The 72,089-nt window shown below is 45.1% G+C and overlaps 1 protein-coding gene across 1 annotated transcript; it reads right to left on the bottom strand.

Annotated features, from left to right (window-relative positions):
* Positions 1–22,488: 22,488 nt before the first annotated feature.
* LOC142817580 (neprilysin-1-like) lies at positions 22,489–55,714 on the bottom strand. Its single transcript, XM_075894629.1, has 6 exons — positions 55,655–55,714; positions 54,913–55,251; positions 34,352–34,491; positions 26,268–26,541; positions 25,428–25,736; positions 22,489–23,157 (listed from the first exon to the last, which is right to left on the bottom strand). Exons 1-6 carry the CDS (start codon positions 55,712–55,714, stop codon positions 22,735–22,737), a joined length of 1,545 nt encoding a protein of 514 aa, XP_075750744.1. The 3' UTR covers positions 22,489–22,734.
* Positions 55,715–72,089: the final 16,375 nt, after the last annotated feature.

The raw sequence follows: 72,089 nt of genomic DNA, 5'->3' as shown, positions 1-72,089 counted from the left end.
CAGGTGCAGGACGCTCCAGCTGAAAAGTCACAGCATGTGATAAACACCGGGGACTCGAATTTAATTCAATGCACAAAAGTCATCAAGGAGAGGGTAAGAGGTGACAAGAGGGTTGCAGTAGGGGCGTTCCCAGGACGCAAGCTGGAAGCAGTCATAAGGCAAGAGAGCGCAAAACTCAAAACTTCAGCTGATAAACGAAACCTCGTGATAATTTCTGGCGGTCTAAACGATGCCCTAAATGAAGATACAGCAGGACTAGCAACCACACTGGCAAAAGGCGTCGATGACATGCGCGCAACTTCTTCTAAGGTAAAGGTAGTAATATGCACGATACCGGAGGTACCGGTGCGTGATAGCAACCTGCAAAGAGCGGTTGTCAACGCAAACCAAGAGATATGGCGGATGAGCCGAAAAAAAGGCTTTGAGGTGGTGGAAATAAACAGAGAGGTGCATAGGTGAGGTGGTTTTCAACGAGACAGAATTCACTTCGATGGGCGGCTAGGTCAAGAGGTGGGTTGGCGACTTGCAGGACGCTCAGTAGCTTTTTTTTGGGGGCAAAAGGACCTTTCGGGATGTAGGATAGCTAGTAACGAGGAAAACAACCAGGGAGACTCTGTGACAGGTGGGACGGAGAGATAAGATTTCAAAGTGTCACCAGTATCTAAGATAGGTAGAATCCGGGGCAGAATTAAACGAAGCCACGAGCGCTGAGCCAATTCAGACATAGGGTGTATTAACATGCAGGGCGGTAGGAACAGGCTGAAGTGGGAAGAGATAGAAGAACAGCTAAGGGAAGAGAGGCCGATGGTATACGGTTTTGTAAAAACACATCTCAGGGATATGAAACAACCTCCGAACAATCCGGACAACGCGTGGGAATATTGTAATAGAACAGAAGGCAGCGGGAAGGTATCGGGGCATTTATTCATAAAAGTACAGACTGGCAAAGGGTCAAGCAGGAGTGCAAGGAACATTCATGACTAAAACGAAAAGTGGCAGGGCAAATGACACGCCTCGGTTTTGTGTACTTGTGGACGGAAACAAAGGCCAGAGAGGAAAACCAGGCAATGGTAGAGTCTAGATCAAAAGACATTCAGGAGTAAGGAGGAGAGTGCGGGATAATTTTACTAGGAGATATGAATGCACATATAGAAAATATAGATGGGTATACCAACCCGACAGGCAAAATGATCATAGATATGTGTGAAAGGCTTGATTTGATCATTTGCAACAGTACCGAGAAGTGTGAAGGGCAAATAACATGGGAGGTAGGAAGGCTGCAGTCGACGATAGATTACGCACTGATGTCACAGAGGATGTATGATAAGCTCAGAGGAATGCACATAGATGAAGGTGGCTCCAGAAGTCTAGGTAGTGATCACAAACGTATCAAGCTAAGTTTTGGAACAGCAGTGAAAGTGGGAAGGAGACAAGATGAGCAACTACAGAAAAATTTTTTATTCAGAAAGGCAAATCGAAATTGCCACTAAACAAATTGAGAAAGTAATCACAGAGCATAATAAAACAGTGTGGACATACACGAATCCAATTAGACTGTTTGAGCTAGAGCTTGCTAAGGCACGTGACAAGTCATCCTGGAAAAGAAGACACAAACCCAAAAGTTGGTGGGATGAGGAAGTCAAGAGAGCCATAGCAAAACGTCAGGAAGCCTCTAGAGAACACAGACATGCTAAGCAGCGGGGTGAACCGACAGATAATGTTGAAAGAAAATGGGAAATCTTTCTAAGCTGTAGAAGGAATGCATCCCTTCTGATCAATGAAAAGATTAGAAGAAAGGGAGCCCAGTGGCTGGCAGAAGTATATAAAAAAGATAGAAAGGCAGCTGCAAAATTTTAGAACCATCTAAACTCCCTAAGAAATGAGACGAGCCTAAAGCAGAGGTTTATAACTACAGCTCATGGTACTAGGCTAAAAGGGGACGAACCTATTGAATATATAAGAACAATTAAGGGTGACAGAAAAATTTGAACAAATAAGTGCTTTATGCACAACAATAGACAAAGATGAATCAAGTGGAGCAATGGCTCCATTTTTACAACGAGAGTGGGAAAGTGCTGAGAAAAGGGTTCCTAGTAGTACATCAACAGGCCCAGATGGCATTCCAATTATGCTGATAAAGACATTAGGTGCGAAGTCCAAGCAGGCTATGAGAGAGGCAGTGAGCAAACGAATAATCGATGGTGAAGTTCCCAATGGATGAAAACTTAGCAGAATGAGCATGATCTATAAAGGAAAGGGGACAAAGCTGACATAAATAACTACCGTCCTATAAAAGTGACATCAGTGGTCTACAGGCTGGCGATGCAGATTATAAAGGAAAAACTACAGGCAGAATTAGAGGATGAGGGGGTGCTGGGGGAACTGCAGATTGGGTTTCGGAAACACAGGAGGTTGGAAGACAATCTGTTCTCACTGACGCAGTGCATCGAAATAGCAGAAAAGGAACACAGGCCCTTATGGCTAGCAGTTTTTGATATCAAGGCAGCGTACGATAGCATGGTTCAAGAGGAATTGTGGGGAATACTGGACACACTAGGAGTGTAAGATGTAGTCACTAATTTTTAAAGGAGATTTATAAAAGTAACAAGGTAGTTATAAAGCGGGAAAAACAGGTATCTAAGCCCACAGAGGTGAAACGGGGGCTTAGGCAGGGGTGTCCTCTATCACCCTTGTTATTCATGATGTACCTACAAGGATTAGAGGCCAAATTAGAAGGAAGTGGACTGGGCTTCAACCTCTCTTTTGTCAAACAAGGAAAACTCATTGAACAGGCACTACTAGCATTGATGTACGCAGATGATATAGTGATAATGGCCGACAACAAGGAAGATTTGCAGAGATTGCTGGACATCTGTGGTAATGAGGGAGATAGGTTAGATTTCATATTCAGTAAGGAAAAATCAGCAGTCATGATTTTTAATGACAATGAAGGTAGTGAGCTTAGAATACAGGAGGTCACGCTAGAGATAACAGATAAATACAAATATCTGGGCGTATGAACAAGCAATGGGGCCTAGTACCTAAGGGAACACGAAATATACGTGTTGACTAAAGGTAACAGGAATGCAGCAGTAATGAAAAACAGGACCCTGTGGAATTACAATAGGTATGATGTTGTGAGGGGAATATGGAAAGGGGTCATAGTTTCTGTTCTGACGTTCGGCAATGCGGTCTTGTGCATGAGATCAGAAGTTCAAGTAAGATTAGAAGTTAAGCAACGTGGAATAGGTAGGCTTGCCTTAGGAGCTCACGGGAATACACCAAATCAGCAAGTACAAGGTCATATGAGTTGGAAATCATTTGAGGGCAGGGAAGCTAGCAGCAAGATAAAATTTGAGAAGCGATTGACAGAAATGGGGGAGGAGCGTTGGGGTAGGAAGGTATTCAGCTACTTGTACATGAAGAATGTTGGTACAAAATGGCGGAAACGAACCAGAACATTGACTGGTAAATACTTGGAAGACAGCAGGGGGCCAAACCAAAAAGAATTATTGGTTAAGAAGAAGGTGAAGGAAGCTGAGACCAATATGTTGAGAATGGGCATGAGGAAGAAGTCCGCCCTAGAGATATACGGAACTTTTAAGCAGGAAATCACCAAGGAAGGGTTCTATGATAATACTCGGGCTAGTTTTCTACTGTTTGAGGCGAGGACGGGAGTATTGCGAAGAAAGACATATCGGGCCAAATATGAAGGGGTAGACACGGTAGGCAGTGCGTGTGGAGAGGAAGAAGAAACTGCCGAACACTTGATAATATTCTGTAAAGGGCTTCGCCCTGTAGTTCAGGTTGATGGCGCAGAGTTTTTCAAAGCACTGGGGTTTAGGGACAGTTAGAGCAAATTCGACTTTAAGTGGGTAGAAGAAACTAGAAGGACGTTATCTGGTTGGTGGCTAAAGTCAAGGCACGAGTGAAGATTGAACCCTTCACTGCAAACTACAAACCCTCGACCTCCCTATTTCAGGAAAAAAAATAAATGTAGTTTTTGGTTCATTATGTTAGGTGGCGGCTAGGTTGTGCTAAGCACTGCCCGATCTAAAGGGTAGAGCCATATCCATTCATCCATCCATCCATCCATCCATCCATCCATCCGTCCATCCATCCATCCATCCATCCATCCATCCATCCATCCAACCATCCATCCATCCATCCATCCATCCATCCATCCATCCATCCGTCCATCCGTCCGTCCGTCCGTCCGTCCGTCCGTCCATCCATCCATCCATCCACCCATCCATCCATCCATCCATCCATCCATACATCCATCCATACATCCATCCATCCATCCGTCCGTCCGTCCGTCCGTCCGTCCGTCCGTTCGTCCGTCCGTCCGTCCGTCTATCCATCCATCCAAAACATGCGAGATGGTATAGAAGTAGATGGCGGTACTTGAAGTGTTCACTAGATGGCGGTACTTTTAGTTGATGAAAAGATGCGAGGTGTTATAAAAGTAGATAGCGGTACTTAGTGTTCACTTGGCGGCGGTACTTGTAGTTCACGAAAAGGTATGAGATGTTATGAAACTAAATGGCGGTACTTGTAGCTGATGTTGAAAGATGCGAGATGTTATAACAGGAACGATGTCACACACGGTGCGTCATTGGTGGAAGGCAATCATTCGATTTAGTGCGGTGACGTACGCCAGGAAGAGCGTTGTAATAAAATTCGTTTGCTCATCAGGAGTGCTCAGAGTGACCGGATAGACACGGCCAGAGAACATTTACCAAGGCGGCAGAGCGGCGGGTGGGCAAGGCGGTGGCAGCGCGCACTCACAGACAGAATCACGATGTGGGAGCCCGCGAGGCAGAAGCGCGCCGTAAAGCTGCGCGATGCTGCCGCCAAGATCCTGCCGTATGAGAGCGAGAGGCCCAAGAAACACCGCATACACACACGACGTTTCTCAAGTCTTTAAATGGTGATCGACTGGGAGAATACACGGAGGATTCACGGTTTTCCAATGATTTTCCGCGGAGCTCCGCACACTCATCATCATTCACACCATGGATAAGCTGCGATTTTTTTCTTTCCTCGATCACGTTGACCCTGTTAAGCGCCGTAATCTTGGTTATTTCGACCTATGTTGCCAGGCCATAGAGCATTTTATAGAGTTGTGAATATTCGCATAGTGGAGCACACGCTGCTATCTCGTTCTCGCAACCACCTTTGTTGTTGGCTTCTTTTAATTTGGCGGTCTCTCTTCAACTTCAATATTATGGCAGCGTCATTAAGTGTTTCCAGCATGCAAGCGTTGTTGAAGGTGATGTTGAGGTGGTTCCACTGTGCGCTTGCGATTTTTAAAGTTTGCTTACACATGTGAACACCGCCAAAACAAGGTGGGCATGAAGCTGCTGCACTCACATGACAGCTTCTGTATTGCTCAATGTGAATAACTGTATAATATGAAGCTTCCGAATTAAAAAGGCGCTGAATACGTATACTCTCAAACTTCAATCCAAAATAGATACCAGGATACATAAAATTTGCTCTACAGAAATTTCACTACATTCACGCTTTGATGTTTTGCGCTAAGAATGTAGCCTGGCACGTCATCACTGAGGATAGGCTATTAGGATTGCTTTATTACACTGTAAGGTACTGCCATATTAAATGCGACGCATTTCTTAGCGAACTTCAGTGACTTTGAGCGTATCTATCTATCTATCTATCTATCTATCTATCTATCTATCTATCTATCTATCTATCTATCTATCTATCTATCTATCTATCTATCTATCTATCTATCTATCTATCTATCTATCTATCTATCTATCTATCTATCTATCTATCTATCTATCTATCTATATATCTATCTATCTATCTATCTATCTATCTATCTATCTAGTCGCCTACAACTTTTAGCTCTTCTGGGCGTTTAGATAATGGTATCGACACAAAACTTAGTATGGTTTTACATGACTGTATGAAGAACATACTTGACTAGTCATAGCACGAAAATAATGACATGAATGTCATGAATGTCCTGATTTACAATTCATGGTCTTAGAGCTGTTGCGGTGGTTTCGTTCACAGGGCATGTTGCGAAACTGGTATGGTATGGCATGATTGCATGGTGAACACAAGCAAGCGACCCTAACATGAAAACCATGACACGCGAGTCATGTAACAACACGATTACGTGCTACGCTCATGATGCGCTCGTTGCTATTTCACTAGCTTTACATGTACCAAATTCGGTATTACGTGACGCGAACGGACGACATAGGTAAATTACACATACAAACATGATAATCACGACATGCGTGTCATGTAACAATATGACTACTTGCCACACCCGTGATACGCTCGCGTCCGTTTCGCTAGTTTCCCACACGCCAAATTTGGTATTACGTGACGTCAATGGAAGACGAAGTTATATGACTGGTGCAAACATGACAATCATGAGATGTGTGTCATGTGAGAACATGACTACTTGCTATAGTGAAGGCGCCAATACACTTCGACGTGACGCGGTGCGCGTGCTCACCGGTGTTCATTTCGACGCATCACGCCGGCGTTGTGACTCTAGGCGCTGGTCCTGCCTTAGACTTGCAGGCGCGTGCCGCGTTGCGTTGCTTTGACGCATGCGCTTCTCAGCGCGTCCGGCGTTCCTATGTCATGAAAAAACGGAGATGCAGTGTTGTCTGGGTAACACGTCGGCACGAAATACAGCATGCCATGCCGCATTTCGCACCGGTTGCCGTCGGGCCGTGCGGATCGTGCCTGGCGTGATACTATACAGTGCTTGCGTTTCGCTAACGTAGCGTCGCTGTGCTCCGCGGGCGTGTGTGTCAACGCTACAATGGGGTGTATTGGGCCCTTTATGATGCGCTCATGGCCATTTTGCTAGCTCCACATATACCAAATTTGGTGTTAAGTGACGTCAATGGTTGAAAAAGTATATGATTGTTGCAAATATGATAATACTGACACGCATATCATGTAAGAACATGACAATATACCATGCTCATAGCGTTCTCGTGGCCGTTTCTCTAGCTGCACATATACTAAATTTGGTATCACGTCACGTGAATAGATGGCGAAGGTCAACGACACATCCAAGCATGATAATCATGACACGGAAGTCATATACGGCATCATTTATCTCAACTTCGTAATGTTGTGCTGATTTTAAAATGATATATCAACCTCTCTCGTTTGTGTTTCGCATATCATCAATTCCCATTGTACGTGGGATCTACCAATTTTTTATTATTAGCAGAGTTTCACCGACCACAGGGTGCAGTATATTGGAGGCCCAAATTTTGCTTTACAATAATTTCGCTAAATCGAGGCTTTGAGTATTTTCTCTAAGCTGTTGCTGGCCACGTCAATATTGCGAATAGGCTACTAAGATTTAACAGTTATAGTGTAATGTTGTGTCTAATTTATTAAGCAGTAATCGACGGACAACACGTCACTGTAAATTCGAGTATGAACTTCAACTGGAGATCGCATGAGCGCCACATAAGCGCCGCATACAAGAGTTAAATGCAACAGTACTTCGGCCTTCTTTAGCATCACCACTCGTGATTTTGGGATGATTCCTGGCCCTTGACGCATCTTGAAGAGAGAAGTGTGGAGTGGAGTACATGTGAAGGTAGTGGTGAAGTCATTCGTCCATACCATAATATAGACTGGCTTATGCACGCCCCTTCACTGAGCAAGACAGCCTTTTAAACAACCTCAACACCACGGGAATCTAGGAGATTGCAATGTTTCACGAAGTAACCTACAACCGTTGTTCATCTAGCCACTATAACTTCTGCAGAAGCTTCTTCTAGTTTCATGCCTGACGAAAACGAACGCCGACGCTGAAGCGCCTTGTTGTTCCCTCATAACTTTAGACCATGTTCGTAAAGCATCACACTAGGTTTCTTAACCTTATTATGTAGCTTAGTTTTTTCAACCGGACGAAATCACCACTTCTTAAGGAGTGAAAGTAAAAAAAATATTGTGCGTTTCTCTTCTGATCATTTTATCAACGGTATTTAGAGAAAAGTGGTTTCGTTTGTGATTAACCGAAATATAAATATTTGGCGTTAGTGGACAAACATTAGTTTTTACAATGTAGTGATGTTTGCTTGTCTTTCTTCCAGTGTTGTAAAAATGCTTACTTTGTGACGAAGCGATTACGAAACGAAATTTCATCGTCATGCAGATTATTCGCGGCATATATATACAAGAATTACTTTTTGTTAATTTATATAGGCTGAACAATTTGTCTACTTACCTGAATTTTATGCCTGGAGAGACATGTGATCACGAAAGCTAGGAGTACAATGATGTGGATAGTGTCGGGCAACATGCGAGTACGCATTGCCTTCCGATGAACGCTTGGGCGCAACAGCCATGCGTTGAAGCACTAACTTTCCCTATGTATACATAACCGACGTTATTGTTTACAGAATGAACGATGATGTTACTAGTATCATCAGAGAGTGTCCAAAGTAAATTGGACGTCGAGACACTAGACAGGGCACTGGTATACTATCTCAGGAGACAAAAATATCATTAAGAGACGACCAACCATGAAAGCCTCAAATGCAACCGACCAAATAGGTAGGTTGCATTTGTGGAGCTTTTAGGTGGAGCTTTCAAAATTAAGAAATAGGTGTAAAGTGGCCGACATGAGAAGGTATAACGTGTAGCGAATTCAGCAGGCTGTAAGAAGAGACAGAAATTTAAAAGCTGCGAAGGCAAACTTGTGTGTAGGCAAAATATCGGATATATGCATTAGGAAAAAACGAAGGCATTGTAATAAACAATATAGATACGATAGTTGAGGTGGCGGAGGTGTTCTTGAGAGAGCTGTACAGAAGCCGAAACAACGATTTCGTAAGAAGTAAAAATAGCCCAGAGTAATTCGACAAACTACCAATAACAAAAGGGGAAGTAAAGAAGCTCTATAGAAGGAACTCAAATAGGCAAAGCAGCTGGTGAGGATAAAGTGACAACAGACCTGCTGAAAGGTGGAGTAAAATTTGTGTTAGAAAAACTGGCTATCTTATATACGAAGTTTCTTTTGACGGGAAGGGTATCAGAGTCTTGGAAGATAACCACCATAATTTTAATTTATGAAAAAAAGGCGCCAAGTACTTGAAAAATTCCAGGCCAATCAGTCAATTGTCTGTTCTCTACAACAAATTCACGAAAATGATAGCTAACGAAAGTAGGGTGACATTAAAGTTCTATTAACAAAAGGACCAAGCAGAATTTTGTACAGGCTACTCCCTGAATAGATCATTTTCAGATTATCAATCAGGTAGTAGTAGAGAAATGCGTATAATAGAACCAAGCTCTCGAGACATCAGCGGTAATGCAGGCATTACGGAATAAGAGAATCTGCGAACCCAACATAAAAATACTGGAAGAAATATACAGTGGATACACAGCCATCATGTTCCTTATAGAAAAAGCGACAGAACCCCAATATAGGATGGTGTAAGGCTGGGGGGCACAATATCTGAAAATATATTCACCGCATGTTTACATGAGGTTTTCAGTGTGCTAGATAGCGAAGAGTTAAGAATAAAAAATAACGGAGAGTATCTTAGTAGCCTGCAGCTCGCTAATAATAGTGTCTTGATTAGTAACTCAGGGAATGAATTATAGCTTATGATTACTGAACTAGACGCGGAAAGCAGAAAGGTAGGCCAGAAAATAATATGCGCAAAACTAATGGAATATGAAGCAGCCTCGGCAGAAAACAGCACTATGTGATAGGCGGAGAGAAAATGGAAGTTGTGAGGGAACATGTTTGCTTGGGAGAGGTAGTAACCGCGGAGCTGAATCATCAGAGTGAAATACCTAAAAGAATAAAGATGAGGTGGATCACATTCGACAAGCATTCTGAAATGATGAATGGTAAGTTGCCGTTAACCCTCAAGGGGAAGGTCGACAACAGCTGAATTTTGCTGCTACGCAGCAGAAACAGGGATGCTCACACAGAGGGTTCAACATGAATTGAGGACGAATCAGTGAGCGATGGAAGGGAAAGTGATAGGTGTAACTTTAAGAGATAGGACTAGAGCAGGGCGTGCCAGGGAACTAACCAGGGTTAAAAATATTAGTTAAAATCAAGAAAAAAATGAGCATGGTCTGAGCACGTTGCACATAGGCAAAATAACCGCTGGTCATTAGGGGTAACTGACTAGATTTGCAGAGAATGTAAACGCACAAAGGGGAGACAGGAAGTTAGGTGGGCCGAGGAGATTACTAAATTCGCAGGTCTAACATCTCCGCAGAAAGAAAAGACCGGGTAAATTGGCGGATTACGGGAGAAGTCTTGCCCTGCAGAGGGTGCAGTCAGGCTGATGATGATGAGTGCAGGAAAAAGGGGAGCTCGTATACAAGTCCATTTGTGCAACATAGAAACGGTGAGATGTTTTTTGGTGTGCAGTCTTGCTTTTGGTCCCGCCGAAACTTTCTCCTGCCAGGTTCCTTTCGAATTTCAAAGGTGAAGAGCATCTATCTATCTATCTATCTATCTATCTATCTATCAGATAGATAGATAGATCTATCTATCTATCTATCTATCTATCTATCTATCTATCTATCTATCTATCTATCTATCTATCTATCAATCTATCAATCTATCAATCTATCAATCTATCAATCTATCAATCTATCAATCAATCAATCAATCAATCAATCTATCTATCTATCTATCTATCTATCTATATCTACACGCAAACGACCTGGGTTCGACACTCATTAAGAACCAGAATGTTAGACGCGAAGCATTTTTTTAGTTATACTGCCGGAGAACTTGTAGTCCGTCCGCGCCAAGGCAGGTGAAGCGATTTTCCTAAATACCAGTCAATCAACGAATCTGATAGCAGGAAGTGGTAATGGTATGGAAATAAAGCATGCATTTAGCTTTTTTGAATCCGGTGTCATAAAAGTGAACAAAACGCTGGTATAAAAATGCATGACTTGGGACCGAAGTGGTTATTGTCATTTGTCTGAACGCGCAGGAAGCGTTCAAAACAGAGCAGGCTTTTGATACGTGTCCAGATTCCTGTAGAGATAGCACGCACGCCAGCTACCGTGCACATGAAACACCGCACCCCCTAGCCCTACCCTAAAATCTCTTCTGACTGCTCATGAAAGGTGGTGTGGAGCGCTGTTGATCTGCTTGATGAGCCATCGATGACAGATCTCGTGGGCATGTTCATGACATGGCTCATGGCCTTCGTGTGACACAGACTGCCGGCTTATTTCATCTCGACTTCAAAAACGTTCGTCACCAGAACTCATGAGGATTTACAACACACTACCCGTGCAATAACGTTTTCTGTATGTAGTTCATAAGGGAAGTGAAGCGGACAGCGACGCCGAAGGTGATGGCGGAAGTCCGCCGAGAATGTTATTACATGTGCTGCAAAATAAAAGCAGGAGTGACCAAAAGAAGTACGACTGCTCGTGAAGTAAACAAGCGCATATATACGATACGCACATTTTCATATATATTTTCTTCATATAGTGTTACATTTAGTTCATCATTCATCCAAACAGTCTAGCTAAGTTACATTTCAGACACCTCCAGACTTCACTAGCCGCACTGATAACCAAAGTATAATCTGATGCATTCGACAAACATTTCCTCCGTAGAGGCATATAACGCCCATCCACCCGGAACATGAAGACGTACTGTAAGCACATCATTGGACATATAGTGAAATGTGCAAGGATTATGGTCAGAATAACGTCTTGCACTGGTACTCGGAGCGCATGTTGCTTTTTCTTGAGCACGAGAAGGTGTTGGCAAAGTCCTGCTTGTGCCGCAGTGGCTCGTTGCACAGCGCCAGACCATCTTCCTCTCCGCAGTGCGTGTAGCATTGGGCGACGTAGAAGAGCTGGTGGCCTGACAGCGGAACGCCATAAAGCCGCTCCTCGTCGAAGGATGGCATCAGCTGCTTGAGTACCGAGAGCGCGACGTCCATGGCGGCGCCATACAGAATGATCCTCAGCACTCTGGTGTGCCATTCGCGCCCATCTTCTCCCGGCTGCTGAAATAGCACGACTAAGAAGTCAGACTTACAACCCTGCGACCGCCGTCAATGCTCTAATTTCTCGTTTTACTGAAACTACTACTTAGGGGCATACGTCAACAGGTAAGCTGAAGTATTCTTAGTACTTCTTCCTGCTACGTTACAGCCACTGGTGCTTATTGGAAACCCAGAACTCAGTTAAGTAGCTTAAAAGCAATTGCTGGTACGCACATGAAACAGCTTCTTTCTGCTCTGAGGTGTTATGAGGAATGGCCCCAACTGAATGGGCTTAAAAGTTTTCTCTGAGCGTGCATTGAGGTAGTCATGACGCGAAGATAGTGTGGAGTGCATCACAGCAGCGTTGATAAAAACAGCTAAAAAGAAAGCACGCAGTAAAAAACAAGCTTGCGGCATTTTCGGCAGCTTCCAAAGCGAGACTTACCATGATCCAGCCAAATAAGAGCATTATTTTTACAAGATGAAGCCTCATCCCTCCCTACGAGGCAAGCAACAGCCAATGGACCTGTAGGGCTTCCTTAATAAAATAACTTTATTGGGTTGCTTACGTCAACTTATACAGCTGAGCCTTCTCAGGGTAAATTCAATTCAGTGCCCAAATAAATTCAGTTATGCACTAAACATTGGAGACAAATTGTGACAATATGCAGGAGATTACGTTTCGCTCCCCTTCTTCTCATGTCTGTTCAAAGCCCCCTTCAAAGACCAAATTATATCAGTCATTTATGCTCTCCTTTACCGACAACAGTCTTCCCGACAATTATTCTACAGAATTTGAGGCTAGGCTATTGATATTTTCATATTCTCGGAAACGAGGACATCCAAGCGTCCTGAAGACCACAGTGTTCACCAGTTGCTCTAGCGAAAAAGAATTGCTACGTGTATTCCTTGATTACAAGAAGGTAAAAAGCGTCACAAAGAAAGAAATTTAGACGCTTCACCAGATTTATGAGTCTCTCGGCCGGCTGCGATTCATAAAATATTTTTCAGCCATAAAATGTCCAGAGAATCCTGGGTACAGAATGGTACTTGAAAAAAATCGCCACCACCTGGCAAACTTAGTATAATTTATTAAGCTGTTTTTTTATTATCCTCTCACTTTCATCGTCTTTTGCTCTAAGTCCTGATATCATTACATCTCATCCTTCCTCTAATCCGAACCCTCACGTCACTCCTCAACCTCCTTCTCAGCCCTTCTTATGCTATGCTGTACGTGGCATGAGGAAACGAAAAACAGGGACATGCGTTCGTTATCAGAGTGATGTGAAATGAAAACAGGGACATCCGTTCGTCATCAGAGTGATGTGAAATAAATTTTGTTTGGTCCTGAAGACATGGTCTGACACCTCTATAGAAGAGTCCACCGTAGTTGCTGGCTGTGCCCAAGACCGGGAGAGGAAGACCATGGCCCTCCGCCCGTTAGGAGGCCTCCTGAACTGCAGAGATTTTGACTGAAAGCTTGGAGCTTCTAAGGACCCTCTCCCAGTCTTGTTCTGTGCTGAACTTTGCTTCATGTAACGACGGGCACAGCCAAGGCATGTGAGCGAGTGTGCAGTCATGTGCGCGCCAACTAGAGCACCTAGCAGTTATGCCATCTGCAAAGTGGCTGAATGTGCTACAAGACGGGAATGAACCTGCCTGTAGCATCCGAAGGCCCGATGACTACGGTCGAGTGAGCTTAGAATGTGGAAACGAGTGCATACGCCTAGACAACAGATAATGCAACGTCACTTTATGAAATGTGTTTAGTGGATCTTCAAAGTTATCCGCGAACCCACCTCCGTACCCGCCCGTACCGTCGCGGCACGCGATTTTTCGCGCATGGTACCGGGCAAGTTCCTTGTCGTTGGGGATATTCGGATGCACCTCTGAGCCCGTTTGGGCCAGACACCAGGTGATTGTGTGGTAGCCTACAGCAACCCTGAATTTTACAATAGTGACAGCCTTCCCCGAGATTATCCCTGAGGCGATGGCCCGGATGGCAACCTTGGAGTTGGTAAATATCTCCGTATACGTCAAGGGTCCGTCATCGCCAAGGCAATTGCTACCTCCTCTGCTTTGCAGGCAGACACTTTTTTCATGGAAGCAGAGTTGAGCGTGCGACCATGGTGATCTGTGAACGCAGCCGCAAAATGATAGCAGTGGCAATACTGGGCCGCATCGACGAAAGCTACATTGCCCATGGGCCTAACAACGAAATGGAGGACTGAATGAGCCATTGTCTTTCGCCGAAGGCACAAATAGAAGCGTCATGAAAGTGAAATGTTTTTGAAAAAGAAACGGATTCACTAGTGACAGCTTTTGCTCAGGCTTCAAGTACCTCTACTATTAGACTGAGAAATTCTGTGACCTAAAAGAGCAAATTTACAGTTTTATGCAGTTGTTACGATTTACTCAAGAGATAAGGTCTTGAGAAGCCTACAGTGCGCACTGATCTTCGTGAAGGAGTGCTTAGTTTATTGAGTATGTTCAGGGTGAAGGCTTAGTTGTTTTTCTGTCAAGTGCCGTTGCGTTACTCAGCGTCAAACAACAATTATTCTAAATAGAGAACAAGGGCACTGGTGGCGGTGCACTGGTATGAGGTTTGTCAGCTCGCCTTGCTCACAACGATGCAAGCGCAAATGCCCTGAATTGCGGCCAAACGTGCAAAGGGAGCCTGCATATCCGGCTTCTGAAATTTAACAAAAAGACATTTCGCTACATTTTCCTACTACTCTTTACTTTTACCCTCGCCATCATTTCCGAAATTAAATCGGTCCTTGTAACCCACACGTCTTCCCAGTCCCTCGCTAAAACATTCGACATAAGCCTATGTCATGCTGTGAGCTTCTTGGCACACACCTGTTTTCTGGGGCACATATTTGCCGAGACTTCTACCTAGCTACACTTAGCTTCTCGGATTGGGAAAGCAGTTCTTTAATAAGCAGCGACACTGTGATTTAATAGAGAGGACTAGTGCCGCTTTGTGTGGCTGCCGCACAGAGAAGATGACCGCGAAAAAAAGATTGAACTGACGCCCTTCTTAGCTAACGTACGCAACTGCAGACCAACCCAAAGTTTACTAAGTTTCAAACAGTGTGACAATACGATACACAGGTGGTTAGGCCCACTTTCGGGCAATTAGCAGAATATATTTGTAGAAACTTAGCTCAGAGTGGGCATGACACCTGTCTTTCAAACTGCACAAGCAGCAACAACTTAGAATATATACGTCTGTTTACAGCCAGGTCTCTCAATGCACGGACATATGATCAATGTAGAATTTTCGCAAATAAAAGCCGTTTCTGAAGAACTCCAACTATGAATTTTGTCATTCAAGTGCATACAGCAAGGTGTGTGCTCGCACATACAGTTGATGTGTTTTTGGTATATTATAACTTTTTCGGTTCCTGCTCTCCGTGTGCATTTAACCAAGAAAACTCGTGCTTGGCTGCACGGTTGCCACTGAGGGCTACTTTTGCCCAAATTGGCCAACTTCAGAGGCTCGTGGTGACCTAAATTTACGAATGGTGACACAGCATATTCTCGGCAATGTTCGGCTTGGACCACGACTTCATTATGCGTTTTATACTCATTGACTTTAAAACGAATAAATGACAACGTTTTTTTTTCAAATTTTTCGTAACTTTAAACTTATCAGTAGAAGGCGCACTTTACGTGAAATTCGGTACGTCAGTACAAAACCTAGAGATTGTGGAGGCACTGGTGCACTGGTGCGTCCACCAGGAACGTTCCTGCAAAATTTAGGTCAGCGCAGTGCTTCATTGTCCGCGAGGCGGTGGCATTAAACTAAGTTTTCTAGGTGCTTTAAGAGCTCAATTTACTTTTTCGCGACTGAAGCGGCTTACTGACGGTTAGGCTGCATGTTTGAACCACGTCTACAACTGTTCTGAATAGCTTGTCGACTTCTTTACTGCTGTAGTACTTCTAAAGTGTATATTTGCTATTATAATACTTTACTTGCCGGCAAAAAAAGTCTGATTTTTTGGGCAGCCTTCAGAAACTGCACTGAGGCATATGTAGAGCATAAAAATTCCCACACAGAATACGTAATGTGGGCGTTGCGACAGGTATACCCAGTACTTGTGAGTTTATCTCTGTTTTGTAATTAGGTTGTTCCGTTATTTAACTCATGATTTTGCCGCAATAAAATTCTTTAAATCTGCATGAAGGCTAAGCACGCTGTTCCTCTTTTGTTGCAGCGACTGCTTCGTACTGCATTCGCTACAACTGAAACTATGGGAAACGTTTTTTATCCATCCCCATCCGTCAAGTACGCTGCAGGTGTAGGTATGCCCTTTTTCAGTGCTCCCTTAGTAGAACAGGAATGCGACTGAAAGCTCACTATCTAATCCCCCACCATGGCGTGGTGGGTGAGGCTACTGACAATATGAAAACGTGAATAAAATTTTAGGGGTTATGAATGGTACTGTAATCTACGAGGCTATACATGATCAGCAATTTTACTACTAGGCACACCGTACATATGTAAAGTATCGACGTTTTTGGTGAGATTTGAAGAAAAATTGTGATTCCCAGAAACTTTTCGCTCATTCTATGGCGAATTTTACTCAAAAGTAAGTGGTACGTAACCCTGCTGAGCTGGCTAAGCCAGATTTGCTATGGTGAGAAAATATTTTTGAGGGCAGTGGCGTAACCAGTAATTAGCACATCTGCCAGCACACCGTCCATTTCAAATCAAGCAGGCACCCCCCCTCCCCGCCACTTTCCCGAAAAAAATTTTCCGCCATGACTAATGGTTACACTAGCAAAGCGGCTGATGCTTGGCGAAACTCTTGGCTCGTCCACGAACAGCTAGGCTGCTGTGCCCCCCCCCCCCCCCCCAAAAAAAAACCGGCATGGGCCAAGTAGTTACTTGCCTAGTATAGCAGATATAGCTTGATCGATGCTCGAATGGGATCTCGTAGCGTACTATATGCTATAGACATAGAAGACCACAGTCATGAATTGCGGATGCGTAGAACACATACCATATTTTAGGGTTTGGAGAAGGAGTACAGAAAAGTGATGGAAGGGTGATTACGACAGAAATAAGGTAGACAGACAGGTGCTTTACTATGTAGTTTAGCAAGCAGGTTGCCCAGCGTGGTGGTTGAATGCTTAAGGTGCTCGCCAGCTCACCAGAGGGTCGTAGTTTTCATACTGGACGAGGTAGTTGCATTTGGACGAATGCGAAATGGTAGAGGCCACTGCACTGTGCGATTTCAGTACACAGTACGGCATCAAAATCACATGGTTGTTTTTGGAAAGTGATACTAAAGAAATTGTGTTAGCAACGGGGTTGAAAATGAATCTGAGTTTGAGGCCGGGTGATGGGCGTTTCAGAGGAACACGAAAAGAGAAAATAATAAAATATTATGTAGCTGCGAACAGTGCAAAGTTTGGCAGGGGTAGAAAAGGAAACAGAGAGTGAAGAGGAGGGAAAAGCCCACAGTGTTCTCAGTCTTCGCGCATCTACTACTTATGTGATCGTAATATTTTAAAGTGAGAAAACGAACTTGTGTAGCATCAAGGTATGCGAGAACTCTGACCTGGAGACTTTGGGACTAGATCGATAACGATCGATGCGGCTGTCGATGACGAGAGGCAGAGCGATATTTAACTGAGCTTAAGGCAATCTCTCGCCTATGCGAGGGAGAGCTGCACCTCGTAAATAACCGCGTTGAATAACCATACAGTAGATAATAACCACAAAACAGTCATACGCCACAACAGAATCTAGCCCGTAAAGTTCCCTTCCGTTCACTTGTCTCTAATCCCAGAAAGAATAAACTTCGGATTGACGGTTGAAGCATCAAATCTTGAATCCCATTCATTGCCTCTTCTTTCGCTTCACCTGCGCTTTAATTGCAGGAGGTTCTATTTGTATTACTACTGAAACTTATGGTGTTCACCTTGAACTTCATGTATATACGCCCTATTTAAAAGTTAAAATTGTTCCGCTTCCATACCATTTCTTTACTTAAATTGCCTGTAATAAGAAAGATTTAGAGTCATTTCAAATGTTTGAATCATGCTCGAACTTTTTCAGCGCACGTTCTCACCAGTGGGCTTTGTGTATACGAAATCCTGCTAGCATAAGCATTGTATCATGCCAAGCATCCACTTATACGCGTCCTCTTTTTCCCATGCTGCGCTTTCCGCACCACCACACATACACACGCACCCATAACACTTGTTCGATTCCCACAATCATTTCTCTGCTTTCTGAAAGTCGTATTATAGACATATGCACCTCGTTAGACCCGTGCTGTCTTAAGCTAATATCGGATGTGATATAAACAATTGGAAATAATTTTTTGCACGCAAAACGCACAAGCCTGATGGCCCACTACAATTATTCGTCTCAAAGAAGGGTACATGATAGCGTCATGTGGGCAGCTATCTGTAAAAACTTTTGACAACCCTTCTCCTGAACGACTTTCTTTTTTTTTTTGGTTGGAAGCTCTAAGAAGGTAAGGAAGTGTTCCGATTTCTACAGGATGGTGTACCCACTGACAGAAAAGCATTTTTCGTGCATTTGGAGGAACGGTTCTACTCGATACCATAAAAAGAACTTCACCGTGCAATGAATAAGTGTGTTTAAGAAGACGGCGAAGTTGCTTTTAGAAATGAGGCAGGTGGGAGTGCGGAACATTTTTTTTCAACTTTTGACTTCTACTCGAACTCCACCGCTTTGTCATGAAGAAAAATACTACGTCCAGAAAAAGAGGTTTTGTACTGGGGCTATGGTAGCACCGCTGTTCAGTGAACTTTTCATAGCCTCGGTTTATTGTACACTCAATGTACACATTTCTTTGCTACGAGTGTAGTGAGTAATTAGATATGTAGGCGATCATTTAGTGTTCGTTACCGCCCTCAACAATGCCGGTTTTCATAGAAAGGGTTTAGCTATTGGTATTTTTTTCAAGCTTCCGATGGTCTTACACTCACACACTAGAAGCTACTTAACGGTAGTTCCGATTCCTTGACTTGGGCATATTTTTTAAGCGTAAACACGTATGTGTGTTCCACACAGAAAGAGCTAACAAGCCGTCGCTGTCATATAAAAGTGCACATTTTAAACTCGCAAAAAGAGCAATCGTGTCCTTGTGTTGTGGTTCGCCACTGGAGAAGTCATGCCACTATAAGGTTGCACAAAGCCTTGTACTCCAGGAGGGACGCTAGATCAATGCCGGTTACCCGTGAGATGTGATTCTAAGTTCACGTGAACGGCTGCTTCAGAGCCTCAAGGGTGATGGGAAAGGATGTAGGGCATAACATGCAAGTGCATGTTATGCCCTACATAGATCGCGTGTCACACATTGTAAAAAAAAGTGGTTAAATGTTACGGGGCTAGAACGGTTTTTTTCGGCTCTGTGAAAGTTGGTGATAGTATGTGCAATGATGCAAAAAAGTAAGCGCATGCCCTGTGGTAAGCGCCACGCTGACATCGTGATTGAGTGTTTTACAGCTGTGGCCTACAAAGTACCCCTGTCTTGTGGCCTTTGCTACATGGGACAGACGGGACGCTGCTTTAATGAAAGGGCGAGGAACCACAGACTAGCCGTCTGTTCCCACATGGGGGCCACCTGGGTTTGTACTGTAGGCCATGCGGATGTACGCCGAACTTGAGCGATACAGTAATCTTGTGCAAGTCAAATGAGAAAATGGCAAGTGAAATTATGGAGGCCTGTTTTGTCGCTGGAAGTGACAAGTGCGTAAGCATGCCTTCGCTGACTTTGCATTCGAAGGAGCTGCAGTTGTTAGCTGGTTTTAGGTAATAACACGTAGTCGTACTGTGGGACAGTCTACTGTCTTTTCAGTTTCCCATCTGTGCGCATGCCTTTGTTAATCTTGGTTATATTGTAAATCATTATCTAGTGTTTCTTGGCGTTGTCACTGTAGATTTTTATAGGAACGGGTATCCTCCTTTATTTTTGTTCTGATGTCGTGTCAGGCTGATGTCTATTCTCATAGAGCCGCTTTGGTCTTCCGTATTCACAGTTGAAAGTTTACGCCCGTCTTGTTTACTCTCCTTCGTCTTTTTCTTTTTGCAAATAAGATATGTGTTCGAGAATACCGGGATGTTCAAGTCTTGCAGGTCTACAGGCACACGAGAAATTCTCAAATACGTGCCTTCGTTTCAAAGTCAAGCTAATCAATGATGTATGGAATAATCATTATACTTACCTCTTGTTTAACTGCAGCGTAGACGCAGTCCCGATAGCCATCCAGGGCACCAACGCTGTAGCCGTGGTGTCGAAGCTCTGCGTAGGTGAGCACGGTAGCCGCTGCCACGTCGACACCGAATGCACCGAGGCGCACCGGAGCAGGCGCCTTCATGTGGTACATGGGTGGCGTCAGTATGGATGGCTTGAGCATGTAATCAACGCGATCATAGAAGTTGAAAATATCAAAAAGGGCTTCTGTTAGCGCCCACACTGGTAGCCCCACGCCGATGGCCTCTACGTCAGTTTGGTGCAGAGCCTGCATCGTGTCCCGCAAGTTCTTTATGAAGCTCACTTCCATATCCGGGTAATGGGAGTACCTGTGACCAGAAAAGAATGTTCAAACAGGAATGCTGGCCAATTGCCATTGATGCTCGTTTTTTTTTACTTCGAAATCAGCAGTGATCTATACAAAATCAAATGCACTGATGATATATCGAATGCTACGTGCGTTGTGCAGTTCAATAGAAAAATATCTTCAAATCGTAGCGGCAGCGCCCTAGTAAGCCATGATATATTTTTATAGGTGGTTAAAGCCTAAGATTAAATTAAGGCGACGCTCGCAGTTGTCACCATTCTACCCAAACATAATTTTCATTTCTGTCCTAATAAATTGCAGTCAGCTATTTACATAACGCCAGGCAGATTTCAAGGTATTCCGGGAGAGCACTTCCCTGTACAGGCTCGGGTTCATTTCGCTAGTTATTGATCAAAAATTCAACTTCTTCAGAATTTCATTGGAAGTTATGACTCAACAGCTCTGCGAAACGTAACGTGAAAGAAGGAACAAGAAACTTTCAATTCATAAAAAACGAAGTATTTACATTACCAGCAAAAATATGGCTATTTTTCTGAGTGGAAATCGCCAATAATTCTTGTGTTGTACAGATAAATGACAGGCGTGCTGTAGTACTGGAAGCGGAGCTCGTAAATATTCGTCAATAGCAACCAGTTATAGGTAAGGTGTCCAAGGGCAAACCTCCCCTGCCACTGCACTCCCGTCTAGAAGAATGTAATGTGATATCTGTAACCAAGAAAGGATGGGCACAGGCTTGAATATTTTTTGGCTAGTTAACAGTGATGAGCTTTCCTTTACTTCAAAATAAGTGGTGACCTATAAAATATCACCTAAAACTGCTATATATTGAACACTGCGTGCTATATGGGTTGGTCAGTCGTAGGGTATCTTGAAAGAAGTAAATTCATAGGTACCATGGCGCACAGATTAGCTCAAGGACAAGTCTATTCTCCGTCACAGTACTTCCGTTCAGAAGGCCACGATGTGCACGGTCACCCCGTGTATTCAGACCCAGGTACGCGTAAAAGAACGATGGGTGACTGAAATTGACTGAAGTTCTTGGCTCCAATTAGTATTATCCCATAATTTTTGCTGGTTAGCAATTGCAAGAACATTTTACCTCCAGTCCTCACGCCGATGAATCGCCTAGCGAGGAAGTTGTTGAATCTGCGGCCCCATTACAAACGTTAGCCATAACCATTATCAGCAATCGCAGCGTCATCATAAAGTTTAGCTACGTATTTTCACACCATGCCTCAAAAACACGTAGTGAATGGGAGAAATTGTAAAAGTTACAATGACCAGTGACGTACTGTGGACGCGTCACAACTGTGCTTGGACGACCACTCTTCAACAGTTTTCAACAAGCTAACATGTGACTGAACTGAGAGATCAACAACACAAGCCTCGCACTTGTAATACGCAGATTGTTTTTGGTACTCAATATTTCCCACGTTTTCTTGCCTCTTGATTTTCTACAACATGAACCCGATGAACAGATATTCTCAAAACAAACGATCCAAAAAATAAATCAGCATGATGTATGCACGAATGCCGCACCAAAGGCGCAGCTTAAGCTCAAGTGGCGTCGTTAAACCTTGAGCGTGGTGGGTAATGTGCTGGTACCGTGTAACGGTGGAATCTAATGCAAACTGTAATACACAAAACGCACGTTCACCGCAGCTTGGCAGCGTTTTTTCGGGTCACGCTTTGCGCCACAACGTCACGCCACCATTGTCTTCAAGCTCATGTACGTCAACCACAACCCACTTCCACAAACAAACATCAGTCGCAATATGGAAGTTTCTGCGCGAACTACTAATTTAGCTTTTTAATGAGTACCATGCGTGTTACCTGATCACAGGCAGTCTGATGGTGAACGTATAAACCACGCAAACACTGCGTAATCTTTTGCAGAAATGTAATGCATTGTATTTAATGAACGATTTCATACGACACGCACTTTAGAACCACTTGGCTTCTGAAGTGTTCTTTGGTAGTATTAAATACACAATATAAAGCACCACTCCAAGAAGACACCTCGCACGATGACATTGCCGTCGTCAGGTAAAAAAAAAGAAAACACACGAAGTGAGTGTACCCCTTGGAGTGCAGGGCGACTGAATCTTTGAAATTGTGTTAGCGATCATAGGTCCATAAGCATTGTGCGCGAGTTTTACGTTGCTTCCAACCTGGCCGCAATGTCGTGCGCCACGGCAATGTTTAGCAGGTGGAAGGCTGAGTCGAGGTTACTCCATGGGTAGGTGGCTCGATCGAGTGTCTGGTAGACGGTGCGACGCACAGCTCTGGTGATTCGCCACGTGTCGTTGCGCACCGGTTCGGTGTACACGCTCTGAACGAACGGCACGAAAATGGCCATTCCCATGTACTTCATGGTGAACACGAGGCACACGATCCGGTGGTGAACCACGATGTCTTCCACTTTGCCGTAGTGGTTATCGATCAGTTGTCGGTTGGCGAACCACGAGGTGAACTGAACGCACAGCCAGCCAATGACGAGCTCGACGGTGGCCTCCTTTTCCGCGATCAGGTGGAGCGCCATGGCGAAATAGTCGCGGTGAGAGGTCGAGATTGTGACCTGGGTTTTCCGTGTAATAAATATATAGGAGTTTGCAATGTGAGAGGTTTATTATCTTGCAGCTTTATTTTTGACACTCTCGAAAGCCCATGTCATTCTTTAAAAAAATGTTTCTTATATTCACGATGCACAGTACAGGGCATCGGTTATTCCCTCAGGATTTAGCAGTGATTTATGAAATGAAATGAATTTAAATTTTCACTCCTTTGAGAACATACTCCCTCCTTACGTCCCTTACTAGCACTTCACTGGGTAACACAAAGAAGAAACCGTAGCCAATCTAGATGGCAATTCACTGTAGTCAAGGCAGCGGCTCAAACGCAGATGCACACGGGTCGTACTAATAGGCGCGCACTTCAGGCGACGTCATGAGCCAGACGACCGGTGACCCCGCCAACGAAGAACATGCCTAACATGGCCGCCCTCACTTTGGCCGGGACCGAGTCCTGTCAGCTGTGTGCAACTCCTTTCATCAGAGTGAAATAAACTTTTTGTGGTGGCACGGTGGTGGTGTGGCATGACGGAAATATTAGTTTCAGATTACAAAGTACAGTTTGTGTAATGTGCGTTTGTTGTTATCCGTGAGCCGGCGTAGAAAGGTGGCAGCAAAGAGCGGTGATGCTGCGTTGTGCTTCGTTTGGAAGCGGGATCCCAGGGCGACATATACCACTGCAGAATAACATGGTGTGTGTTTGTTTCATGATGTTTTTACGGGGTTTGTGGTGTTAAATTCATGATGTTATCAGAGTTAGACTAACGAAATGTGTCAGTGCAATTTTAGTGTTTAATTTTCTCATTGCACCATAACCAAAGTTTACTTTGAAACTAACAGAGTTTTCTGTCACGTGTGAACTTTTTCGACAAAGACGTCTTTTCGCTTAGTTTCACTATCACTACTACAGTCTCACTGGCTGTCAAAGACTATCAGAGTCTGGCGTCACCTTTCTGGCGCATTGCGAACAACTGCGTGTATTAAAAAAACTGAATGAATGACTGATAATCGGTATTAGAGTCGTTCCCTCAGCTACTGTCGTGGGGCTTGTAGGGCATTACAATAAATAAATGAACCAACAAATATTCACCCAATCTCTTTCCCCAGACACTCGTTCATACAGTTTGGAGCTCTTACCATAAACTTAAAGTAGCTGATACGGCTACTCTTGGCTCAGAACAAAGTTTTGACACACTAACCACCTAAGTATATCTTGATTTACTTTCGAACAGTGAATAGATGAACGTGCTCATGGTTTGACACCCATTCCTCTTGTGTCTGACAAGACCGAGCCTACCTAACCACAATCGTGTGACGTGCATTGAGCGGTGACACAAGGCATTGGCATTGAATGCAGGTACGCTGACGTCTTCGGCACATTGCTGTACAGGAATGCTCGCTCGCATTTCCTAAAATGCGTCATATTGTGGCAAAACCTTGCCAGCAGGACATCCAAGGCGCTCGAACGACTGCGGCAGACAACCTGACAACAACTGGGACATGTGTGCGGGAGTGGCCACTGAAACATTGCATGCGTCCCTGCATTATGGGCGCACGTGACCAAGTTTTGTGTACATGGACGCCAGTGTCTCAATTAGCACCGAGTAACTGTAACCGAAGTTAGATCACATAAATATTGCTATACCACATCATATACCAAGTAAATCTGCATGTTCGAGCGTGTTTAATGATTCCTAGAGCATTATGAAGTGTTACAATGTGCAAGCCACTGATACTATGCCTCAATAATTTCAACAATATTTCGATTGGTAGAGCCGAATTTTCGCAGTATTTTTATCTTGAGCACAACTCGGAACATTTACGGACATGTTACTCACAGAAGAGCCCACCTGTGCACTGCCCACTGTCATTAGATCATTCGAAGTGTCTTCGAAAAAAATATTGACACACATAAAGAGGGTGAGGAAGGCCGTAAGTCGGGACGTCAACAGAAATTCATTAGGGAAAGCAGAACGAATATCACATCGCACCACAGCTAGTGGCAGTTAAGACTACCCAGAAGGAGCACTATATTCGCGGAGGTGGAGGTCTGTCTTTTTTATCATTCGTTTCTTAAATCGTTCGAAAGTGTTCGAGGATGTACATCCTGGAAAGGATTTATTGGTCCCCCCTAAATAGCTTTACGACATTCCAAATGGTACTTGTAAGCTTCAAAAGATTATTTTACTATTTGCAGAAGTGCTGGCTTGATCACAATGAAAGCGGTGCTTGCAAGTTTCAAAACAGCAATAAGCTCATAGCAGAAGTGCAGTCTTACCACGTCGGATACGGCCAGCTGGTAGTGCCTCGCAATGGTGCCGGACCAGCGTTCCCACATTCCGGGCGGACCCCACTGGTTTCTTTCGAACACGTATATCTGAGGCGTGGAGAAGTACCGTTGCAGGAGCGGATCTAATACCTGGGCTTCGAAGTCGAGCATTTCTTCCAGTGTGACGCCATTTTGAACACCGCCTCCGTAGTGCGCGTACAACGTGTCGAAGTATGATCGATAGGCAGGTGACCCCGTTCCCAACTGAGTCGAAATAAACTTTGTCTTTTCAAGGTCTCGGGAGGGTTTTACACGTACCTGCAAGATTGAAACGTTAAGCTATAAAAACCATGCCTAATTTAATCACATTTTTTGAATGATTCTAACCTAATGCGGTATATCTCGTGCAACCTATTAGTGACATTACAACATAAAGAACGACTTCGATCGATTGCAATTCCTCTCTATGTGCTACGTCGAACATATGTCTGTTCATGCCAATGCAGGCATGGATGGTAAATGTCTTAGTCTGAACAGCTCGTTGAAACACTCGTCCCTACTAGGAGATTCCAATTTCTTTATTAAAATTGTAGCACCGATTGCTGTGTCCTGTAATCATTGCATCAGCAACATTTTAGAGGTATGGAGCCCACAATAAGTTTACTTTGGGGTTGCACGCTGAAAGAGGAACTTCTGTGGTTTCTAGGTGATGCAGGTTCCTAAACTTACGGAAGTTGCATATTCTGCATACAAGTATCATTGCGGCTAGGCACAACGTACATCTTTTTGCATCACTTCATTCTACATCTTTACTACATGGAAACTTATTACACCAACGGCCTCCGATACCTCAAACCTCGAATTAGTGAGACGTTCGGTGGTGAAACGCAGCAAACCAGGCCAGTTCCACTTGTCGTTCAGGTGAAGCATGGTGCTTACGACGTCCACCGAGGCGGGGTCACGTGTTTCGGGATGTTCGGGCCAGTGCAAGTTGGCGTCGCGCATGTATCCGCGGAGGCGAGGCACGTAGTCTGTGTCCTGGGTCACGACGTCGTCGCACGTCTTGAAGAGCCGTGCTGCCCTCTGCGACACCGTCTGACCCTCGGCCGGGACGTCTTCTTGCCTGTCGGAAACGAATGGGTGAGCGTATCTCCAAAGCACGTGCTACAATGAAATCGTCACCGTTTTCTTATCGAAACCTTCAACGAGAGGCATGAAAGCTCAATAAAAAAATTCCTCTATATGCGGGAAGGGAATAATGGCTAAAACCACGTCTAGCGAATACATGTCTATAGTATAACCACGGAAAAAAGGGGGGTAGGCTGAGGACTTGAGGATGAAGAGCAACGATATAAGGCTTAAAAAGTGGGAATGGAGGAAGGAAGTAGGCTGTCATCGTAGGCAGTCACATTATGTTGCAGCTGTGTGTCATACATCATTTATTATGGTGTTTAAGGCCCCAAAACTATTACATTACTATGAGGGAGCCTGTTGTTGGGGGCCTCGGAAATTCCATCCAGTAGTAATTCTTCGACGTGCCCTTATATCTAAAACCCGGACAAACAGGGTCAGCAAACTGTGCATAGCATGGTCATTAATAGCAATTTGACTGGAAAAAGAGATGAGGGTGAGCAGGATTGAAAAGAAGGAGAGAGTTAATTGAATCAATTTAATGAATGGTGTCATACAGGAAGAATCATTATAACATAGCCGTGTACATAAAGGCGGTAGGAAAGGCATGCAAAGATGAGGAATATTACGAGGGTGAAGAAATTATTTTGCGCATCGATGTGGAGTTCGTGAGGGAAAACTATAGGTATCCCGTTGCATTATAATTTTTATGCATGCAAGAGGACGGTCGTGTGTGTATCTATATGCAATCTGTTTTTACACTAATTTTTATATTTTATGTAAATGAACTATATTTAGTTATCATGGTTATTGCTATATTTATTATTGTAACGTTTGCTGTAGTCTACGCAAAATTAATGCTGTTCAACATTTTGTTCTTTGTCATATATACGCTGTTATCTATTCCGATGGCCTATTATTTCAATGATTCCCCGGCTACTGACGTGTGTCGAATGGCATGTGTACCTAAGATCAAACCTTCCTTTCGTGTTTTTTTTTGTTTCGGGGCCTTTGTAAAGTAGCATAACGCAGTTTCTATGATTAAAAAGCATTTCTATATATTTGGAGAAATAAACAATTTGAAGTTTTCAATTTGAGATTTGAATCTGAAATTTGGACATTAGCAACGAAGGAAGAAAGTGAAGTTAGGGCGAGAAGGAAGGCAGCGGGTAAAGCCTAGCATAGCCGTGTATGACGTCACGCAGGTTCAACAAACAATAGCACAGCCGTACATACAATGGTACAGTAGATTTTACAAAGCTGTAATGTGGGTGAGTTCGCACGCATTGTATTACATTTTACCGAAATGCGGAAACGAGTAACAAAACGAGAGGTCAGGACAGGTTGTGCTCACCACCTGTCTTGCCATCTGGTCTCTTGACCCAATTGTGCATTTCGCTCTGCACGAAAACTACAATTCCAAATATAAATTCGCGGAAATGGGAAGTAAAAAACGGTGGGAGAAGGTCAAGCATACCCAAGCTATGTAAATGCAGTACATATATTGAACAAAACAGTGATGAGTCTGAGAATCGATGTGAAAAGGCCAGAAGACACCAAGTGCATCATAAATGAACTATTCCTTTCCCACCGTGGAGCTCCAACATGCCCTACGTTTGAAAAGTCATCAATCCGAGCTCCGCCGAAGGAACGTTGATCCATGAGCCATGTTCGCAGGTTTCGTTCATCTTGTTAGCTTCTATACTGGCGTCGTCTCCCACGCACCGTTTCAGTTAAGGTGTAATGCCTCATCAACTATCCTCCCAACACACGCTCTTCATGTTAGAGGCTTGTGTGCTGTACGATGGCCATACACTTCAGAGAACACGATATAGAACTCGAGAGCCCAACAGCAAAAAGTTTCTAATGATGATATCCTGTTTTTAGGATGTCACATTATTATTATTATTATTATTATTAGAAGTAAATATTATGTTTTTACTATGTTATCACTAAGGGCAGGTGCATTACCGCTTCATACATCCGCATCCTATGTAGCTTCATAATTTTTTTGTCGAATGGCCTGTGCAGAGGCTAATGAGAATTAAAGAGTTATTTTCGCCATGTGCCCATCTAATACAGCCTACCAATAAATTAACCAACCAAACTACGGCTAAAGCGGTTATTGCTGGCTGAGGCTGCACGCGAGGCTCGTTGGCGATTCTTGGCTCACAAGGTACAGCGCATCTAAGACGTGTGGGATAAATCGAAAGACACAAAACATACATGCACAACGTTACCCTTTTGTTCAAATTTCCAGGCAACGAACTACGTGACTGGCTCAAGTGTATTTGTTCTTGGCTTAAACATTGTGACTAACTACATTGTGACACACCTTTGTGACATTGTGACACAACTACATTGTGAATCACTTTTTATTATGCCCCCTGCTTGGTGTTTTGACCACAGTATTCTGTAAATAAATAAAAACACGTCCTTTAAGGAGCCCTGGAACACTTTTCGAACAGGGTCAAAATACGCGGACAATCGGTAGTCGAGGCTCCCGATAAAACGTGGGCCAAATATTATAGCGCAGCACGAGGCCTGCTTACAATAAATTCTCACATCCAGCTAAATACCACTTTCTCGCGTTTTGATGAATGACACTACAGGATTGAAGATTACTCCGTCACAGGTGATTGACTGATTTGAGCTTGGCACGCTCAACCGTGGGAGACCGCGACGCTTGCACGCGAGGACGTGCAATGGCGTTCTAAATTCTAAATTCCAAAGTTCAATTTCAACTCGTCTTGCTCCTCCAGGTTTATGCGCTGATGATAAGTGTCTGTAGATCCTTTTTAGGAATAGTCGTAATGATTGATTGATTGATTTGTGGGGTTTAACGTCCCAAAACCACCATATGATTATGAGAGACGCCGTAGTGGAGGGCTCCGGAAATTTTGACCACCTGGGGTTCTTTAACGTGCACCCAAATCTGAGCACACGGGCCTCGACATTTCCGCCTCCATCGGAATTGCAGCCGCCGCAGCCGTGATTCGAACCCACGACCTGCGGGTCAGCAGCCGAGTACCTTAGCCACTAGACCACCGCGGCGGGGCTTAGGAATAGTCGTAAGCTACCATTCCTTACTTGAGAATGCTTGTAATGTGCTCCACCCCAATTTAATTCACTCTCGTGGTTTATTTTATTTATTCAATACTGCAGACTCGAGGTCCAAGCAGGGTGGTAATACACATACAAATCAAATAATAAAATAAAACAAAATAATAAAAATGATAATAAATAAAACGAAACAATAAAGGGCGAAGAAAGTTGTTTGGTAGGTTAGTTCATTTATAACATGTATTAGTAAGACAGTTCCATTCACATGTGGTTCTTGGAAAGTACGAATACTTCAGTAAGTCTGTGCGAGCAAAATATGGGATCAAGGCCTTTGGGAGGTAATGTCGGATGGGACGGCTACTAAGGGGTGTCAAATACGGGGATGGGTCTAGAGCTATTTTTTTGTTCAAAAGTTGATCAAGGAATTCTAATCTAGCTTTTTGTCTTCACATCTGCAGTAAGGAAATATTGTTGGCTAGCATTACATCTGAGGGTGAGTAACTTGGAGTACTTGTTGAATATAAATCTAACAGCTTTTCTTCGAATACGCTCAAGAGTTTGTATATTACGTTTTGTATAAGGATCCCATAGTATGCTTGCGTACTCTAGTTTTGGCCGCACAAGGGCTGTGTAACAAAGTAGTTTAACATTCGTGGGAGCACTGTGAAGTTTATGTTTGAGACATAGTTTACGAAAGCCAGATGAACAAACATTATCAATATGGAGATTCCAAGATAAGTTGGAAGTGAGTGTCACACCACGGTATTTGTAGGCGTTTACTTGTTGCAGTGGTGAATACCCTAATATGTATGTACACGATTGTGGATTCTTTTGGCGAGTCACTGGAAGGCACATACATTTGTTCGCGTTGAGACACATTCCCCATTTGTTGCACCGTTCTTATATATTGCAAAGACTAGTGTTCAGATCGTTTAAACTGTTAGTGGAACGTATTTCTTTGAACAAAACACAATCGTCTGCAAACAATCTTATTTCTACACTAGGGTGAATAACATCAACAATATCATTGATATACAATAGAAAAAGCAAAGGGCCTAACACACTGCCCTGTGGTACGCCCGATGTGGCCGGAAGACAGTTCGAATATTGGCCTCCTTCATCAACGTACTGTTCGCGATTATTTGAATACGCAGAAATCCAACAAACGAATATTTCGGGTATACCTATTGTTATTAGTTTGGAAATGAGTTTACTATAGGTAACTTTATCGAAGGCTTTGCAGAAATCTAAGAAGAGCATATCTGTCCTACCGTGTCTGTCGATGTTTAATGCAAGAGAGTGAAACAGTCTGACGAGTTGAATTACGGTGGATAATCCTTTCCGAAAACCATGTTGATAAATGGTTATTATAGAGTGTTCTTCAATATACTTGTTTATACTAGTAGCTATGATGTGGTCAATAATTTTACAACATTGTGAAGGTAATGAGATTGGACGGTAATTTCCTAGTGCTAAGCGGTCCCCCTTTTTAAAGATGGGTACAACGTGGGCTGTCCTCATGTCACTGGGCAGCTGGGAAGACAACAAAGAACAGCTAAAAATAATAACCAAAAACTTTGCTATAGATAAAGCATATCGTCGTAGAAATACGTTCGGTATGTTATCAGGACCAAAGGATGGCTTACTTTTTAAATTTAGCAACATAGACACCACGCCTGGATAAGAAATAAACAGTGAATCAGCACGAGGAAAAGCTGTAGCAATAGATACGCACTTGAAATCAGAAGTGTTGAACTTACTCTGGAAATATCGATTAAACTGCCTCGCAATGTCTTTCTGATCGGTGACGTCGGTTCAATCAATTGATATTTGGGATACAGGTCTTTTCTTTTCACTGATAAAACTCCAGAATTTACTGGGGTCATTCACAATAAAGTTAGGTGATGATGTTTTAAAGTATTACTCCTTAGAGCAACGGACAGTTTGAGCGAGACTGTTGTGCGCATCATGTATCAAATTAGCCGTTGCCCGCCTTTTTTTCAGTCGCTTAACTTTGCGCTTCATATGAATGATGTTGCGATTTATCAATGATGTTTGTTTGTTAACATTTTTGTGCTTGGAAGGCACAAATGTATCTAAACAAAAATGACACAATTGTTTGAATCGTGTCTAAAGCACGCTAACATTTACGTCATCAAAATTTGTAAGACATGTTTCTAGGTGTTCAATTATATTTGCATCGTTAGCCCTGGAAAAGTCTTTAAAGCAGCGAAATACCGGGTTTTCATCTCCAGTTGGTGAAGCAAGAGGAAAGGAAGTGAAGACATAGCTATGATCAGAAAGACCTTGCCCTACCTCTAGTGTCTATTCGGAGAAATTGCGGTTCAGAAACACAAGATCTAATATTGAGGTGGAATCCCTCTGTACGCGCGTAGGTACCTGAACTACCTGCAATGGGTCATGTATAAGCATGATGTCAAACACTATGTTAACATGTTTTGAAGTGTTCATGCCGGCGTGAAGGCACTCCCAGTCTACTCCAGGTACGTTCAGGGCACCAATCAGTAAGACCTTTTTACTCTCAAGTTTGGCCATATAATTTTTCAGTGTACTAAGGTATTCGGAGTAACGTCAGGGGGTCTGTACAACCCAATTACAACAAGACAATGACCCCAGCATGTAGCCCTAATACATAAGCATTGTATGTCAGCAAGATCATCTAACAAAACAGCATCGATACAATGTTTTACCAATATACCCACCCCGCCTCTCCTAGTGCGTCTGTCTTTACGAAAAACTGTATAAGATGGGGGGAAGACGTCGTCATTAGGCAAATGCTCGTGCAGCCAAGTCTCGGTAACAACCGTAATATGTGGATCATGTTGCAGCAGAAGCACTTCGAATGCTTCAGTTTTATTCACAGTGCTTCGGGTATTAATATTTATTAGCCTTAACTGTTTGTTACATAGTGCTGGAATAGGTCACAAGTGCGGCTGGGAAGATTGACGGTCTCCTGCTTTTACGCACCTGTTTTGCAATTTATCCCAATAAAATGTATCTTTATCTACTATAAGCCTGTCGTGTACTAAGAATACTTTTTTTCCTTGTCGCTTGTCGTTCTTAGCACTGTCCCACAGCATTTTTTGTTTCTTAAGTGTCAACTGCGAATAATCATTCTGAATAGATACCGTCGACCCTTTCAGTTTTTGGCATTTTCTAATATGACTTTCTTTTCATTAAAATTTTGAACGTGGAGGATGATAGGCCTTTTATCAGTTTGTTTTTCTAGTCGGTGTATGCGTCCGATGGAATCACATTTCACACCAAGCTTTCCTGTGAATATCTCCTTAACCACTGTTTTCCTCAGGGTTGCATCAGTTTCATTAGGGCACTCGGGAATACCGCAAATAATCGAATTCGACCGTCTGGAACGGTCTTCGAGGGCGGGAAGCTTTTTGTTTAGAATGCTTACAATACGTTCCAGTGATTGTAACGTACTTCCCACCTTTTCACTGGGAATGCTGCGTTCTTGGAATCCTTTTGTGCCGTAATAAAATCATGTACCATATTTTTCAATTCAATAAACTGTTTCTTTAGTTCAAGCACATCATCGTGAATTTTCGCTTGGCCGTTGAGCACTTCTTCATATAGTTCTTTCTGGGTAAGGCCAGGGTTTGTTTCCACGTCACCGCATAAAATCAACCGACAAGCACGAAAACACTCATATGCTATATTCGGACAACGCCGAGGGCACGGCAAGACCAAAATACAGCGATAATCACTACGAAACGAACCCACGTTGGAACTAACCTGCATGAGGCAGAACATAGACGTAAGTGCCATGGTCGCGCCGGGTCCGCCGTGCCCACGAGGGTCGAAGGCTTGCGGTGATCCTTTTATAGCGATGTACAGCGATGAAGTGGCTCTGCGCTGTGCACTGGTAGCTACCCATAGGCCGCCTCCTGTGCTGTGCGCAGTAAATTGCGCCTTCGTGCTTGCCGTGTCATTCAGTGATAATGGCTCCATGCGATGACGCATTGGCATCCATTGGTCCGCATCGATGATACACAGTTTGCTGATTCGCAGACGGGCGGCTGTTGGGAATATGGCGAATACAAGAATGCCCTGCATGAGGCAGAACATAGACGTAAGTGCCATGGTCGCGCCGGGTCCGCCGTGCCCACGAGGGTCGAAGGCTTGCGGTGATCCTTTATAGCGATGTCCAGCGATGAAGTGGCTCTGCGCTGCGCACTGGTACCTATTCATAGGCGGCCTCCTGTACTGTGCACAGTAAATTGCGCCTTCGTGCTTGCCGTGTCATTCAGTGATAATGGCTCCATGCGATGACACATTGGCATCCGTTGGGCCGCATCGCTGATACAGAGTTTGCTGATTCGCAGACGGCCGGCTGTTGGGAATATGGCGAGTCCGAGAATGCCCTGCATGAGGCAGAACATAGACGTGAGTACCATGGTCACGCCGGGTCCGCCGTGCCTCTGTGCTTACTAAGTGCTACAAGTTCACCTATTCCTGTGTTACTTCAAGCATGATATAGGCAACCAAATGTTAAACTAAATGGCTTGGCGAACGATATGAAGTGCACTTATGCGACTAAAACCTCAAATTGGACACTAGACACAATCGATTCCAGATTGTGTCCCCTTTTGCGGGTTGGGTTTGATGGTGCGTTATGACGCCGAAGCATCTCGCAGTATCGAGAAACTTGCCAAAAATGATTTTCAGTAAGCTTGATTGACACGAAGAAACTTATTACTCACCTGGCACGATCGATAACCGAATGTAGGAAGCGGCCGTTAAGGCGAAGGCGAACCGATGTCTCGTTCGTTGCTCGGCCGCAAACGAATCGGTAGAAGTCTTCGCAGGGGGCCACGGACCAGTCCATGGTTCTGTGAAGGCGCTGCACAAGAACCCCAACGAGTCCTATATATGCGAACAGAACTCTGAGTTGCTTCGGCGTTTTACTCATTCGCACTTATGAAGGTAATGAAGATATATTTCATGAACCTATATATCAGGAGAGAGTGAGGCGATACGTCATATACTATTGAGAAACTACCGACCAAGGCACGAGTAAAAAAAAAGCTTAACTGTGGTACTTTTCCTAAAGGGGCTATGAATCACTCTTCGCACTTGGCATTTAAAGCACCTTCAAACGAGTCGTATGCATCTAGGGAATGTAGATAAAAAAAATCACAGCTTTGCCATAAAGGCGAAGCAATGAACGAGATAGTAACAATTTGAAGGTGAAGCACTGAATGGCAAGCAGATCAAAACGTGCCGCGTGTTTCTCACGCACAAATGACACACAAAACGTACGCACAGTTACTGATGAACGCAAATCAGCATTTATGCTGGCTGTGTCTGAAAAGCGTCCCCTTTTCGAAAACGGCGACTATGTAACAATTGCAGTGACCTTTGTGCGCCCGGTAAGTACAGCAGAATCGTTCCCATGAAAGTCCAAGGCCAGCCAAGACGTACGAGCCACCCCACTGCGAGAGTGCGTTGAGTAACCTTGATTCAGCGCTCTGTAATATCCTTTCGCGTTACTTCATGGTTCTAACGGCGGCTGTGGCTACTCATAGTTGCAGTCGACTATTTTTTCTAGCGCTGTAGCGCTGTAGCTACGGCATATATGGTGTAGCGGTGTGCATAGGAGCAGTGTATTGCTTCGCTTGACTTCAGCGAACTGAATGGCGCTGTGAGCACGCGCTAGTGAAGCCACAGCAAGCCGTCGTTTTTGTCCCGGAAATGAGCGTCAGTCCACCGGTTTTCTGTTGTCGAGTCAGTTTTTCTTCTCTATGTTCTGAAACATCGCCTGCCTGTAGCACTGTAAACTGCTGAAGCTATCTAAGAAGGTCTTAAAAGAAGACGTTTCGTGAAATGTTACCGAAAAATCGTATATGTTTTGCCCATGCTGGTAGAAAAGAAGCAGTGAGGTAATATTAGAAATTGTTTTCACGTTTTTAAGCACCCCTACAAAGTGAACTTGAAGGGCAGTCTAGTCGTAGTCCTTAACTGATCCCATATGTTGGCAGAAGTGCTTGCTACATTGAAGGTTTTCTGTGCCTGATTCTGTGGCAATGAATCCTCTGTGTAATGTACCACTCGTTTAGGTTGAACATCATCAGTGCCACATAGAACGGTGGATGTGTTCACGTTTTCTCATGAGCACAGGTGCCAAGAAGCATCCGCTCAATAGGCGTTACCCTTTTCGAAAAGCGTAAAGATGCTGTCCCAGTGCCATACATAATAATGGGACCAGTAAGGTGCTGAAAGCTGACGCTAGCAACACCCGTTTCGGGCTACAACCAGACTTCTAAAGTGCTATTCAAAATTCTGGTCATCCCCAGATCTCAACACGCTACTGCTACACAACAATTCAAAGGGAGGATTTCGATCTAATTTTGTGCCTAATTCCAGTGTCTGTTCTTTTACCACCTTGTTTAGAAATGCAGATATCAGTTCATCTGTGCGTGTAATATCTTAACAAAACAGTCCACTCGTTTGTTATGCACTCGCCAAAGTCAGTACGTCTGTCTACCTCGTGCGTCTTGGTGAAAAATATGTTAGCTTAACCACAGACGTGAGCGGCATTCAACTTGTTTTGAACTGTCAAGTAAACTTTCATGTAAGCAGGCTTGAACGTGTGCGATCGCGCTGAGTTCAGCAGAGGACAGTTGGCTTCTGCCTGAAGTAAGTCATGTCTTTTGATGACCAGAATGAAGTTTTTAACAAGGAAATGTTTTATGCTAGGGTACACCAAAGTTTTAGGACCGATTACCGTCACGGAAATGACGTCGACCAAATACGCACAATAACAAAGCAATAAAAGAGAATAGGCGGATTCTTAGTCTTCGCCTTTAAGATTTGAATGCGATAGCGATATCTTGTCCCGAGTTCATGCTTCAAGAACGTTGTGCATCACATCTTTTCGAACTTGCTATGCACCCACTGCGTGGCCTTAATGGAATATGCGCAGTAACATGTGCCTTTTGTAATGGGTGACCGCCTTTAATCCATGAAGCGATTATAAGTTAGTCCCATTTTCTGACACCCGTTGGGAAGGTAGGCTTGTACGACCGCATTATTACTACAATATTTGGTTGTTTATTGTGAATCATGTATACAGGGAGCATGTACTTGCAAAGTATGAAGGTTACTTCCACTGTACTTCCAAGCGGAGGAAGTTACCACATATTCACAAGCATAGGCATGGCTGTGTCGTAGAACACCTTGTTGCCATACAAACGACGCGGGTCAGACGCCAACTGAGACCGAGAATTTAAATATTTCATTATTTGCCCCTATTAATTTTTTGGTAACGAACAAGAGAATTTTTTTTCGCTCACAACCAACAATGCCCATGCGGGCATTTCTGCAAAAAGTGCTGTTTAACGCTCTCGCGTTAAAATATGCCGCAACGGGTATCACACACACGACCTTCCTGTCTGCGGCACCACAGATTACACCCGCTGCCCACTGCGTCAAGGTTTCGATTAATTGACATGTGAGGTATAACGTCCGAAAACCACCATATGCTTATGAGAGACGCCGTATTGGAGGGCTCCGGAAATTTCGACCACCTGGGGTTTTTTAACGTGCTCCCAAATCTGAGCACACGGGCCCACATTTACACCTCCATCGGAAATGCAGCCACCGCAGCCGGGATTCGATCCCGCGACCTGTGGCTCAGCAGCCGAGTACAATTACCACAAGACCACCGCGGCTGGGCTGCGCCAAGATCAGATGCTCTGAAACTTTTGCAAACGCCTTTTTTATATTTACCTTTCTCATTCAACTGGGTTCTTGGTAAAAGAAAGTAAGGCACGATGACTGTAGCATCAACACGCCGTTTCTGCACGTCGTCTGTCTCAGCGCGTTTCCAGTAAGGGCAGAGCAGTTTTTTCAATGCATCAACACAACGTCATTCATTGAACCTGCCCCTGGCGTTGGCCTCGCCCAAAGCTTCCTTCATTCACAAAAAAAAAATGGCAGATCACACGTCCTAGCTGTCGGAATCGATGATATGCAAAGCGGAAATTAGGAAAGTTGATATGACACATTCATACCCGCATAACATTGCGAGGCGGAATTAAATTATGCCGTACGTAAAATACACAGAATCAGTATGATGTCTAGATGTTTCTTTACCTTCATCCTCTATTTACGTCACGTGATACCAAATTTAGTATCACGCTAAGTGATATATGGAGGTAGCAAAACGGCCGCGAACACGCTACGAGCTTAGCATATTGTCACGAGGTTGTGATACACGCAGCACTTGAGAGGAAGCACGCAGGAGTCAGGGCGGTGTCAGGCGAACTGTTTATTGGGCGAACTTGTGCCCAGCAAAACGGGGCCAAACACAACTCATAGCAACAGCGGCGTAAACAGTCGTCGGCCGACGGAAAAAAAAAGAAAAGACCCCCAGTGGCGCACTGCGCCGGCTTTTTATACACGCGTCGTAACGCGTTCCAAAGTGGCATACAAGATAAACGCGGCCTGCGTTGCGCTTAACAGAAAGTGATAGCGTCTTCCTTCGCAAACGAAAAGAACCGCACGTGTCAGTTTTTTATACACGCGTCGTAACGCGTTCCAGAGTGGCATACAAGATAAACGCGGCCTGCGTTGCGCTTAACAGAAAGTGATAGCGTCTTCCTTCGTAAACCAAAAGAACCGCACGTGTCAATATAGTCATGTTTTACATCACGCACATGTCCCGATTATCATGTTTGGACGTGTCATTTACCTTCTTCGTCTATTCACGTCAACCGATATCAGTATATGTGGAGCTAGCGAAATGGCCGCGAGCGCGGTATGAGTTTAGCATGTAGTCGAGTTTTACATTTAACACGCCTATCAAGATTATCATGTACGGACGTGTCATTCACCTTCGTTTTGTAATCCCGTCCCCTGATACCCAATTCGATATTGGCGGAGATAGCGAAACGGCCGCGAGCACGCTATGAGCGTGCATGAAGCCTCTTCTACATAGGACACGCATATAATGATTATCCTGTTTTTCACGTTAGGGTTCGTCACTTATTTTCGCCATGCGGTAATCTCATACCATATCAGTTTTGCAAATTTTCATGTGAACGAATCCCTCACAAGATTAGCAAGACCATGAAAACTAAATCATGACATTTGAGACATACAATTAATGATCTCCATGTTAGGACTAGTCAGTTATGTTTCGCATACAGCCGTGTTATACCATACTGATTTCGGTATGGATGCCATCGTCCAGACAGCCAGGAGAGCTAAAAGTAGTAGGTGGCTAGACAGATATAGAGATAGATACGCTCAAAGTCGTCGAAGTCTGCTAAAAATTGATTCGCGTTTAAAAACTAATCAGAATCGTCTGGGTGAAAGAGGCTGTTTCAAATGCCGCGATTCCAGCGAAAAAAAATCGTTTTATTCACTCCCTGTGATCTGTTCGCAACTGCTTCTTATGACGGTTTCATTTCCCACATCAGCGAATGACCTGCCATTTTCGCTCTATGACTGGCTAGGCGAGCAGTTTATTGCCGCCGTTCTATTTGGCAGACACTGCAGAAAATTTCAAATGTGTTGCAAAAATCTGTGCGGTATAATATTAGGAATTTTTCATGAGCGGGAACGAAGAGCACGTATGTTTCATCATTTGAGAAGACTTAGCATTGTAAATTATAATTTTAATTGTGCAATAGCGGCCTATACCGAAACAAACACGTCAACGCAATTTGACTGGGATGGCAGGCCTGGCTCTATTTCAATGAGTCCCAAAAAACAACGCTCCCCCACTGCGATCAGAGCGAAAACATTCGGCAGATTCCACGTATACCTGGTAATCGACGTTCTGCGAAGCAAGCAGAGGGAAGCTGACCGTGTTGAAATTTTCCATTGAGTCACACGTCATGAAATGACGCTAAATATATATACAAATGTTGCACGCACGGAAATATGAGGAGGAGTTGCAGATTTTTATAGAACTAGTTGTTAGCACTTGCGCAACAATGCCAACTGGAACATTCGCATTAGCAACACCAGAAGCTGATAGTAAGTGCTGATGCACGCGAGGATGGTGGCCCTGAACATTGCTACATCAACCAACTTTAATGCATGTCAACTAACCACAATCGACGTAAACTCGACGTTACGGCTGAATCAAAGATGTACATATGTTTTGTTTATAAAATTGGGTAGCCAGCACTGCAACCACTATTGACATCTCACGAAGATAAGCGTCCATTTAAAAATAGTTCCGAGACCTGGCGTAGCTCTGTGGTAAAATGCTTCATCGCTGCTCAGAATGCTTGGCTTTGATTCCGGCTGGGACCTTGACATTTATGCTTTGAATTGTTCCGGTTGACGTTACCGATGTTGGGCATGTATGAACGCTCGCGCGTGAAAATTGCCCGTGTGTGTTCTCGTCATTCCTGGGTAGGTACTAAGTGTAAATCACCTGTGGCACATACCCGCATATCAGCGGCACATATCCGCCAGTGAGTATGTGCCACTCCATGGCGGGAAGTGTTTGACGACGTACGCGACGGGATTGTGGCATTATTCATGTCTTGACCAGCACGTAATATTCGTCAAACCACCCCTCCTTTGCTAATTTTGGGTCACGCCGAGTTAAGGGGGTGACCACGAGAGCACCCAAACGTAAATGGCTAGTTAAATATATACGCTGAAACTCGCCGAATTTCTCTAAAAAAAGGTTTCGCATTTAAAATTTCCAACGTGTTAGTAGCTCGCAGCAGACCACTGCCGCGGGAGCGAAGTGCTCCCCCCCCCCCCTCCTTTTTTTTCGCTGCGAGCGAATCGGCAGCCTGAAAATCGCAACTTCTTGTGTCATATGAAACAACCTTAACTCCGTGTTCTCCACCTACACTCACCCCGTGAAAAATTGTGGTCGGCCAATAGCGTAGACGCGACGCATGTTGCATATCTCTGTAGTATGTAGGGCAGTAGCGTTCAATACCCTGACATGACACGAGCCTAGCCCAAGCTCGGCCTTCGTTGAGTAATGCCATTATGGCTGTCACACCACTTTTGTGTCATTCTGCTCTCATCTATGACAAGAAAGGTTTGTTTCGTAATTGATCTTGTAGGTTAAACATCGGAATGGAGCAGGATTATTGGCTTCAACATGAGTGTATGCACTCTAAACGCTGTTATAGCTGTTAGGCAACAATGGACCTCGGACAGTCGTTTTCCAGTGTGGCTGCACGCCACGATCCATTGCCTTGAGGAGAAAAATTCTCAGCATATGCCAGAACTAAATGATAATGAGTGGCGTAAAGATGCATTGACTCCCAGCTCGGGATCCGTATGTCTCTGAGCGTGTTTAACCACCGTCTCTCACGTCTCCAACGCGTCTATCTGTCTGTCTGCCTTCCCGCCATCTACTGAGTACTCCACATAGCCCTGCCGATGGTAATAAGCTACAACGCGACCTCGACTCAATTGCTTCATGGTGCAATAAATGGCTCGTGCCCCTAAACATAGATAAGTGCAAATCATTATCATTTACTCGTAAGCGTGCCGTACTTGCCAACATATATTCTATTAACGCCGTGCCCATAGCTTCCGTATCATGCTATCTTGGCGTCCACTTGACTTCATCGCTATCCTGGACCACCCACATCGATTCCATCTGCTCTACAGCATCCCGTACACTCGGCTACCTTCGACGCAACCTGAAGTGCGCATCCCCCGATGTAAAAAAAACTAGCTTTCATCACCTTCGTATGGCCTAAACTTGAATATGCTTCAGCAATCTGGCTTCCTTCACAAGCCTGCCTAACAACTAATTTAGAGTCCATCCAAAATCGCGCAGCTCGCTTCATATCTTCGCAATACTCACACAAAACCAGCGTTACCGAGCTAAAACACTATCTTTCTTTTCCAACTCTTGAATGCCGCCGCTTGATCACCCGTCTATGCCTCCTACACCGCTTCTACTATCATCCACGCTCAAGACATCATTTGCTCCAATCTGCTCACAGGACTTTATCGCGCATAAATCACAGCAGGCCCATTGCACGCTTAAATGGCCAAACGACAGCATTTATCACCTCATTTTTTCCTAATGCAATAGCCCTCTGGAATGCCTTACCGGATGACTCCGCTTCATGCACCGACAGGGAAACGTTCCGCGCAAAACTGAACGAACATTTTTTCAAGCCTCTCTCCTGATCATCTCAACTACTTCGTGTTTATGGCCAATCGTTTTAGAATTGTACTTAGTTTTGCTCTGCAATTGTTTAACATATGTAAAGCATTGTGTATTCTATTTTATCTTGTTCTAGTTCGTTCATGTGATTTCGGATTCCTGTCTCCTGTGTGAACTTATTTGCTTTTATTCATTTTTTTAACATTGTACCCTATCTTGTTACTTGTCCCCCCTTCTGTAATGCCTTCGGGCCTTTAAGGGCAAAATAAATGAAATTAATGAAAGGAAACATGGATGGATAGATGAATGGATGGATGGATATGGCTGTACCCTTTAGATCGGGCAGTGGCTAGCGCCAGCAAGCCGTAATACTTAATGATACAAAAACTACATTTATTTTTTTTTCTTTAAGAAGTTAGTTTGAGGATTCGTACTTTGCAGTGATGCGTTTAAATTTCACTCGTGCCTTGACTTCAGCCACCAATCAGATAACCTTCTTTTAGTTAGGTCTACCCGCTTAAAGTCTATTTTGCCCTCCCGGTCCCTGAACCCCAGTGCTTTGAAAAACTCTGCGCCATCATCCTGAACTATAAGGTGAAGCCCTTTACAGAACATTATCAAGTGTTCAGCAGTTTCTTCTTCCTCTCCACACGCACTGCATACTGTGTCTACGCCTTCGTATTTGGCCCGATACGTCTTGGTTCGCAGTACTCCCGTCCTGGCCTCAAACAGTAGAGAAATACCCCGAGTATTATCATGGATCCTTTTCTTGGCAATTTCCTGCTTAATTGTTCGATAGATCTGTAGTGCGGACTTCTTAATCATATCCATTCTCCACATGTCAGTCTCCATTTTCTTCACTTTATTCTTAACCGATAGTTCTTTTTGGTTTGGCCACCTGCTGTTTTCTAAGTATTTACCAGCCCATTTCCCGGTTCGCTTCCTCCATTTTGTATCGACATTCTTCATGTACAAGTAGCTGAAAACCTTCCTAGCCCAACGCTCCCCCCCAATTTCTCTCAATCGCTTCTAAATTTCATCTTGCTGCTAGCTTCCCTGCCCTCAAATGATGTCCATCCCATATCACCTTGTACTCCCTGATTTGGTGTATTCCCGTGAGCTCCTAAAGCAAGCCTACATATTCCAAGTTGCTTAATTTGTAATCTTGCTTGAACTTCTGATCTCATGCACAAGACCGCATAGCCGAACGTCAGCCCAGGAACCATGACCCCTTTCCATATTCCTCTCACAACATCATACCTATTGTATTTCCACAGTGCCCTATTTTTCATCACTGCTGCATTCCTGTTACCTTTAGTCGTCAAGTATATTTCGTGTTCTCTCAGGTACTCGGTCCCATTGCTTATCCATACGCCCAGATATTTGTATTTGTCTGTTATCTCTAGCGTAACCTCCTGTATTCTAAGCTCACTAACTTCGTTGACAATCAAAATCATGACTGCTGATTTTTTCTTACTGAATGTAAAATCTAACCTATCTTCCTCATTACCGCAGATGTCCATCAATCTCTGCAAATCTTCCTTGTTGTTGGCCATTACCACTATATCATCTGCGTACATTAATGCTGGTAGTGCCTGATCAATAAGTTTTCCTTGTTTCACTATAGAGAGGTTGAAGCCCAGTCCACTTCGCTCTAATTGGGCCTCTAATCCTTGTAGGTACCTCATAAATAATAAAGGTAATAGGCAACACCCTTGCCTAATCCCCCGTTTTACCTCTGCAGGCTTGGATACCCGTTTTTCCAAATTTATAACTACCTTGTTACCTTTATAGATATCCTTTAAAAGATCAGTGACTACATGTTCCACGCCTAGTGTGTCCAGTATTTCCCACAATTCCTCTTGAACCACGCTATCGTACGCTCTCTTGATATCCAAAAATGCTAGCCACAGGGGCCTGTGTTCCTTTTCTGCTATTTCGATGCACTGTGTCAGTGAGAACAGATTGTCTTCCAACCTCCTGTGTTTCCGAAACCCATTCTGCAGTTCTCCCAGCACCCCCTCATCCTCTATCCATGCCTGCAGTCTTTCCTTCATAATCTGCATCACCAGCCTGTAGACCACTGATGTCACTGTTATAGGACGGTAGTTATTTATGTCAGCTTTGTCCCCCCTTCCTTTATAGATTATGCTCATCCTGCTAAGTTTCCATTCTTCGGGAACTTCACCATCGATTATTATTTTGCTCACTGCCTCTCTCAAAGCCTGCTTAGACTTCGGACCTAATGTCTTTATCTGCATAAATGAAATGCCATCTGGGCCTGTTGATGTACTACTAGGAACCCTTTTCTCAGCCCTTTCCCACTCTCGTTGTGAAAATGGAGCCATTGCACCACTTGATTCGTCCTTGTCTATTGTGGTGCATAAAGTACTTCTTGGTTGAAATTTTTTTGTCACCCTTGTTCTTATATATTCAATGGCTTCGTCCCCTTCTAGCCTAGCACCTTGGGCTGTAGTTATGAAACTCTGCTCTAGGCTCGTCTCATTTTTTAGGGAGTTTCGATGGTTTGAAAACTTCGCAGCTGCCTTTCTACCTTTTTTAAGTACTTCTTTCAGCCACTGAGCTCCCGTTCTTCTAAGTTTTTCATTGATCAGAAGGGATGCATCTCTTCTACAGCTTAGAAAGATTTCCCATTTTCTTTCAACATCATCTGTCGGTTCACCCCGCTGCTTAGCATGTCTGTGTTCCCTTGAGGCTTCCGGACGTTTTGCTATGGCTCTCTTAACTTCCTCATCCCACCAACTTTTGGGTTTGTGTCTTCTTTTCTTGGGTGACTTGTCACGCGTCTTAGCAAACTCTAGCTCGAAGAGTCTAATTAGATTCGTGTATGTCCACACTGTCTTCTTATCCTCCGTGATTACTTTCTCAATTTGTATAGCGGCTATTTCAATTTAACTTTCTGGATAAAAAGTTTCCTGCAGTTGCTCATCTTGTCTACTACTGTTGCAAATGATCAAATCAAGCCTTTCACACATATCCATGATCATTTTGCCTGTCGGGTTGGTATACCCATCTATATTTTCTATATGTGCATTCATATCTCCTAGTATAATTATCCCGCACTCTCCTCCTTACTCCTGAATGTTCTTTGATATACACTCTACAATTGCCTGGTTTTCCTTTCTGGCCTTTGCTCCCGTCCACAAGTACACGAAACCGAGGAGTGTCATTTGACCTGCCACTTTCCCTTTTAGCCATAAATGTTCATTGCACTCCTGCTCGACCCTTTGCCAGTGTGTACTTTTATGAATGACTCCCTATACCACCCCCCCTCCTTTCTGCTGCCTTCTGTTCTATTACAATATTCCCACGCGTAGTCTGGATTGTTCGGAGGTTGTTGCATGTCCCTGAGATGTGTTTCTACAAAAGCGTATGCCATCAGGCTCCCTTCCCTTGGCTGTTCTTCTATCACTTCCCACTTCAGCCTGTTCCTACCACCCTGCATGTTATTATACCCTATGTCTGAATTGGCTCGGCACTCTTGGCTACGTCTATTTATGCCCCGGACTTTACCTATCATAGATATTGGTGCCACTTCTGAATCGTATCTGTCCATGTCACCTGTAGAAGAGGCTCCCTGGTTGTTTTCCCCGTTACTAGCTATCCTGCACCCCGAAGGGCTTGCTTGCCCCCCCCCCCCCCCAAAAGCTACTGCGCGTCCTGCAAGTCGCCAACCCACCTCATGACCTAGCCGCCCATCGAAGTGAATTCTGTCTCGTTGAAAACCACCCAACCTATGCACCTCTCTCTTTATTTCCACCACCTCAAAGCCTTTCTTTCGACTCACCCGCCATATCTCTTGGTTTGCGTTGACAACCGCTCTTTGCAGGTTGCAGGTATGCCTACATAATGCAACAGCACAACGCCAGCTAGTGAAGATTGTGAGAAGTAACGGGTGGCTACGACAATGAAGGAGACACTGAACCACATCGTAAATAGCTTCGTCTTTGAAGAAATGGACAGATCCCACATACAGTGAGAATCGATGATATGCGAAGCATGAATGAGAAAGGCTGATATGTCACTTTGAAATGAGCACAATGTTACGAGGTGGAGGTAATTGATGCCGTACGTAACTTCCGTGTCATGACTATCATGTTTGAATACGTCGTTTGCAATCGCCATCTATTCACATCACGTAATACCCCATTTACTATATGTGCAGCTAGCGAAACGACCATGAGCACGCTATGAGCGTGGTAGGTCGTCATGTTCTTACATGACACGCGTGTCAGGATTATCATGTTTGCATCAGTCATATACTTTCGTCATCCATTGACGTTACGCAACACCAAAACTGATATATGTGAAGCTAGATTTGGGGGGTTTAACGTCCCAAAACCACCATATGATTATGAGAGACGCCGTAGTGGAGGGCTCCGGAAATTTTGACCACCTGGGGTTCTTTAACGTGCACCCAAATCTGAGTACACGGGCCTACAACATTTTCGCCTCCATCGGAATTGCAGCCGCCGCAGCCGGGATTTGAACCCGCGACCTGCGGGTCATCAGCCGAGTACCTTAGCCACTAGACCACCGCGGCGGGGCGGTATATGTGGAGCTAGCAAAATAGTGGCAATGATGGTAGCAAACGGTAGCAATGATGCAAGCGCACGCTGGGTATAGTGACGCTACCTTAGCAAAACGTGAGCACTCTATAGTCTGACGCTAGGCGCGACCGGCGCCACCAGTGTCCGTCAACGCGGCCGACGGCAACCTGCGCGAAATGCGACCTGCTGCATTTCGCACCGATGCCTCACCCAGACAACACTGCGCATCCCTTTTTTCGTGACGCAGGGATGCCAGACCGCGCTGAAACGCGCATGTGTCAATGTAACGCAGTGCAGCACTCGCCTGCGAGTGTACGGCAAGACCGCTGCCTGGCGTGGCAACGCCGGCGTGACCCGACGAAATGAGCACCGGTGAGAACGCGCACCACGTCACGTCGAATTGTATTGCCGCCTTGATTGTGGCAGGTAGCCATGTTCTCACATGACACGCATCTCATAATTATCATATTTGCACCAGTCAGATACCTTCTTCATTCATTAACGTCACGTTATACCAAATTTGGCCTATGTAAAACTAGCGAAACGGCCGCGAGCGCATAATGATTGTGGCATGCAATGATGTTGTTACATGACACGCATGTCGTCATTATCATGTTTGGATGTGTCATTTACATATTTTGTCCTTTCACGTCGCGTAATACCGAGTTTGGTACATGTGAAGCTATTGAAATGGCCGCGAGTGCATCATGAGCATATCATGTAGTCATGTTGTTGCGTGACACGAATCTCATGTTTATCGTGTTTGCACCAGTATCTTACCTTCGTCATCCATTCACGTTCCGTAATACCAAATTTGGTATAAAAGAAGCTAGCGAAACGGCCGCCAGCGCGTCATGAGCGTGGCATGTATTCATGTTGTTACAAGACGCGCATAATATGATTATCATGTTGCACCAATCACATATCTTCGTCATTGATTTACGTACCGCAATACAAAATTTGGTATATGTGACGCTAGCGAAACGTTCACGAGCGCATCATGAACTTGGCATTTAGTCATGTTTTTACATGACACCCATGTCATGATTTTCATGTTAGGGACTGTCGCTTGTGATCACCATGCAGTAATGTCATACCAAACCAGTTTTGCAACATGACATGTGAACTAAACCACCGCAAGAGCTGCAGGAGCACGAAATGTAAATCATGATATTCATAACACTGACGCCATGGTTTTCATGTAATGATTAGTCAGTTATGTTTTTCATACAGTCTTGTTATGCCATTAAATGTTTGGTAACATATCCATTATCGAAACGGCCAGGAGAGCTAAAAGTCGTAAGCGGCTAGATAGATAGATAGATAGATAGATAAATAGATAGATAGATAGATACGCGCAATGTCGCTGAAGTTCGCTTAGAAATGCTTCGCATATAAAAACGCAATAAATAGACGGATTCAGACAAAATAAAACGTGATGCTTGCGTCTCCCTCTGGCGAAATCGTAGCAGGGCTACAATGGGTCGTGTGCGCGTGTCTGATTTACGCGTGGCCATAACGCCTAACGTGGGCGAATATGTAATGAGCTAGCACAAGGAACGCTGCCGTCTCTAGTCATTGTAAGGTACCTACAGTCATTGCGCAAGCGCTTTGATGTCAATTTGCAGCAAACATCCAAACCATGTATTAGGGGTGAAGGCTAGCCCAGCGTTCTCTAGCCACTTCCTCCAGTTTTCTGGTTGCTCACTAGATGACTCTGCCAAGCTCGTTAACCTAGTACTCAGATTGCTCTATAGATGGCGCTGGGGCACTCGCTCCGCAATTAGGTACGAGTGAAAATTAAACTCTTCACTGCAAAGTACGAATCCTTTATCTAGAAAGGCAAACTGAAATAGCTACTAAACAAATTGAGAAAGTAATCACGGAGGATAATAAGACAGTGTGGACATACACGAATCTAATTAGACTCTTTGAGCTAGAGCTTGCTAAGACGTGTGACAAGTCACCCCGGAAAAGAAGACACAAACCCAAAAGTTGGTGGGATGAGGAAGTTAAGAGAGCCATAGCAAAACGTCAGGAAGCCTCTAGGGAACACAGACATGCTAAGCAGCGGGGGGAACCGACAGATGATGTTGAAAGAAAATGGGCAACCTTTCTAAGCTGTAGAAGGGATGCATCCCTTCTGATCAAAGAAAAGATTAGAAAGAAGGGAGCTCAGTGGCTGGCAGAAGTACATAAAAAAGATAGAAAGGCAGCTGCGAAATTTTGGAACCATCTAAACTCCCTAATAAATGAGACGAGCCTAAAGCAGAGTTTTATAACTACAGCCCAAGGTGCTAGGCTAGAAGGGGACGAACTATTGAATATATAAGAACAAGGGTGACAGAAAAATTTCAACAAGGAAGTAGTTTATGCACCACAATAGACAAGGACGAATCAAGTGGTGCAATGGCTCCATTTTCACAACAAGAGTGGGAAAGGACTGAGAAAAGGGTTCCTAGTAGTACATCATTAGGCCCAGATGGCATTCGAATTAGGCTTATAAAGACATTAGGTCCGAAGTCTAAGTAGGCTTTGAGAGAGACAGTGAGCACAATAATAATCGATGGTGAAGTTCCCGATGGATGGAAACTTAGCAGGATGAGCATGATCAAGGATGAGCAAGGAAAGGGGGACAAAGCTGACATAAACAACTACCGTCCTATAACAGTGACATCAGTGGTCTACAGGCTGGCGATGCAGATTATAAAGGAAAGACTGCAGGCGTGGATAGAGGACGAGGGGGTGCTGGGGGAACTGCAGAATGTGTTTCGGAAACACAGGAGGTTGGAAGACAATCTCTTCTCACTGACACAGTGCATCGAAATAGCAGAAAAAGAACACAGGCCCCTGTGGCTAGCAATTTTGGATATCAAGGGAGCGTACGATAGCGTGGTTCAAGAGAAATTGTGGGGAATACTGGACACACTAGGCGTGGAACATGTAGTCACTAATCTTTAAAGGGTATCTATAAAGGTAACAAGGTAGTTATCAAGTGGGAAAAACAGGTATTCAAGCCTGCAGAGGTAAAACGGGGGCTTAGGCAGGGGTGCCCCCTGTAACCCTTAATATTCATGTTGTACCTACAAGGATTACAGGAAAAATTAGAGGGAAGTGGACTGGGATTCAACCTCTCTCTAGTCAAACAAGGAAAACTTATTGATCAGGCACTACCAGCTATAATGTACGCAGATGATATAGTGCTAATGGCCAACAACAAGGAAGATTTGCAGAGATTGATGGACATCTGCGGTAAGGAGGGAGATAGTTTAGATTTTAGATTCAGTTAGGAAAAATCAGCAGTCATGATTTTCAATGACAACGAAGGTAGTGAGCTTAGAATACAGGAGGTCACGCTAGAGGTAACAGATAAATACAAATATCTGGGCGTATGGATAAGCAATGGGACCGAGTATCTGAGGGAACACGAAATATACGTGACGAGTAAAGGTAACAGGAATGCAGCAGTCATGAAAAATAGGGCACTGTGGAATTACAGTAGGTATGATGTTGTGAGAGGAATATGGAAAGGGGTCATGGTTCCTGGGCTGACGTTCGGCAATGCGGTCTTGTGCATGAGATCAGAAGTTGAAGCAAGATTAGAAATTAAGCAACGTGGAATAGGTAGGCTTGCTTATGGAGCTCAAGGGAATACACTAAATCAGGGAGTACAAGGTGATAGGGGATGGACATAACTTGAGGGCAGGGAAGCTAGCAGCAAGATAAAATTTGAGAAGCGATTGAGAGAAATGGGGGAGGAGCGTTGGGCTAGGAAGGTTTCCAGCTGCTTGTACATGAAGAATGTCGATACAAAATGGAGGAAGCGAACCAGGAAATTGACTGGTAAATACCTGCAAAACAGCAGGTGGCCAAACCAAAAACAACTGTTGGTTAAGAAGAAAGTGAAGGAAACGGAAACTGACATGTGGAGAATGAGCACGATTAAGAAGTCTGCACTAGAGATCTATCGAACATTTAAGCAAAAAATTGCCAAGGAAAGGATCTATGATAATACTCGGGGTAGTTCTCTACTGTTTGATGCCAGGAAGGAAGTACTGCGAACCAAGACATATCGGGCCAAATACGAAGGGGTAGACGCAGTATGCAGTGCGTGTGTAGAGGAAGAAGAAACTCCTGAACACTTGATAATGTTCTGTTAAGGACTTTACCCTATAGTTCAGGATGATGGCGCAGAGTTTTTCAAAGCACTTAGGTTTAGGGACCGCGAGGGCAAAATAGACTTTAAGCGGGTAGACTTAACTAGAAAGAGGTTATCTGATTGGTGGCTAAAGTCAAGGCACGAGTGAAAATTAAACTCTTCACTGCAAAGTACGAATACTCAACCTCACTATTTAAGGAAAGAAATAAATCTAGTTTTTGTATCATTAAAAATTACGGTTTGGTGGCGCTAGCCACCGCCCGATCTAAAGGGTACAGCCATATCCATCCACCCATCCATCCATACAGTAACTCTATCGCTCCACTCCAATGCTTTGGAGACGCATGCTCTTGCCTTTCTTGCTCTTGCGTGTGTTCGCTCTTGGTGTGCTTCTCCTTTCGCAGGCAATCGCTGCGCTTGTGCACCCGGCAATGAACGATGAAGACAAGACGGCAGAACGGAGGGTTCGGAAAGCGGCTGCAGCGTGCGCTCGCCGTGAAGAGCCCTCGCAACGGCTTAAAAACGTGCACACAGACAAGTGAATCCCAATCTAAGAGCCGGAAAGGCAGCGGTGAAACGCACACAGACAGCCGAGTCCCTTTTTGAGAGCCTTGAAGTGGTGGTGGGTGGTGAAACATACGCAAAGGTCAGTCGATCCCGAGGTGGCATGGGCGCGGGAATCCACGGCCAAGTGCCTGAAGCGATCACTTTGACCAACTCTTTATGCCTCACTCCGTAGATACGCTGTGATTTTTTAATTTTTTAATCCTGAATATTTAACTACAACTATTATACACAGTGTCAACAAGAACAACGGAATGTGATCCAGACACTGCTGTAAACTTAAGTCGGCTGTTGGCTAATAATCTTTCGTGGTGTTGGAGGACAGAGACCCGCCTACCGTGGAGAGTGGCAACCAGCCCATCTTTTAAAAAAGGGCACCTCAAAAACAGGAACTTCTGCACTACGCTTTTAACTGTTACGTGGGACGCCCGACTGCAAGGCTTTACAGAGCAGTTCACAGCCGTGTCTGCTTTCAGAAGGATTTTTTTGGCCCATTAAGGAAGATCCGCTGACCATCGCTATTGTAGATATAGACACCAGCGTCACTGAAGAAAATGTACTAACCAAGTGAAAACTTAATTAATACACTCGAGGATTTTTTTTCATACTCGAATTCATGTTTAAAAAAATTGCAGCTGTCAGGCCTGTGCCCACAGATTTAAACATGATTTGTGCCTCTTTCTGTGGTAAGAGGCATGCGAGACCCCACTTCATCTGCCTGATGGGAGTTGTCTGCGTATTCTGGCTTCCTATGGGAGGGTTTACATAGGCCAAACTCGCTTACGAGTAAATAATAAATGTAGTGATCATGATCTTTGGATCAAGAGCTATCTTTTAGGGCTTTTGCCTAGGCGCTGGAGCACATGTGGCTCTGTGGCAATTTGTCAATTCACCATCATAAATAGAAGCAAGGAGGGGATTGAGCAAGAGATGCTAGAAGCTTACCTCCACAGAAAGAAAAAAGGAGAGATACATAAACTAGCGATACATATGTGGTCCTGGCGTTCCCCTGCATTTGATTTTCATGAAAGGTTTCTTAGCACGTGGATTAATAGTAGTCGCTTTTGTAACTTCACGCATGGTGTGTTTTTGCGCATATGTTGTATGAGGTATATATTGCGGTGGTTTTGCATGAATAATGTTTGCTGCAAATATGACGCCCATTCCTTTCCCCTGTTTTTATTTTTTTTGCAAGTTGCGTCGTTTAATTTTCCTGTAGCATGCGCCATCTAGTCCAACAACACGCTTTACGAACTTGTGCGTTCGGCCACATCGCAGTTCATCGTGAGCGAAGAGGGGAGTCGAACGTGCAAAAAGACGAGGACAGATGATCCTGTGAACACTCGTCTCATCTGACAATGCCACGTATTGTGGGCCTATGTAGCAAAGAAATTTCCGTCTACAGAAGCTGACTTATTGAAAAACAGGGACTACACGAGTGCAACTGCACCGTCATCGGAGCTCACACTTTCCATATCGCAAAACCAATCACTGTTGTCAGATGTTACTTAGACTGGATATGTGTGCCTTGAGAATATTGCAGAGTATGAATGCTAAAATCAATTGGCTTTCAACATTCAGTAGACCCCTTTCTCTGAGCTTACTCTGTGCAGCGTTTACCTTGGGTGCCTAGTATAAGTAACCCTTGAGGTGTATTCGCCTGATTTTTCACAACGCTGACAATGCACCTCCTGGAGGAGTTCATGCTTATGTTTTGTAAGTAGAAACATGGGGAAAGAAGCTTTTTGCAGGAAACAATTTCAAAGGAAAGTAACTGCTTGGCATGACGTGAAGCCTCATATCTCTGTGTTTATCAGAATATGACGGAGCTACCTACATTCTCTTTGAGATTTCAAAAGTGTCTTACGCATGTCTATGGAGTGCCTTTTGTCGCTCACGTTGCTTTACAATTGGCTACAGCCATTGCCTGAAAATGGCATGGTTGGGCATAGAGCTCCACAAGATTTGAAAGAAAGCTCACAGCCTAAGCACCTACGAGATCAATTCACACTGTTAGAATGCCAATACTATTACACAGTCGATATATCCACGATAAAGGTTACGAATATCGCGGGAGAAACAATTACAGGTCGACTCCATAACAATAGTTTACAAGTGAACCAATCTTTCAGTCTTAGGATGGTCGGATTAGCCGGGTACTAATTTACATTATGCCTCGTAAATCTATATAAGACGCTTCTAGTAGATTTACATGAACAGGGAAAATTTAGTTCATCCATGACCACACACGTGCCTGTCGTTAATGACAGTGCCTCACCCTTCCTGGCCCTCAGTTTTTGTGTTTTTTTTTATTTGTTACCAAGAAAGTATAAGGTGTATTTTGTTGTGATAAGTTGAACTCCGTTTGGCGAAGGCATTCAGAGACTTCTTTGTTGAAGTTCACTGCACCGTGCGGTGTGTCTGTATATGATGTACTACTTACGCTGCGTTTTTTACAAGCGCCAAACGAGATCCCTTATGATCGCCCCAACAGTGTGCAGAATATCGCAAGTGACGCTTCTGAAGTCAACCTTGTAAAATCAAGTATCCTTTTTTCAATTCTTCAAAATCTATCACCGGCAGGCAATCACGAGAGAAATGCGCATTTTTTCGTGGTATCAAAATTTGTGTCACAACGTGCGCCGCTTACCACCGTTAAGGGACAAGGACACAGTCTGTGCACAAACCTAAAGTTTATCATGAGCAACTCAAGAGAAACGAAACTTCACCATTTCAAGAAGCTTTTTTTGTGTTACCCTTGTGTAAAGTTTTCCCAAAGGTCCATATTTAATAACGTACGTGTGTCTACTTACTTGAGTTTCTAATTTCAAAGTATGTTGTATTGTGCATTTATTTTTTGCGGTTGTATTTTTCAACAAATGTATACCAGCCAATTGTCAAGATTGTACGTTCGTACCGTTACTTTCACTCCGTAACTTTTTGAATTCTATGTTATATGTCCGCCTGTGTAACACTTACATCGAAGATCTTAAGGGTAATTCAAAATAAGTAAAAAATATGGTTGAGCCTCGTGCCACATATTATGGAATGATTCACGCATATGCTTTGGCTACAGGTGTATGAGTGGGGATTAAGTCCCAAAACCATCATATGATTATAAGAGAGACCGTAGTGAAGGGCTCCGGCTATTTCGACCACCTTGGGTTCTTTCATCCAGTATGAGCACACGGGCCTACAGCATTGTCACCTCCATCGAAAATGCAGCCGCCGCAGCCGGGATTCAATCAGCAGCCGAGTGTCTTGGCCGCTAAACCACTGCAGCGGGCGATTTGTCTTCATCTATAGCTGAAGTGGACGAGCAAACTTATTATCAAGGGCAAAGTAGGTAATTCAAGTATGTGCCAGCTTTTCTATTTTGTCGTCTTGTACCATAATAAGCACCTCGCCTGTCTCGATAACACGCTGAGAAATGTAAGCATTCCTGAGGGCCTGGTAGCGGACATAGTACCCAAGGTATTTGAGAAATCTGCTACATTCTACACTACATCTCGAGTTGACTCACTTAAAGCTGCCTAAAACGACAGAAAGGAAGAACAAAATAAAATAACTGAATATACTTATAAATAAATAGTTAAGTAACTAAATACAGGGGATATCGATGTTCCTTGTCCGAAATTGGTGACATTCTCTAACTTACACTACATCGCTCTTTCCAACATGTTTGCCAGCTGCGCGTCTTTTTCGACCATAACACAGTGCTCTGTTTCACCCAGTAAATCGGACAAGTAGTTTGGGGTCGAACATTGCTATATTTTAACGAAGTTTTGTTTTAAATTTGACTCGAGCCAACGATCGCAGAAGCTTCATTCTATTTAGTGCTAAATGCAGGATGCGCCGTACCGTGGTGTATTCCATGCAGGCCTCGTCACAGACGGGCTTCTCGACCTCGGTGTTCCAGGCCAAGATTAGTGCTGTGCCGCATATGCCAACGATTACGGACACGCTGACGATGACAGCACAAACCGCGTGGCGCGTTGAGGAGTCGGAGTCCCGGCGGCGTAGTTCCTCGTGCACGGGAATGGGGCCTGCCACGCGCTGGCCTACCACCTGGGGCCTGAATCGGTTGCCGAAGGGCACCGCAGGGATGGTGGCCTCTTCGCCGTGCACAACTGCCGAGAGTGTGGTCGAGGCTCTGCTCCTCTCCGTGTGGAAGTCGAGCGGCTCGCTCAGCTTCACTCGCTGAGATGGTGGAATGGAAACAGAGAGAAGGAAATTAAGCCTCAGTTACTGCACTCAATGCCATCCAGAGCTTAGTAATAATCAGCACTGCCAACGAAATCGTCATGAGCGTCTACTTTTCATGCCTTCGACGTTTTTGAAGGCCTCTATGAAGAACTTAAGCCTGAGGAGAACGCGCCCGCTCTCAACCGTGCTCCCCCATTCTCAGTTCTAAGCGATACCGGTAACCTGGTGTTGCCACCTAAGATACATCCTTAGTGGTATCAGATATTACACTTTCGATGTTCATTCGGGAGTGGGATCTCAGACCGCAAGCGGTACTGCGTCTCACAAATACTTCTCAAGAACAGTGGTCACGCTGGTGCTTATTCGATAGCGATGGCCAGCAGGGCCCTGCACTTACCGTCGGCTTTTGCTTCTTCTTTTTTGTAATGATCTTTCGCAGATGGGGAAGGTAGTGCATCGCCGACTGCTGTTAGAGTCGAGTTCGCCGTGAAGGTGGTGTTCTTGCCCTCTTTCTTGATCGCTGGCTACGGAGCTCGTTAAAAGCGTGGCCGGACCCGACGGGGAATCTTCTTCTTCTGGTGCACCTGCGGGTCTCGAGCCCACGAGCAATCTCGATGGGAATGCTGATGATGATAAAGACAGTAAAAGATAGCCTTTCCGACAATGGCAGTGGACGGAAAATTGGGTGAATGAACTTTTAGTCATGATCGTCCGATGTGACGAAATGATAAATAAAAGTAACCGCTGAAGAAGAGACGACGAATATTGCGGGTGCTTGTTAGCGTACCAGATAATTGAAATCAAACTGCACCGCAATATTCGTAATAGTACTACTAGGTACTTACTGTAAAGCGTTCTAGAACGAGAAATATAATGTTAGAACTTGCCAGCTTTGTTGACTTTACAAACAGCACGAGCATATCAAAGGCAGCCCTGTAGCTAAAACACAGCGATCCTCTAATACTGATTGCGATGGTTCATCGTTATGGAGATAGGATTTTTTACAGGTCAATGCCCATTCGTGACTTGAATGTCGGCCTCGCCAAGAGGGTCTGTTTTAATTCTAAAGCAATAAAAACCGCCCCGCACGTCTTAAGTTCAATGTGCGAGTTAATGCAAGTGAGGTCAGCTGAAGGTGGGTTTTAAGGGGCAGGTTAGGCTCGCAACCCGTTTGTAAATGCCAAACATTTTTTTTTTGCGAACTGCAAACACCTTTGTCTCCTATCTATCTATCTATCTATCTATCTATCTATCTATCTATCTATCTATCTATCTATCTATCTATCTATCTATCTATCTATCTATCCAGCCACTTACATCTGGGTGATATTGTGCTCGTCCCCGTAACTTGGCGGGAACAAAAATTAGTATGAAAAGGTAGGATGGTTTGACGAATATGATGCGCTGGTCAAGAGATGAATAAAGTCACAATCCTGTCACGTACGCCGTCAAACACTTACCGCCAGACGGTGGCACATACCCACGGGCGGCTAGGTGCCACTGGCATGCGGCTATGAACCACAAGTGATGAACACTTAGTATCTAAAACATGACATCAGCACCGTTGACCTCATGAATGCAAAGAATAATTGTCGGGGCCCCAGCAGAAGTCAAACCCCAGCATTTTGTGGGACAATCAAGTATTCTACCACACAGCCACACCAGTTTACGGAACTACCTTTCAAATAAACGTGGAACGTGAGTTGTGGTTGCAGTGTTCGCTATCGAATTTTAAAGACGTTATATATGTACTCCTTTGATAGAGCTGTCATGTCGAGTTACGTAAATTGTAGTTAGGTGTCATGCGCTGTCGTTCAGTTATGTACCATTGTCCAGGGTTACCATCTTCGCGAGCACCAGCGCTTCTAATCAGCTTATTGTCTCTGGTCTTGAATACTGATGTTCCTGTTGACGTTGTTGTGCAAAGGCAAACAAGGGTTTATAAATACCAACTGTTCAATGTACGTTTGCGCGGGTAATAATTGTTAATATATTTAGCGTCGTTTAATAACTTGTCGCTAAATTACAAACATACATGGTCCCATTCTTTCTGCACGCTTCGCATAACGTGGATTCCCAAGGTATATGGTATCTGCCGAATTTCCTTACCTTGAGTAAAGTCCCATTGCATGGGCGGCATGCTCATAGTATTCAAAATGAAGCTCGCATTTGTTCATAGAATTCAGGATTCAGAATAACTAAGTACCTAGCTGGAAGTGTCCATCGCGAAACTTCACTGCCGCATTACCCCCCTTGGTTTATACTTTGCATTTGTTTTGAATAGACTAAGAGAACAAGAGAACCTTGCTCATGACCACAAGTGGGATTGGCCACACCGTATGTTATAAAGGGAAGTTGAAGGTTGCACAACATCAGAAACAGAGAGATGAAACGCACTGTAAAAGAAAAAAATCAGAGAGGTAAAACGGTTCGACAATCCAACGAAAAAAAAATCACGATAAAAGTAGAAAAAAAATTTTATATCGCGCGGTAACACTAACAGCGTGTCCTTTTGGTTGCTGGCATAAATTTATAAAGCGCAGATAGGAAGGCAATGCGGCTTGCGCCAAGTTGACCAGCTCTAAACGAAAGCAGATTACAGGAGGTACGTGTTCATCCCAGCTTCTCAAGGGGGAAGACGACAACCAACCGCCATCTAAGAGAAAGGCTTCGGCAGTTATCAGCCAAACCGGATCGCAACTTCCCGACCTAAAGAAAATGTTAACAAAAATCTAAAGTGTACTCAAAGACTTAGTGGAAGCCATTGGTACTCTCAGGTGGGCGATCACGTCCATGATTTGCAGACTTGAATAATTCGAAAACAACGTAGTGACCTAGAGTCCCAGGGTAGCCAAACTCTCGCCAGTTAACCCAGCAGGAGCCCCCACTGCCGGGGTCACATCCAATCAATTCCAAAACTGCTGCTATAAGCATTGCAGCTGTATCGGGAGCCGCTAAGTTCAACTCTTCCGAGTCCTCCAACCTCCTACCGCACAAAAATAGCCACACGTGGTAAGAAAAATGAGCTGGCAATTGGCAGTAGAATGTAGGAGTTACGTCGCGAAAAAAAAAACTTGTCGTGCAACAATGCTTTAAAACAAATCGAAACGAGACGAAATAATGTTACAAGAGACACACGAATTAGCCAAACTTCCCGGTTAATAACTGAATTGTCCTTCCTCCGGGGAGAACCACACTGTAAAAAGAGGGGTAAGGGAAAGTAATTGGCCATTTATCATTACATTAAAGTAGCGCAAATCGAACAATAATTGATAGAAATTATACCCAAAAGCAAGAAGCAATCCAGCACGTTCTGTAACCTGTACAGCAATCATGCGCACGAAGTACAGTGCTTACGAACACTACTTAAAGAAGCCCCTGACCTTGCAGGCTGGCAATATAAGTCAATCGGGTGAAACATATTAACAATCCACACGAAGCATAGGGCTATGCCTACACGAGAGCCAAAGGCAAGACTTAACAATAAGACATACAGGAGGCAGGCCTGGCTTTCATTTCCGACCCCAGCTCACGAACAATAATGGGAACCATGCTGATGAGAGACACCACAGCCGACCTAACGTAACCAACCTAACCTAACAGAGTCGACCTAAGCTAACCTATCACGAGAGGATCCAGTTGAAGAAACACGTTCGAAGATCTTGGTAGCGAATAAAAATTCTCGAAACGAAATTACTCCACACTTCTGAAATTCGTATCATCAAAACATTTCAGTGAACAGACTGGGGTACGTTCTGTCAGAATATAGCCGCAATGAGTCAAGAGCTCATCACAGAAATCCAACAGTGAGCCGAAAAAGTTATGTCTGATGTCAAATACGTTACAAAGACACTGACGTCAGAACTTCCCTTTGATAAAATAGACAGCCGCCTAGTAAACATGTTGGAGGCTAAACCATCAATACAGGCCAGGTGACAGAAACAAAGACACAGTGCAGTTGAGTAAATGCATTGCGTTACTCAAAGACACCATAGGCAGTTGAGCAAATGCATTGCTTCACTTGTAAAGAGCAATGGAAAGAGATCTGCAACACAACGAAGTGCAGATTGGCATAGGTAACATGTGACGCCTGTCGTTGCACCTGCTCGACCCAACCAAGAGCAAGGCAAATCAGAGAAACCATAATACAGAGACACGCCAATTACAAAAAAGAAATGCTTGTGGAGCTGTGCGACAGATACGTTCCTGAGAACCTGGCTACTCCGCATGATAAATACGCGAGAAAGCTCGACAGGGTCTTTTATGAGGTGGCAATCTTGACCGTTTTGCAAAAAGTCAACAGCAAACTGGCCCCGTTACCGGATGGCGTAACCAATAAAGCTTTTTGGAATACGCGGACATCATCTCCAAACTGATTAACTACATGAACGAATGCTAGACCCGAGGGCCCATATCCGATCAAAGGAAAAGGACAAAAATGGTGCTCATTCCCAAGCACAGAAAACACCCAAATGTTGTGAACCTTTGTCCCATGTTCCTTACTTCGTGTGTCGGAAATTTAATAGAACACGCCCACCTCAGTCGTATCAACATGCATTTGGAGGACACTAAAGCAAACCCGTGCACCATGTTCCGGTTTGGAGCTCATCTCCCAACGCAGGATTCTATGTTTCCTATCAAACACCACACACTTGACAACAAGATGAGAGATACTAGGGTCATTCTAGCATAACATTTCAAGAAAGCATTCGACAACGCAGATCACGCAGCCATACTACGCAAGACTGCCACTCTAAATCTAAGTAACTTAGCGTACGATTAGGCGAAGAATTTTCTCATAAACAGACTCGTCTTTTAACACTGGCAAACTCACATCTGAATACAGGTGTATTAACAGCGTCGGCGCCCCACAAGGTTCTGGCAACTCACCGATAATACGTAATGTCTTTATGATTGGCCTCCCCGAGCGCCTAAATGCCGTAGAGGTGGTTAAAGGTGGGAAGTAGACCCGAAGCGCAAGCCGTAAGAAAGTGTGCGTGTGCCCCCTCTCGTTTAGTCCTTGGAATGTCCCCTTAATGGTGCTGCTTCTATATGGGGAATATATGATGGAAACATGCGAGACGGAGGTACTTGGAATGTTGAATAGATGGACGAACGGACACACAGACAGATGCATGGATGGACGCATGAACGGACGCATGAACGGACGCAGGGGCGGATGCAAGGACGAACGCAGGGACGGATGCACGAAGGGACGCATGCATGGGCGGGCGGATGAACGCATGGACGGACGGATGCAAGCACGAATGGACGGACGAATGCTTCAACCCCACTCTCCATTTCAGTCCGTGCATATTCTGTCATTTTTTTCCCCTAACACCGTTCAGCTAATAGCGCTGTTCACTGCACGTGGCGTTTTAAGGGCGAAGCTTTTTATAGCGGCACCCGTTCGTCCCTCGTAGCCGTTGTAGTGTGTAACAAGTATAACATTTTGTCCTCCAAGGTGGTGCCAGTGAGAAATTTTTTCTGTGCGTTGTTGAACAATAAAAGATAGTGCTCAATGTACATTCCAATGGCTGCTAAGGAGGAATGAGAAACAGGAGCGTTTGGCTTTCAGTTAACGCGCAAGCTGCGATCCCCATTAGCAGCCAGGGTGACCACTCTCCAGTCACCCTTCCCCAGTGTAGAGTAGCAGGCCAGAGCAAACTATAGCTTAGGCCGACCTCACTACCTTTCTGTAAATAAACTCTCTCTCTCTCTCTACATTGAGCACTAACTGACAAGAAATGGTTGCTACGTTATACTCGCTGAGTGTTACCTTCTCAGTTTTAGAAAGGTTTAGCGAGCATTGAGCTGCAGTGCCATGAATACAATGATGGGCGCGAGGACATACCGTGGCGCCCCCATGCGGAGGCGTCACTGTGACGTACGTGGTTGGATTGCTCCGCCAACCTCTCGCGCGCGGCCCGCAGCCTCTTTCGCACCTCCTATTTTTACTATTATTTTCTTACTGTATTTCACTCCACGAAATCAGTTAAATACTACAGGAGGGTACATACACAGGGACGGGCACCCGGGCAGGAGGATGGTGGTGACGCAGGCTGTGGTAAAGGTTACCTTGGCGAGAGAAATAAGCTTTAACAAAGACTAGAGCGGCACATGCGTGAAGTAAGAAAGAAGGTTTTGTCGAACGCGCTGGCCGAACACGCAGAAGCAACTTGCCACAAAATAGACCGAAATATAGTGAAAATAAGGAAAATAAAGAGAAAAGAATTAAACTTCCTGGCTAACTTGACTCTGAAAATTCAGACAACGACGCACATTGTTTTATATTGTAATAAGCGCAACTTCCCCCGCATGTACGCTCCGACGTCCTTCCTATTTTAATATATACGTAATCGAACCGTTTTCACATTCATTTGTCGTTTTCAACAAGGATACCGTGCGGAAACTGAAGAGACCTGCTTTAATGCGAACATTCATGATCTGTGGTAATTTTAACTCCATGTCCTCTAAATAACAACCACGACAGCAACAACAACAAAATGCCAGGCCTGCCCGGTAGATGCAGCACAGTCACAGCAAAAGCTAGAAGAGCGGCCTTTCAGGGCCTTTTCAAAACACTCATTCGGCAAGCACACTTGCATGGTACCCACTAGGGCATTAATAATAAACTTTTGGGTAGTAAGCAGGCATTCCCTATGCTATTTTTTATCATTCTTCTGAGTAGCGTAGTGTCCGCTAAACACCTGCTAGGAAGTTTGTGCCAATTGTCCATGCAGTGGCTGACGACAATGAGGAATGATGGCTGAAGTGGGTATGCGCCACAGTTAACAGGGAAACAAGAACAAGCTTTTGCAATGAGTTGAATCATTAAACGACCCCCTCGTTACGCTAATCGCATTGTGCGACGACTGGTTCTCCTATCGCTGTCCCGCCATGGTGGTCTAGTGGCTAAGGTACTCGGCTGCTGACCCGCAGGTCGCGGGTTCGAATCCCGGCTGTGGCGGCTGCATTTCCGATGGAGGCTCAAATGTTGAGGCCCTTGTACTCAGATTTAGGTGCACGTTAAAGAACCCCAGGTGGTCGAAATTTCCGGAGCCCTCCACTACGGCGTCTCTCATAATAATATGGTGGTTTTGGGATGTTACACCCCACAAAGTAATTGATGGTTCTCCTATCGCTGTTGTAAAACGCTTTATAAGTCGTATTAACGCGATTGCTTTCCCGACATCAAGCCTGCCTAAGGCAAGTTTGACAACAAGTTACAAGCACCGGAGTAGCTTAGTGGTAGAATGCTGGGCTGGCACCTAGCGGACCCGGGCTCGAGCGCCACTGTGCCATTGGTGCTAGGTCATGCCTGCCTAAGGCAGGTTTGACAAGTTACAAGCACCGGTGTAATTCAATGGTAGAATACGGGGCTGGCACCCTGCTGACCCGGGTTCAAGCACCACTGTCATTGGTGCAAGGTTTCTCCTCTAATTTCACGCGATATGGTTATGGAAACCGACGGTGCCGGACAACATGCAACTGCACGTGACCGCAAAAGTGATCTCATAACAGCTTTCACTGTAAAAAAACGAGAGAGGTGACAGTGGCACTGCCGGTGGTCGTGACAGTGGCATCGCGTATGCAGGGAACCTTGGCACACCACCGGCATCCTTTACTGCGACTTTTCGCATCGTGTAGTCTGCAGAAGTTCGCACATATGAAATCAGAGCAATACAACCTTGTCAAAAGTGAAAAAAAATACACCACGAAGTCGCGGTTAAAAACAACGCATCCAATCACCAGATTTCCTTCGCCAGAGCGAGGTGAGACCACGTGATCCAACCCTGAACGTCACAGCGATTGCAGCCCTCGCGCCTGCAGTGGTGGGCCTCACGCCCAATATACCATGAACTCAAAGTGGTTAAAGTTGGCAAGTAGATACGAAGCGCAAGCCGTAAGAAAGTAAAAGCCAAATCCTCCTGTCTCTCATTTCCCATTAGAAGCCATGGGCATGTACATTTGGCACTATCTGACAGGAAAAGGTTGCTACGTCATACTCGCTGGGCGTAACCTCCTTGGTTTTACATAGGTTTAGCTAGCGTTGGACCGCACTGCCATGAATAGAGTGAAGTAGTCTATACCATGAACTCGAGGTGGTTAAAGGTGGAAAGTAGACCTGAATCGCAAGCCGTAAGAAAGTGTGCGTGTGCCACCTCTCATTTAGGCCTTGGAATGTCCGCTGGATGGCGGTGCTTCTATACGAGGAATATATGATGAAAAGATGTGAGATGGTGGTAGTTGGAGTGTTGAATAGATAGACTAACGGACACACAGACAGGTGCAAGGATGGACGCATGAACGGACGCAGGGATGGACGCACGAACAGACGCACGCATGGACGGGCGGATGTACGCATGGACGGTCACACAGATGGACTCATGGACGGGCGGAAGCAAGAACGAATGGACGGACGAATGCTTCGCCCCACCCATGCTGCCATTTTTCTGTCCTAGAGCAGCTAGCGTGCATAGGTAAAAAACCGTATGAAATGAACAAAAAAAGGGCAGTGGCGTATCTCAGCTATGTGAGGATATACGTAGCGTTAGCAAAGGTTCAGCTGAATATTCTTAGCTTTCCAGAGTGTCTAGAATTAGCTTGATTATCATGCTTTCTGCTGCTGCAATGACACACACACGGCATACGTTATATTTGGCACATGTATATTTTCTGCTCAACGTCCAGGTAGCTTCGCTATTGCAACAAAGACGGCTCGGTGGTCAGTGAACTAACACGCTGCTGTCTCTATGGCCCCAACACGATATTTGGAATTGTCTGTCTTTCTGTGATAGCATAGCAGCACCCGCACTGGCGCCAATAAGTATGTCAAGGTCATGACGTCACTCCTCTGGAAAACTTTCCGGATTGTCTAGAATAAGCTTGATTATCATGCTTACAGCTGCTCTAATGACACACACACACACGGTATACGTATTATGTGGCACATGTATGTTTATTTTGCCAGGCAACTACTTGGGGATCCGATGAGTTAAGCATCTCCGCTCTACTGCCCCGTTGAGCAGCATTTGCACTCTCCTTCTCCATGGCTATACCACAGTGGCAAACGCCAGTCAGAGGCGCTATCAAGTGACTCCAGTGCAGTGTCAAATGGCGACTGCACACGGAAGGCGCGCGCGTCGGCGTCCATATGTCTACCAAGGCCATGACGGCACTCCTCTGGAAAGCGCACACCGGCGGCGGCGAGTCGCGCGCGGCCGCAGCCGAGTGCAAGGGAGGTGCCGGCTCCGGTGCGTGACCCCACTGATCGTCTGCGCCGCGCATCGAATTGCGCGCACACCGGCGGCGAACCGCCCACGGCGGCGGCGGAGTATCATTGCGCATTCGCAGACCAGTGCCACGCTAAATTGGCTGAGCGAGACCAGTGCAGCTAACGCTACAAAAGAGCGTTCTCTGCTAGGGTTTAGCGTTCAACAACAGTGTGTCAGCGTGCCTTTACAGTTGTTATTGAGAGGCGCCCTGCAAGCGAACGGTCAAGATGAGGCGCGAGTGGACGGGAAAGTGGGGCGCAGGGAGGAGGGAGAATGATTTAACGACGAGCAAAAGAGCGGCGGAGCACTGCACCGGAGCACTGGAGCATGCATATGTTGCGAGAGCTGTAGCAGAGGGTAGGCTACGCGCTCTCGCAACACATACATGCTTCTGTTGCTGGAGGCGAAGATAAGTGCGCGCGCCCGCAGCTGTTGCTGAACTCTGCCGACACCGAAGCGTGACATGGTGGGGGCTCCATTTGCTAGGTATGCTCGCGCCCGCAGCTGTGGCTACGGGAGAGAGAGGTAGACGAATACTGACAGACGCCAGCCGTAGTCCGACTAGGAAATGCAGACGCATTTAAAAGTGCGCACGGTCACCAACGCCACCACCAGAGCGACGCATCCGCGTGTCTCTGGTCACTGAAGAGCCGAACAACTAGCGTGAAGTAGGCCGTCTGAAGAGAGGGCTATCAAAGGGCCTTGCAAATGCGTTTCGAACGTGCTGTTTTACGTGGTGTTAAGACAGCCAAAACGCCAAATTTTTTCAAGCGAGTTGCATTGAAGGAACCGACAAGTCCAATTGAAGTCAAGAAGCCTTCATAAACATGGGGGTTATTGAGCCCAAATGAGCTTTGACACCGAATTTTAAACTCTACATGTGATGTTAATTTGATTGCATGGTATGCATCAAGCTTTAAATGTGAAGAATTTCTAAGCGAAATTCGGCAACATTCATCGTATCTCTATCTATCTATCTATCTATCTATCTATCTATCTATCTATCTATCTATCTATCTATCTATCTATCTATCTATCTATCTATCTATCTATCTATCTATCTATCTATCTATCTATCTATCTAGACGCTAAGTACGACATTTAGCTCTCCTGGGCGTTTCTACAATGAGATCTATAACAAAAGTGGTATGGTATAACATGACTTTATGACGAGAATAATTGGGAAGTCATAACATGAGAATCTTAACGTGCTTGTCATGAGTGTTATGACATATGATATTGTCACGGGGTCGTGACGTGGCCGAAGACAGGGGACTTCGTGTTGGGATTTAACTGTTTATTTGGGCGAACCTGTGCCCGGTAAACGGAAAGTCCAATTACAGCAGGAGTCTTGCACAGATAGCAGTCTCGGACTGATATTGGCGAACGGAGCGTCGGCCTTCGATCAACAACTGACAAGCGGCGAAGCGCGTTGGCATTTACACTCTTGCCGTCGAATGTTCTAGCGTTATCGCTGGTGGTGGCGTAAGTTCCAGAACAACCTGTACCGTTCGCACAGTGGGCGAGATCTTATCGAAATGATCTAATACAGTCAGGAACCTTCTCGAAAACTGCAGGCGCGGTTTGCGGTGAGAATCGTGTGGTGTTTTCGGACGATAACAAAAACTTGGGAAATTGAACGTGGCATTGCCCTCCTCTGAAAAAAGGCATCGTCCCGACGCTTTAACTAAAGATGAAGGTACAACAATAATGCAAGAAAGTACAATGAATAAATTACGATACAACAATAATAAAAAAAAACACTGTTTCAGTTTGTTAACGCGCATGAAACGGCTTGAGGCACGCGACATGGACGACTTCAGGTCGCGATCGGGGTCGTTGAGAGTTCGTGATGCCGTCGGGGACAACCGCGTAATCAAGTGGGCCGAGACGTCGAACCACCCTGTACGGTCCGAAGTACCGTCGCAGAAGCTTTTCACTTAGTCCACGTCGGCGTATAGGCGTCCACACCCAAACACATTCACCAGGCTGGTATTCCACGAAGCGTCGTCGAAGATTGTAACGGTGGCTGTCGGTCGTCTGTTGATTCTTGATACGGAGACGCGTAAGTTGTCGGGCTTCTTCGGCGCGTTGAAGGTACTCGCTCACTTCGATGTTTTCTCGTCGATGACGTTGGGTAACGTGGCATCGAGCGTCGTTTTCAGGCTCCTTTCGTAGACCAATTTGTATGGAGATATCTGCGTCGTTTCCTGCACCGCCGTGTTGTATGCGAAGGTCACATACGGAAAGATGGCGTCCCACGTCTTGTGTTCGACATCGACGTACATTGAGAGCACGTCGGCGATCATCTTGTTAAGCCGCTCGGTGAGGTCGTTGGTCTGTGGGTGGTACGCTGTCGTCGGGCGGTGGTTTGTTTGGCTATATGCCAAGATTGCTTGAGTTAAGTCGGCAGTGAATGCCGTTCCTCTGTCGGTGATTAGGACCTCCGGGGCGCTGTGACGTAGGACGATATTTTCGACGAAGAACTTAGCTACTACCTCGGATGCACTGCCCTTTGGCGGGGGTTTTGTCTCGGCGTAGCGGGTGAGGTAGTCGGTAGCTACCACGCTCCACTTCTTTCCGAAAGCCGACGTCGGAAACGGCCCCAATAGGTCCATACCAATTGGCTGGAAAGGTCGGCAAGGTGGATCGAATAGCTGCAGAAGTCCCGCTGGCCTTGTCGGCGGTGTCTTGCGTCGCTGACAGTCCCAGCATGTCCTCACATAACGAGTGACGTCGGTGGTAAGACGTGGTCAGTGGTACCTTTCTTGTATCCTCGCGAGCGTGCGCGAAACACCGAGGTGCCCTGCCGTCGGATCGTCGTGCAAGGCCTGCAGGAGTTCTGGTCGCAGAGCTGAAGGCACCACAAGAAGGTACTTAGCTCGAAGCGATGAAAAGTTTTTCTTTTGTAGAAGACCGTTTCGTAGAAAGAACGACGCAAGTGCGCGCTTGAATACCCTCGGGTCTTCGGTGGTCCTGCCTTCGAGGTATTTTATTAGGGCCGTAAGTTCCGGGTCGGCCCGCTGTCGTTCAGCGAAGTCGTCGGTAGTTATCGTTCCCAAGAAGTAGTCGTCATTCGGGTCGTCGGGTACCGGTTGGTCGACATGCGCACGAGAAAGACCGTCGGCGTCAGAGTGTTTTTTCCCGGACTTGTAAATGACAGTATTGTCATATTCTTGAAGTCTCAGGCTCCATCGTGCGAGGCGACCTGAAGGGTCCTTCAAGGTGGCTAGCCAACACAAGGCGTGGTGGTCGCTCACAACTTTGAAGGGCCTGCCGTAGAGGTAGGGGCGAAATTTCGACGTAGCCAAGATGATGGCGAGACACTCCTTTTCTGTTGTGGAATAATTTGCTTCTGCTTTGGATAGCCATCGGCTGGCGTAACTAATAACCCTTTCAAATCAGTCAGCCCTCTGCACAAGAACGCTGCCAAGACGTACGCTGCTTGCGTCAGTATGTATTTCTGTCTCGGCGAATTCGTCGCAATGGGCAAGTAACGGAGGCGTCTGGAGGCGATGTTTAAGCTCCTGGAAAGCGTGTTCCTGTGGCGTTTTCCACTTGAACTCCACGTCGGCCTTGGTAAGGTTAGTGAGAGGATCGGCGATGCGGGCGAAGTTTTTCACGAACCGCCTATAATAGGCGCACAAGCCCAGAAATCGGCGCACGGCCTTCTTGTCAGTCGGCGGCGGGAAGTCGGCGATGGCTGCTGTTTTCCGTGGATCGGGACGAACTCCAGACTTGCCGATAACGTGCCCCAGAAGCAAGAGCTCCTCATACGCAAATCTGCACTTTTCTGGCTTCAGTGTGAGTCCGGACGTCTTGATGGCTTGAAGTACAGCTTCAAGGCGTCGAAGATGCTCGTCGAAACTCGAGGAAAACACGACGACGTCGTCCAAGTACACAAGGCAAGTCTGCCACTTCAATCCTGCCAGTACTGTATCCATAACGCGTTGAAAAGTTGCAGGCGCTGAGCGAAGGTCGAAGGTCATCACCTAAAACTCGAAGAGGCCGTCCGGTGTTATAAACGCCGTCTTCTCTCGGTCTCTTTCTTCGACTTCGATTTGCCAATAGCCAGTCTTGAAGTCCATTGACGAAAAGTACTTGGCGTTATGGAGCCGATCAAGTGCGTCGTCTATTCGTGGAAGAGGATACACATCCTTTCTTGTGATTTTGTTCAGACGGCAATAATCGACGCAGAAACGTAGGGTCCCATTCTTTCTCTTCACTAACACCACGGGGGATGCCCATGGACTCTTGGACGGCTGGATAATGTCATTCCGCAGCATTTCATCAACTTGTCTCTTCATGGCCTCACGTTCTCGCGTCGAACCCCTGTACGGACTCTGACGGAGTGGTCTGGCATTTTCTTCGGTTGTGATGCGATGTTTCGTGATTGGGGCCTGCCGAATTTTCGATGACGCCCCGCCGCGGTGGTCTAGTGGCTAAGGTACTCGGCTGCTGACCCGCAGGTCGCGGGTTCGAATCCCGGCTTCGGCGGCTGCATTTCCGATGGAGGCGGAAATGTTGTAGGCCCATGTGCTCAGATTTGGGTGCACGTTAAAGAACCCCAGGTGGTCGAAATTTCCGAAGCCCTCCACTACGGCGTCTTTCATAATCATATGGTGGTTTTGGGACGTTAAACCCCACATATCAATCAATCAATCAATTTTCGATGATGACGAAAAGCAATCTTCGTATTGCCGGAGCAGGGCCTTGAGCTGTTCTTGCTTATCGTTAGGAAGTCTGGGACTGATAACGGCGAACGGAGCGTCGGCCTTCGATCAACAACTGACAAGCGGCGAAGCGCGTTGGCATTTATACTCTTGCCGTCAAAGTTTCTAGCGTTATCGCTGGCGGTGGCGTAGGTTCCAGAACAATCTGTACTGTTCGCACAGTGGGCGTGATCTTATCGAAATGATCTACTACAGTCCGGAACCTTCTCGAAAACTGCAGGCGCGGTTTGCACTGAGAATCGTGTGGTGTTTTGGGACGATAACAAAAAACTTGGGAAATGAAACGTGGCATCTGGTGGAGGTGCTGTTCCTTCCATGTACTGGACGCCCCCGTCAAGCCGTGAACACAGCCCATGCCGTGAAGACACCGACGCCAGCAACGAGCAGCGAGTTAGCCGCAGGCAACAAGGTCTGCCACCGGAGTACGGGCTTTTACTGGACAAGGCTCGGAAAACCAAGACGTTGACGTCGACCACGGCGACTATGTCAACGCCGGTTCTACCCCGCACCTCCACCAGATGTCATGGGGTCGTGACGTGGCCGAAGACAGGAGACTTCGTGTTGGGATTTAACTGTTTATTTGGGCGAACCTGTGCCCGGTAAACGGAAAGTCCTATTACAGCAGCAGTCTTGCACAGATAGCAGTCTCGGACTGATAGCGGCGAACGGAGCGTCGGCATTCGATCAACAACTGACAAGCGGCGAAGCGCGTCGGCATTTATACTCTTGCCGTCAAATGTTCTAGCGTTATCGCTGGCGGTGGCGTAGGTTCCAGAACAATCTGTACCGTTCGCACAGTGGGCGCGATCTTATCGTAATGATCTACTACATCTGGTCTACATCTGGTCATCACTACAATCTACTACATCTACTACATCTGGTCATCAGATCGAAATGATTTGGTCTTGCTGCTCTAGTGGTGGTTTCATTCACATGAAATATTGCAACGCTTTTATGGTTTGACAAGACTGCATAGTGAACACAAGTGAAAGGCCCTTATACGCATGTAGTAATTCATGACTACTAGCCGTGCTCATGATACACTCGCGGTCATTTCACTAACATCACATATACCAAGTTTGGTAGTTGGTCACGTGAATGGACAAAAATTGGCAGATCTCACGTACAGTGGGAATCGATGATATGCCGAAGCACGAATGAGATATGTTGATATGTCACTTTAAATTAAGCACAACATTACGAGGTGGAGGTAAATGATGCCGTACATAACTTCCCTGTCATGATTATTATGTTTCGGTGTGTCAGTTACATTCATCAACTATTCACGTTACGTGATACTAAATTTAGTATATGAACGTCATAGCGTGCTCGCCGCCGTTCAACGGCCGCGAGCACGCCATGAGCGTGGTATATTGCCATGTTCTTACATGATACGTGTATCAAGATTATCATGTTTGCACCAGTGATATATTTTGTCATTCATTGACGTCACGTAACACCAAATTTGGTATATGTGTAGCTAGAAAAACTGCCATGAGTACATCATTAAGGGCTCAATATACTCCATTGTAGCGTTGACGCGTACGCACGATGAGCCCAGCGACGCTACATAAGCAAAACGCGAGCACTCTATAGTCTGACGCCAGACGCGACCAGCGTCCGTCGGCGTGGCCCGACGGCAACAGGCGTGAGATGCGACATGCTGCATTTCGCGTCGATTTGTTACCAGACAATACTGCGTATCCCTCTTTTCGTGACGGAGGGACGCCGGACGCACTGAAACGCGCATGCGTCAAAGCAACGCAGCACGGCGTGCGCCTGCGAGTATATGGCAGGACCGGCATCTTGTGAGGCAACGCCGGTGTGACGCGACGAAATAAATACAGGCGTGGACGCCCATCGCTTCACGTCGAAATGTATTGGCGCCTTGACTGTGGTATGTAGTCATGTTCTCACATGACACGTATCTCATGATTATCATGTTTGCACCAGTCACACCATCGGTATTGATGGGGGTCAAGTAATAACAAATTTGGCATATGTGTAGCTAGTGAAATGGCTGCAAGCACATCATCAGTGTGGCATGTAGTCACGTGTCTTGCATCAGACTATAGAGTGCTCGCGTTTTGCTAACGTTGCGTCGCTGTCCCCGGCATGCGCGCGCGTCACGTTACATTGTGGTATATTGGGCGCTTCGTGGTGTGCTCGCGCCCGTTTTGCTTGCTCCATATATACCAAATTTAGTGTTACGTGACGTCAATGGATGACGAAATATATGACTGGTGCAAACATGATAATCTTGACATGCGTGTCGTATACGAACATGACAACTTACCATGCTCATAGCGTGCTCGTGGCTGTTTCGCTAGCTCTACAGATACTAAATTTCGTATCACGTGGCGTGTATAAATTACAAAAAAACGACACATTCAAACATGATATTCATGACGGAAAACATGTACGGCATCATTTACCTCCACCTTGTAACGTTGTGCTGATTTGAAAGTGACATATCAACATTTCACATTCGTGCTTCACATATTATCGATTCCCACTGTACGTAGGATCCACTCATCTTTTTGAAGCTACGCTGATGACGAACAAGTGACACGGACGCAGCGTTCGTATGTCATACCAGCCAGCGTGACTGAAGCGTAAGTCTCCACCTGCGGCACCGCTGCTCGTTCCGGCGGCGATTTGAGCTGCGTCGATTTGCGATGGCGAGAATCAACGCAGTTCTATATTACTCAGTGTTTTTCATCATCACTTATGAAAGCTGAGAGCGGCGAAAAGAATAGGGGTTGCGAAGAGATGCCTCCACAGTTGCCCGCTGTGCTTATCAAATTTCAACTGAACCTCG

This window comes from Rhipicephalus microplus, chromosome 5, assembly GCF_043290135.1.
Source record: "Rhipicephalus microplus isolate Deutch F79 chromosome 5, USDA_Rmic, whole genome shotgun sequence".
Lineage (NCBI taxonomy): Eukaryota > Metazoa > Arthropoda > Arachnida > Ixodida > Ixodidae > Rhipicephalus > Rhipicephalus microplus.
Note: the sequence above shows the minus strand (reverse complement) of the source record. Positions and strands in the feature narration are given on the sequence as shown.

Excerpts from the sequence above, each read along its gene's own strand:
- LOC142817580 (XM_075894629.1), bottom strand. The coding sequence starts at position 55,714 with ATGCACTACCTTCCCCATCTGCGAAAGATCATTACAAAAAAGAAGAAG. Across the intron at positions 34,492-54,912 it reads CCTGCATGGAATACACCACG|CGCCTTCACAGAACCATGGA; the intron begins GTACGGCGCATC and ends GTTCTTGTGCAG. Across the intron at positions 23,158-25,427 it reads AGCTGGCCGTATCCGACGTG|GTCACAATCTCGACCTCTCA; the intron begins GTAAGACTGCAC and ends CGGAAAACCCAG.